The 72,089-nt window shown below is 35.3% G+C and overlaps 1 protein-coding gene across 3 annotated transcripts; it reads right to left on the bottom strand.

The window, feature by feature from the left end:
- Nucleotides 1-11,592: 11,592 nt before the first annotated feature.
- SMC2 (structural maintenance of chromosomes 2) lies at nucleotides 11,593-69,559 on the bottom strand. Of its 3 annotated transcripts, XM_074330779.1 has the most exons (26): nucleotides 69,379-69,559; nucleotides 68,275-68,507; nucleotides 67,537-67,686; nucleotides 65,429-65,551; nucleotides 64,275-64,313; nucleotides 61,435-61,545; nucleotides 61,203-61,247; nucleotides 59,601-59,834; nucleotides 58,636-58,785; nucleotides 52,316-52,549; nucleotides 50,741-50,900; nucleotides 50,130-50,247; nucleotides 49,374-49,512; nucleotides 48,878-48,997; nucleotides 46,185-46,389; nucleotides 44,049-44,184; nucleotides 41,217-41,341; nucleotides 36,352-36,545; nucleotides 35,176-35,319; nucleotides 31,048-31,242; nucleotides 29,019-29,219; nucleotides 26,797-26,913; nucleotides 23,476-23,636; nucleotides 19,558-19,705; nucleotides 13,441-13,504; nucleotides 11,593-12,217 (listed from the first exon to the last, which is right to left on the bottom strand). In XM_074330779.1, the coding sequence occupies exons 2-26, from the start codon at nucleotides 68,440-68,442 to the stop codon at nucleotides 12,201-12,203; spliced, it is 3,498 nt and encodes a 1,165-aa protein (XP_074186880.1). In that variant the 5' UTR covers nucleotides 68,443-68,507; nucleotides 69,379-69,559; the 3' UTR covers nucleotides 11,593-12,200. The 3 variants fall into 3 exon arrangements, with proteins under 3 accessions (XP_074186880.1, XP_019584819.2, XP_074186881.1); XM_019729260.2 differs by lacking the exons at nucleotides 11,593-12,217; nucleotides 13,441-13,504 and adding an exon at nucleotides 15,664-18,542; XM_074330780.1 differs by lacking the exons at nucleotides 11,593-12,217; nucleotides 13,441-13,504; nucleotides 65,429-65,551; nucleotides 67,537-67,686; nucleotides 68,275-68,507 and adding an exon at nucleotides 15,664-18,542 and having other exon boundaries at nucleotides 69,388-69,558.
- Between the last annotated feature and the right edge of the window lie 2,530 nt (nucleotides 69,560-72,089).

Below are 72,089 nucleotides of genomic sequence, written 5' to 3'. Positions count from 1 at the left end.
GTTCTACCTAGTCATATGTTCCCAGTGGCAAAGCTGCTTCCACCACAGCCTGGCCTTGTTACAGAGCTTTTCCTGTTTAGGGCCCCTCTCAAAGTTTCCATGTCACTTGGCATATGGGTGGGTACAGTATTCCCAGTTGTTCTGCCTTCAGAATCTGAAGAGACCTACTAGTCAGTGTGCTTCTTTGTATTGGAGGATATAAGAGGCAGACATTTATTTTGTACTTTGTATGGGGCGTCCGGGGATGCCCACAACCACTAGAACATTAAAGTTTCACTTATGGGGTAGGGTATATCTGTGAGTTGTCATAGGGTTTATCTCCAGGCCTCTGGAGCACGGGTATCTTCACAAGGTCTCTAACGTGATAGAGACCTCGCTCATCCAGCCCGATTAGCATGATATCATCAATACAGTGGATCAACAGGATATTTGGTGGGATGTTTAGATTGTCAAGGCCTCCTCATATTATATTATGATAACAGAAGGAAAAATTATCATAATCCTGGAGCTACCTTCTAAATACATACTGTTGACTATTATCTGAATTCAAACTATTTGTGATATGCTGTCCTGATAGTGATGGAAAAGAATACCTTTGAAATATCAGGAAAATAATACATTTGATAGATCACTGGCTATGTTCCATGCCCCCAAGGCTGTTTTAATCTGCTCAAGCAAAAATATCCCACCTGGCATGATGGCTGTAATTAGGACCTCTCCTTGGTTGAGTTTGCCGTAGTCTAATGCCATTTTGTAGGATCCATATGGTTTTTGCAGGAGCCAGACTGGTGAAATGAATGGCAAAATGGCTGGGGCCACCAATCATGCATTCTGTAGATTGTTAAGAGTGGGATCTAGGAGATGGTATTATTTTTGATTTGCTCTTTTGGAAGGGAGTTTTACAGTATCAAATGCTTCTACTTAGAATTTCACACTAGAACAGTTTTTACCAGCAGTGCAGGGACACAAAGGAGGTATTGTGCTATTATCAAGGATGTCGACTCTATTTGGGACCAGAAAATGACCAGTAGGTGGGTTCAGACATGCAGTGTACCCCTGTGAACCAATTTTCATTTGTTACCTAGCCTCCATATGCCTGCACCTCCCCCCACCGCCACATTTAACAGATCGTGATACTTTAGGCATCCAGGTATTAATTTAACGAAGATTCTTTACCCATCAATCCATAAAATGTTTGCTATTTACATTTTTTTTATTGGGGTGACAATTGTTAGTAAAATTACATAGATTTCAGGTGTACAATTCTGTAATACATCATCTATAAATCCCATTGTGTGTTCACCACCCAGAGTGAGTTCTCCTTCCATCACCATATATTTGATCCCCCTTACCCTCATCTCCCACTCCCCACTCCCCTTACCCTCTGGTAACCACTAAACTATTGTCTGTGTCTATGAGTTTTTGTTTCTCATTTGTTTGTCTTGTTCTTTTGTTGTTTTTGATTTATATACCACATATCAGTGAAATCATAGGGTTCTCTGCTTTTTCTGTCTTACTTATTTTGCTCAGCATTATACTCTCAAGATCCATCCATGTTGTCACAAACATTCCTATATCATCTTTTCTTACCACCAAATAGTATTCCATTGTGTATATATACCACAGCTTCTTTATCCATTCATCTATTGAATGACATTTTGGTTGTTTCTATGTCTTGGCCACCATAAACAAAGCTGCAATGAACATTGGAGCACACATGTCTTTATGCGTAAATGTTTTCAGATTTTTTGGGTAGATACCCAGGAGAGGGATTGCTGGGTCATATGGTAATTCTATTCGTAATGTTTTGAGGAACCTCCACACTGCCTTCCATAGCGGCTGCAACAGTCTGCATTCCCACCAACAGTGTATGAGGTTCCTTTTTCTCCACAGCCTCTCCATCACTTGTTACTATTTGTCTTGTTGATGATAGCCATTCTGACTGGGGTGAGGTGATATCTCATTGTGGTTTTTATTTGCATTTCTCTGATGATTAGTGATGTTGAGCATTTTTTCATATGTCTATTTGCCATTTGTATGTCCTCTTTGGAGAAATGTCTCTTCAGGTCCTCTGCCCATTTTTCAATTGGGTTGTTTGTTTTTTTGTTGTTGAGTTGCATGAGTTCCTTGTATATTTTGGATATTAGCCCCTTATTGGAGGCACTGTTTGCAAAAATCTTCTCCCATTCAGTTGGTGGCCTCTTTATTTTGTCGATGGTTTCTTTTGCTGTGCAGAAGCTTTTAAGTTTCATATAGTCCCATTCGTTTATTTTAGCTTTTACTTCCATTGCCTTTGGAGTCAAATTCATAAAATGCTCTTTGAACCCAAGGTCCATAAGTTTAGTACCTATGTTTTCTTCTATGCAGTTTATTGTGTCAGGTCTTATGCTTAAGTCTTTGATCCATTTTGAATTAATTTTGGTACATGGTGACAGATAGCAGTCCAGTTTCATTCTTTTGCAAGTGGCTATCCAATTCTCCCAGCACCATTTATTGAAGAGGCTGTCTTTCCTCCATCGTATGTTTTTAGCTTCTTTGTCAAAAATTATCTGTCCATATTTATGTGGTTATATTTCTGGGTTCTCAATTCTATTCCATTGGTCTATGTGTCTGTTTTTCTGCCAATACCATGCTGGTTTGATTATTGTAGCCCTGTAGTACAAGCTAAAGTCAGGAAGTGTGATACCTCCAGCATTGTTCTTTTTTCTTAAGATTGCTTTGGCTATTCGGGGTCTTTTGTGGTTCCAAACAAATCTGATGATTTTTTGTTCTATTTCTTTAAAAAACGCCATAGGGATTTTGATGGGGATTGCATTAAATCTGTATATTGCTTTGGGTAATATGGCCATTTTAACTATGTTGATTCTTCCAATCCATGAGCACGGAATGTCTTTCCATTTCTTTGTGTCTTCTTCAATTTCTTTCAAAAATGTCTTATAGTTTTCAGCATATAGGTCCTTCACATCCTTGGTTAAGTTTATTCCTAGGTATTTTATTCTTTTTGCTGCAATTGCAAAAGGAATTGTTTTTTGTATTTCTTTTTCTGAGATTTCATTGTTAGTATATAGGAATGCAATGGACTTTTATACGTTGATTTTGTAGCCAGCAACTTTACTGTATATGTTGATTGTTTCTAATAGCTTTTTGGTGGAGTCTTTAGGGTTTTCTATATATAGCATCATGCCATCTGCAAAGAGTGATAATTTAACTCCTTCATTCCCAATTTGGATGCCTTTTATTTCTTTCTCTTGCCTGATAGCTCTGGCAAGGACTTCCAACACTATGTTGAAAAGCAGAGGTGATAGGGGACATCCCTGTCGTGTTCCTGAATGTAGAGCAAAGGGCTTCAGTTTCTCACCATTAATTATGAGATTAGCTGAGGGCTTGTCATATATGGCCTTTATTATGTTAAGGTATTTTCCTTCTATAACTATTTTATTAAGTGTTTCAATCATAAATGGATGTTGTATCAAATGCTTTTTCTGCATCAATTGATATAATCATATGATTTTTGTCCTTTATTTTGTTTATGTGATGTATCACATTGATGGATTTGTGGATGTTGAACCATCCTTGTGTCCCTGGGAGGAACCCCACTTGGTCGTGATGAATAATCTTTTTAATGCATTGTTGTATTCGATTTGCTAGAATTTTGTTTAGGATTTTTGCATCTGTATTCATCAGAGATATTGGTCTGTAGTTTTCTTTTTTTGTGTTGTCCTTACCATGTTTTGGTATCAGGGTAATGTTGGCCTCATAAAATGAATTAGGGAGTACTATCTCTTCTTCAATTTTTTGGAAGAGTTTGAGCAGGATTGGTATTAGATCCTCTTTGAAGGTTTGGTAGAATTCACTAGTGAAGCCATCTGGTCCCGGACTTTTGCTTTTGGGAAGGTTTTGGATGACTGATTCAATTTTGTTACTGGTGATCAGTCTGTTTAGATTTTCCAGTTCTTCATGGTTCAGCCTTGGAAGGCTATATGTTTCTAAGAACTTGTCCATTTCTTCTAGGTTATTGAATTTGGTGGCATATAGTCCTTCATAGTATTCTTGGATGATCCTTTGTATTTCTGTGGTGTCCGTGATAACTTCCCCTTTTTCATTTCTGATTTTGTTAATTAGTGTCTTCTCTCTTTTTATCTTAGTGAGTCTAGCCAAGGGTTTGTCAATTTTGTTAATCTTTTCAAAGAACCAGCTCTTTGTCACATTAATTTTTCTATTGTCTTTTTGTTCTCTATTTCATTTAGTTCTGCTCTGATTTTTGTTATTTCCTTTCTTCTGCTGACCTTGGGTTTCATTTTTTCTTCTTTTACTAGTTCTTTAAGGTGTAACATGAGGTTATTTATTTGGGATTTTGCTTGTTTCTTGAGATAGGACTGTAATGATATAAATTTCCCTCTTAAAACTGCTTTCGCTGCATCCCAAAATTTTTGGTAGGATGTATTTTCATTGTCATTTGCTTCTATGTATCTTTTGATCTCTCCTCTAATTTCTTCTTTGACCCAGTCGTTCTTTAAAAGTATGTTGTTTAATCTCCATGTATTTGTGTTTTTCCTGCTTTCTTTTGCAGTTGATATCCAATTTCAAAGCCTTGTGATCAGAGAATATGCTTGGTATGATTTCAATCTTCTTAAATTTGCTGAGGCTGATTTTATGTCCCAATATATGGTCTATCCTTGAGAATGTTCCATGTACACTAGAAAAGAATGTATAGTCTGATGTTTTAGGATGAAGTGCTCTATATATGTCAATTATGTCCATTTCATCTAATGTGTCATTTAGGGCTGCTATTTCGTTATTTATTTTCTGTTTGGATGATCTATCCATAGCTGTCAATGATGTATTTAAGTCCCCTAGTATAATTGTGTTTTGGTCAATTTCTCCCTTTAGTTCTGTTAGTAGTTGCTTGGTATATTTTGGTGCTCCCTGATTGGGGGCATAGATATTGATGACTGTTATGTCTTCTTGTTGTATAGTCCCCTTTACCATTATGAAATGTCCATCTTTGTCTCTTGTTATCTTTTTCACCCTAAGTCTGTTTCATCTGATATCATTATGGCTACTCCTGATTTTCTCTAGGTACCATTTGCTGGGAGTGTCGATTTCCACCCTTTCATTTTGAGTCTATGCTTGTCCTTGTAGCTGAGATGTATCTCTTGGAGACAGCATACGGTTGGGTTTAGGTTTTTGATCCAATCTGCTACTCTGTGCCTTTTTATTGGTGAGTTCAGTCCATTTACATTTAGGGTGATTATTCATATGTGAGGGTTTGCTATTTACATTTTTCTAGGGCACAATTATCCTAGCACATTCTTGGGTTTTCTTTGTTAATCCAATCTGAAAATTTCTTTTAATTGGTTGTTTATACCATTTTCATTTAATGTAATTATTGGTATATTTGGATTTAGGCCTAATATTTTCGTTTGTTTTCTCTTCATCCTTCTGTTTTCATTTTTCTGTTCTTGCTTGGTTTGTTGTGGATTATTTGAATATGTTCTAAATTCCATTTTAATTTATCTGTGTGGTTTTTGGATTTTATGTCTTTGTGATTGCTGTAGAGATTATAATATATATATATACCTAATTTTTAAATCTGCTTAAACTTAATATTTTACCCCTTCAACCTAAATGTAAAATTGTTATGGCTACATAGGTCTCTTTATCCTACCTCCTTTATTTTGTAGTTGTCATACGCATTACACATGACAGGAAGAGGGAAGAGGTGAGGGGCAGAAAGCATAGGACATGAACAAGAAAGTAAGGAACTCAAGAAGAAAGACTAGGCAAAAAGGAGCAGTGAAAAAGTATCTAGCCTCTTAATGTTTATAAGTTCTATTCAATAGTAGACAAATTCAATTCTTAGGTTTTTAAAAAATGTACTGAGGTTTTAAATGAAATTGAAAGCTCTTATTTTCATTCTTCTTATCCAATGTAGCAGTATCCTGATTAAACATGCTCCTTATTTTATTTATCAACATGTCTCTTTTGTAATTTTGGTCATGGCTAAGAAAGGCTTAGAGGCTGACAAGGTGGGCTGGGTGGTACTTTGGAGAATATTTAAGATCAGAAAGATTCATAATTTTTGTTTTCCATAGTCATATATATTTTAAAGAAAAAAAGATGAAAAATTTTATTTTATGAAACTATCTATTTACTGTTTCTATGTTTCTTCCTTCATTCTGAAGTTCCAAGTTTCCCTCTGATATTATCCTTTTAACTACACAACTTTCTTATTTAATGAAGGTCTCCTGGAGACAAATTCTCTTTATTTCATCTTAGAATGTCCTTCATTTCTGAAGACTATTTTCTCTGGATAGAAAATTCTGGGTAGACGATTATTCTCCCTTAGCACATCAAACATATTTTTCCACTGTTTTCTGCCCCTTGTGGTTTCTGATGAAAAATCTGAGGTCATTCAAATTGGCGTTCTCTGTATGTAATGTGTTGCTTTCCTCTGGCTGATTTCAGGGTTTTTTTCTTCATTTTTAGTTTTCAGTAGTTTGATTACGATGTATTGGAATATAGTTTTCTGGTTAAATATATTATGGTTAAATCTCACCAAAGTTTTGTATGTTCGATTTTCTTGCACCAAATTTTGAAAATTTTTTTATCCACTGTTTCTTAAATTTTCTGCATCGATTTTTCTCTTTTTTATGGACTTCACTGACATAAATATTAATTTTTAAATATTGTCCCATAAGGTCACTGAGGCTTTGTTCATTTTTTCCAACTCCCCTCCCCCCCCTTTTTTTTAGATTGGAAACTTTTAATTGGTCTATCTTCATGTTAATTGATTCTTTCCTGTCATATTCATTTTGCAAGTGTGTTATATAAGTGATTAAAAAAAATCCATTATATTTTTCAGTTCTAAAATTTCTTTTTCTTTTTTATGCTATTACTTCTTTGCTGAGAACTTCTATCTTCCCATTAATTTCAAGAATATTTGTCCTTACTTCACGGAGTGTGGTTATAATTTCTGCTTTAACTTTGATAGTTCCAGCATCTGGGTCATCTCAGGGTTAGCATCTGTGAGTTTTCTAGCATCTGTGAGCTTGAGATTTTACTGGTACTTTATGTAGCAACTACTTTTCAGTTGTATACAGAACTTTTTGAATATTATGTCACGAGAATGTGACATTCCTCAGAGAAATGTTGACATTTTGTTTCCGCAGCAACCCACCTCATATAGATTCAGACGAAAGTTTTAACATTTTGTGCGCTGTAGCTTAGATGTCAATTTAGTTTTCAAAGTTTATGTAGTGTTATTTGTGCTAGTTTGGGAACTCATCAGTAATTTAAACTATAATGAGACAGCACACCTCAGGGGTTCCATGTTTGTGCAATTCAGAGGGTGAGCCTGGGACTTTATACAGATTTAGGGATCTCTTACCACAGATTCCCTCCTCTCTCAGAGTGTGATTTCCCCCACACTCTGTGTTTAGGATCCTTTTTGCTGGTCCTCTGGAGGTTAAGCTGAAGTTTTAGTGTCCTGTGCCGTCACACACTCCCTATAATCAGGTCTACCTAAGCGGCAAAGTGATGAGAGAAAAAAAGAGAAAACTAATCTGAATTGTCCCCACAGTCTTTGGACCACAGGGACTTCTTTTCTTAGTCCTTTATGTTAGTTTTTTATTTATTTATTTGTTTGTTTATCTCAGTTTTAGGTTCCTGAGTGGCCACTACTGCTTCCTTGCTATGCCAAGTGAAGCTTCCTGACTGAGGCTTGCATGGGTCTGGGCTAGGCGACTTCTATTAAAACTAGAATTTCCTCTACCACTATTCTGCATGGTCCCCTTTCCTCATTTTCTGGCCAGAAAAGGAGAGAGCATGTCTTGATGAATTTTCTTTCTATACCCGGAGATCTGGGATGCCCTAAAACCTAAGGATTAACATATGTAAAATAGTAAGTTAAATTTTTGAGCTGACTTTCATGGCTAATTTTTGTTTCTAGGTAACAGCACCTTTAGGAAAACCTGAAGCACTTCTGGTCTAAATTGAGAGACGGAAGTCCCCATATTTTCCCATCACAACTTCCTGATAGGGAAGGAATAGCAATAGAAATCTTTCCTTTCCCATTTCTAGTTCCTTCTTTGCGTTGAGGAGACAAATAAAAACACAGTAATGTTAGATGTTATACAAACCTATTCTGAAGTAGTGTTTTACTTTTTAAAATGTATTAATATATTTTTAGGGTCACACCCGTTCTACAAAATTAAATCCAATAGTAAAAAGTTAAACTGCTTTGAATCAGGACAGGAACTCAAAGCCACTTGTCTCCTCTGAACTCTATGGCAGTGTCTAGGGAACCCTGTGTAATGCAATTTGAAAACTATCCTTCTAAAGAAATACCACTGCTTGTCATCAGATGTGAAGAATGACTTATTGAATGGTATCTGCCTGGTGTACCTTTTCTTTGGTGTCTCCCATTTCCTCTTAGGTAACAATCTTGTCACAACAATACACTCTCATTACATTGAGCAAAAGTCACAAATTCTATTCTTTGTTACATTTTTATTAAAACAGTGAGAGTCAGAGGCCTGCCATGTAAGAAAGGAATGAATGATTCTGTCTGCCTTGAAAGCAGATGTAGTTCTGATGTAGGAATATTTTTCCTGAGTTCCCAAATGATGTAGATGATGTTGGATCTGCTGGCCGTTTCTGGGTGTGGGCCGGGATCCTGTCTCGTGAAGCCTAAGAATGGAAACACGGACCCAGGAGAGGCAAAGAGTTTTAAAAAGAGGATAGTTTATTGAAAGCAAAGAGTCAGAGCTTCCGAGCAGGAGGGGGTCCGGAATGGGGGTGGGCCCGTGACTGAGGCAAAAGCTCTTACTTTTATATCTTCCCTGCCTGTTTGGGGAAGGGGAGCTGTTTGAAGAAGGGAACTGGCACCTTCTGATGAAATTCGTCTACCACGTTTGTTCTGCTTGCCCATCAAGAAGGAATTAGCAAAATAACCCACTCTTATCTATCAGATCTGCTCTGTTTGTCAGGCCAAAAGGAATTTTAGGATTAACCTCAAGGCCTTGTTACATTTGGAGCGAAGGAGTGATTTCAAAACCTGGAGTTTTAGGATATGGCTGTCTTTGTTTATTCCACCAGGGACCTCCCTGTCTACCTAGGGACATGTTAGCTAACCTGTCTCAGTTCTAGCAGTTCTGCCATCTGGTGGAGTGCAGGGAGGGCCAAAACTCTGTGGGAGTTTTGCTTAAGCCTCTCTGCTTGATTATGGTTTCCATAGGTATGTTTCAGTGAGATACTGTAAATCCTATTCTATTCTCTCTCCAGTTCCTCATTTTAATCCACACAGCTCAGAGTTCTCATTTCTACGTGCTCTGTAGGAGCAAATACAGAGTGGGAGAGAGCTGAGCCTACTGTCTAAAAGGATAGTGGGAAATAATTGAGTTTGAAATAAGAATGTGAATTACAACATATAACATATTTAAAAATGTGTTAAAATGCTGATCGTAGCCTCCACCCTGGCTGACCACTCTGACCAGGAGGCCTGTTCAGAGACCCCAGGCAGACATGGCATCCATCCTATAGCCCTGCCAGCAGGAAGCCAAACCAGAAGCCCCGCCTACTTGGGGAGCACAAACTCCAGCTTCACCTGACCAGGGTATCTGCCCGTGACTCCAGGCAGACTTGGAGCCCAGCCTATGGTACCACTTCAATGCTTATTTTTTCCACCACCACCAAGCAATTAACTTAATTCTCTGTGGGCACTGACCCCGATATTCCACTAATTTAACCCAATTCTGACATTATCTCCAAATAGATAGTGTCAGATTCCACAGGTTAAGGACTCATCCCACAAAACTAACCCTACTTCAAATGCCAATTTCAAGTCCAGATTGTTACCTGTGCTTCCTACCAACTTGCTATAAATCAGAGGTTCCTATGACCCTCTCCTTGGGTTCCACTAATTTGCTAGAGGAGCTCACAGCAAACCAGTGTACTTCCTAAATTACTGTTTATTATAAAGAATATTAAAGGATACAGGCATATGAAGGCATACACAGGGCGAGGTATGGAGAAAAGGACACGGAGTTTACGTGCCCATTCTGAGTATGCCCATCTCCCGGCACCTCCACACGTTCACCAACCTGGAAGCTCCTCTAAGCCCATCCTTTTGGTTTTTATGGAGGCTCATTAGGTAGGCATAACTGATTAAATCATGGCCATTGGTGATTGAACTCAATCTCCAGTTCTTCTCCCCTCCCTAGAGGTCAGGGGTGGGACTTCAAGTTCCAAGTCTAATCTCAAGGTTGTTTCCTTAGGTTACCTAGGGGCATTCCGTAAGTCACTTCATTAACATACCAAGACACTATCATTATAATTACTTAGCAAATTCCAAGGATTTTAGGGGCTTTGTGCCAGGAATGAAAAGAGCAAATGTATCTTTTCAAATTAGTGTTTTGGATTTCTCAGGATAAATACCTAGAAGTGGATTTGTTGGATCATATGGAGTTCTAGTTTTATTTTAGGACCCTCCATAGTGTTTTCCATAGTGGCTGCACCAATTTGTAATCCCACCAGCAGTGCACAAGGGTTCCCTTTTCTCCACATGCTCACCTACACTTGTTTGGCTTCTTTATTCATTTATTGATAATGGCCATTCTGACAGGTGTGAAATGGTATCTCATTGTATTTTAATTTGCATTTTTCTAATTAGTGACACTGAGCATCTTTTCACATCTACTGGTTCTGTGTGCCCTCTCTGGACAAATGTCTATTCAGGTCCTCTGCCCATTTTTTAATTGGACTGTTTTTTTGTTAAGTTGTATGATTTCGTTATATATTTTGGATATTAATTGGTATCTTCTCCCATTCAGTAGGTTGTCTTTTTGTTTTGCTGATCGTTTCCTTTGCTGTGCACAAACTCTTTAGTTTGATGTAGTTAGTGCAGTCTTTTTCAAACTGCAGTTTGAGGATCTCTGGGGAGGAAATCTTAGGACACATTCTCAGGCGTCTGTAATCTCTCCTCAATAAACTTTGTGCTTTTATTTTGATAAGTTTAAAAATGAATATCTACATATTTGGGGCTCAACAACATGCATCTTATTAAGCCCTGTGCGGTGACGTCACTGCTAGCATTTATACCTGTATTAACAATCTTTTAAACATGAAGTAGAGGTATTAATGCAATGGGCCATGAAATAAAAGGTGTTCTTAATATGTACATGGTGTGTTCCTAGTAGAGTGAAGACCAAATGATGTTATACCACGTTGTACAAGGTTTTAGAGTGGTGTGTAGAGGACTGTGGGGGAAATGCATCATTACACGCCACATGGTCACATGCTAAAATGAAAAGATCCTGTCTGTGGCAGATAGTCTCACTCCAGCAACAACTTTATTACACCCTTTGTCAGTGAAGACAAATATTAAGCTAAACTTTGTTTTGTGGTTGTTTGTACTTTGTGTTTTTTATTTTATAGTTTTATGAAAATGGAAGGCAAAAGGAATTCATTTCAAAGTTTATTCTCATACATATTAGAGTAAATCTTCTGTAGGAAACATTTTTCATTTAGTTTTTATATAAAGTTTTAGAAACTGTGTAGTTGAAAGATCATGAACCTTGGAATTAGAAGTATTCAAATTGATTCGTTGCACTTTAACTGAGGAATTAACTTCTCTGAGCCTATGTTGTCTCCTCTATGAGAATGATAAACAGAAGCTTTGTTGTTAAAATCAGGGAATAGGTGAAACTATGTGCAATCCATGTATGCCTGCTTTCTTCCTTTTTTCAAAACTTGAATCTGCATTTTGCCATCTAAATTTCTCAGCCGCAACCGACCAGGGAATAGCATGGGCCTTGGATTAGCAGCACAATGCACTTTTCACCCATTTTAGCCCTGATGGAAATTATGTGAGGGAATGAAGATGTGGCTTAAAGTATTGGAATTATTTATAAAAGTAAATCACTCATGCTCTTTCTGGTCCCCCAAAGCAGAGGTAATCAGGATGTGTTAAACACCTGCTTCCTTATGCTGTGCTGGAAGCAATCTCAGGATAAAAATCTGTTTCAGATTTTTTTTCCCTTGAAATTAACATCTGCCTTGAATTTTTAATCCTAAGTAATTAGCAATAAAGCAAACTTCTATACCTAAATTACTAAGGGATTTAAAAAATTTTGTCTGATTAAAGTCCATAGATGTGAAATAAAAATCTTTCAACTTTGGAACACAAAAGTTCAGATGACTTATGTAATTTTGACACCTATAAAAAAAAGAATAAGTAGTATTAGATACAACATATAAAAGGGCTGACACCAATTCTTTTCTTAGGAGGAAGTCTCCAGCATGAGCTGTTTGCTTTTAAAATTTTACTAAGAGACTTCAGTACACGCGTGGTTATATGACAAAATTCTAGTAGTAACTTATCAGAGTGAATATGGGTCAACCTAATGCTAGTCAGTTTGCTAACCTACTGTGGTTCAGGAGCTACATACATACTATGGTCTAGTCCATCTTTAACTTTTACGATTCTACTCATTCATTAAGCAAATGATCTTTGAGATCAAGGCATTGATAGACTACAGGCTCTAGAGTTGCACGCTGCAGGTTATAGTTTACTAGAACTAAGACATATGTTCAGTTGCTACTATTATGGAATATTTGATGCCTTATAAAAGGGGGATGGGAACAGAAAAGGACCCATAAAGGTGGTGATGACTTTTGAGAACACTGAAGGACAGGCATATTGTTGATAGGCATGGTATAGTGACTGTCACACATTGAGGAGCATGAGCAAAAGGGTAGGGATAAAGAAAGCTGTTGAGTGGCTCCTGTTGCAGACTGGGTAGAATGTAGGGTTCATAGGGACAGTGTTAAGATAGGCGGGAACTCCACAAAGTGGGCAGTTAGAGGGCTTAGAATGTCATACTGTTCAAACAGGCAGTGATGTGCACTAGGATCAATATACAGAATGGAGAAAGAATGAGCTTGAAGAAAACTTTAGGAGATGCTTAATGACCATCAAGTAACAAAGCTCATCTTACAAAGCACATAAAAAGTTGTCTTGTATAGGATAATATGTAAAGCCTCAATCTATTGAAGAAAACTCGTCCTTAACAGGAAGCAAGAAAAGACCTTACGCCTACCATTCTGTCAGATTTAGGGAGTAGTAGCTCTACTATCTCACTAGATTGGTATAAAATGATCCACTAGCATGAGCCTTAGAGCTAAACCGCAACCTTTTTCTCTACAATAGATTTCAATGGTCTCTCTCCTTGCTCCCACCCATGCATGACTAGGGTCTATACTAGGCAGAATGGGAATGTTATCTCAGCAACAGGCACAAATCCAGGAGTATACCTAACTCATAGTTTGTTATAATGGCTAAGAGTATGGGCTCGTCAGCCAGAAAGTCTTGAGAGTTTAAATCCTTCCCCCACCACTTCTTAGCTGTACAGCTTTGGATAAATTATTCTAGTTTCTCACCTAGAGTTAAGAAGAAATGTGTAGTTGAAAAGAGGAATATTACATAATGTATTCTTCCTTGATACTAAAAAAGAGACAAGTGATAGTTTAAGTTAGTTGCAATGTGGCATCTGAAACCATATAAAGTTCTCATACTCTGGAACATTTAAACCCATGGGCCTTTCCTGTACTTAGAATGGCTATTTTACCCAAGCAGGATTTTTTAACATTAAACATTGGTCACTGGAAAATACCATTCACTGAGTTACGCAGATCTTAACACATTTCATAACACAATATCAAAAAAAAATCCCATTTGTTAATATTACATCCAGTGTTATCAGAAGTCTTTTAAGTATCAAGACATCAAGCTCACAATGATGAACACAAGTTTGCCAAAATTCTACTTTTCATTTGAAAGCTACAATTTTGTTATTTGCAACAAATATGTCAAGTTCATATGACAAGTTCACTTTGTTCATTTTTGAGAAATGTCTACCAAATACCATAGACTTAATAACTGTATTTGTCTTAAGTGTTATGTTCAAATAAAAATGGTTTCCCATGAAAAAAGCAGTTACTTCTGACGCCACCTGAAATAACTGCATTTCTGCAAAATACCCATGTTTTGGTATGTAGCAGAGTGCTTTATACATAATTCCCATTTTATCACTCTATTAAAGACATGTATTCAGCAGGTTGACATAAAAATTAATTTTTACAGCTTCATCAGACACTCTTAAGTGAAACTACCATTAAAAAATTCAAATTCAGTGAAAAATACCATCAGTAGTACTACTTGCAGTGTTGTACTGCCTTAATTTATGCTACGATGTTTTACCCACCACTTTTGCACCTCTCATGAAAATGTCAATATGTATGTTCCAAGTTCTTTATACATTTTTCATGCAATTCTGTCAGCACTGTACATTTTAAATTTCTAGTATGTCTTTTTCATTTTCTTAGCAGTGTCTTTTGAAGATTTTTAAAATTTAATTTTAATGTTCCATTTATCCATTTTTTTAATAGTTTGTGTTGTGTCCTAGGAAATCTTTGCCTAATCAAAGGTCACATTTTCTCTTTTCTCTAGACATGTTGTAACTTACTTTTAGGTCTATGACTCATTTTTAGGTGTTTTTTGTGCATTGCATAGGGTCATTATTTTTTTTTCTAACTATTTACTTGTCGGTACCATCTGTTGAAAAAACAACTTGAAAATAGCGTGTCTTTTATAGATGTTGTTAGATTGAATTTGCTAATATTTTCAGGACTTTTGTTCCTATGTTTATGAGGACTACTGTCCTGTAATTTTCTTGTTTTGTAATGTTTTGTCAAGTTTTAGTATTAGAACACTGGCCTCATAAAACAAGAATTGTTCCGTCCCCCTCCATTTTCTGAGACTTTGTGAAAGACTGGTGTCACTGAATAGCAAAATTTACAAGTAAAAGCATATGGAACTGGAGTTTTCTTTGTAGGGGAGATATTTAATACCTGCAACTGCCTTAATAGATGTGAGGCTATTCAAATTTAGTTACCAGTTTTGGTGAGTTTTAGTTTTCTAGTAATTTTTCCATTTTGAGTTAAGTTGAATTTATTAGCATAAAAAACGGTCACAATTTTGTATCCTTTTAATTTACGTAAGATCCATAGTAGCAGTTCTTTTTTCATTCCTGATATGAGTGATTTATAAATTCTCTGGTTCACTTGATTGGACTAATTAGAGATACTCCAATGTTATTGCTCTTTTGAGAACTAGATGTTGGTTTAATTGATATTTTCCATTGTTTTTCTGTCTTACATATTGTTGATTTCTATCTTTATTATTTCCATCTATTTAATTTGGGTTTACTTTGATCTTATTATCTAAAATATAGATTAACGTAAAACCTTAGGCAATTAAATTTGTACCTCTTTTCTAATAGAAGCATTTAAATCTATCGTTTTCTACAGTTTTTTTGAAAAATTGAAATGATACAGAGTATAATCCCTGACCATAACAAAATTAAACTAGAAATCAGTAAGAGAAAGCTACCTGGAAAATCCCCATGTCTTTGGAAATTTAGAAATACATTCCAAAAAAATTGAAAACATTTCCCAATTCATTTTATAAAGCTAGTACTACCTAAAACCAAATATAGACAGAGGGGGGAAAAAAAAGACTTAACAGGCCAATGACCCTCATGAACATATACAAAAATCATGACCAAACTATTAGCAAAGAGAATCCAACAAAACATTAAAAGATTTATACATCATGCCAAGTGGAGTTTATTCCAGGGATACAAAACTGGCTTAACATTGAAAAATTAAGCAATGTAATTTTTAATACTAACAGGCTAAAGAAGTTACATGATCATAGCAATCAATCAATGCAAAAAAGCATCTGACAAAATTCAACACCCACCCATGACAAAAGCATGATCAAACTAGGAGAAGGAAACTTCTATAACTTGATAAAGAACATCTATCAAAAGCCTACGGCTAACATTGTACTCAATGGTGAAAGACTGAATGCTTTCCTCTTCATTTTGGGAAAAAGGCAGACATACCAGTTCTCATCACTCTTATACAACATAGTGCTAGAATTCAAGGCAGTGAAATAAGGTAAGGAAAGAAATAAAAGGCATACAGATAAAAAAGAAACCGAACTGCCCCTACTGAAGACGACGTGACTGTGGGAATACGGGTCTGTTAGATTACTGCACCACATTTAGAAGAGGATTCCCATATCTGTGCTTTTGCATTTGCTGTTAGGGCACCTGAAATGCCCAAACAAAACAAAACCACAAGAAATTCTCTTCAAATGTTTGAGGTTCTTCCTAAAGGTATTTTCACATGTTGTGCATACTGCTCAGGCAGGTCTCTCTTAAATGTATTATGTACAATAAATACAAATGTTCAAGCTGTCAAAGAGATAGTATATCATAGGTTCTGGAGACCAACTGCCAAAATTTGTATCTTGCCTCTGCCACTCACTAACTGTATTCACTGTGCGCAAGTTTCTGAACTTCTCTGCTTAATTCAATTTCCTCAACTATATAATGCTGATAACGGTACTTACCTCACTGGGTTACTACTATTGGATTAACTGTGAAAATAAGTGCAACTGAGACTAGTGTCTGAAATATAGAAAGAGTTCAATACATGTTAGTTACTCATATTACTGCGGATGTGTGAAATACATGTCCCCATTCCTCTTAATGTCTTCCCTCTAATCAAAGAATGACAACGTTATTCACAAAAATTTAATGTTTGAAGTTTTTCAAAGAGCAAAATTATATACGAGTATAGGACAAAACTTTGGAAAGCAAACAAGCAGAACATTTGTAGCAGAGGAAATAAGTTTAGTACATAATGGCAAATATTCAACCCCACAAGTTATTTATAAAATGCTAAGAAGTACCATTTTATAACTAGTAAATCACAAGTATTAAAATTAACAGGCAATGCTGACTAGGTTGTGGTCAACAGTATACGCATATTGGTGACACTGTAAATTGATATAACTGTTTTGGTCAACAGTTTGCAATACATTTGAAAGAAAAAAAAACAACAACTTATGTCTGTTATATGTGATATGAAGCTTTCTGTAACTCAGCATTTACAGCTTTGTCTCCCTCACCTCCCACAATAGACAGAACTAACTCCAGATTCAATCCTTTCCCATGTATCCCATAATATCAGTTATCTGGATATTATCTGACACCCTCACATGTGTATGAGAATGAGGAATGAGAAATGTTAAACCCAGGGTCAATAAGTATGAGGGGAAATATATCAGGGAATATATCAGGGAAAAGATAACACAAAGGAACTAAAACTGAAGTATGAAAGAAGGGATATGAGGTCAAAATAACACACCCATGATCAGATTAGATCATGTTAGAGCTCTCAAGATTCAGAGTTTGGAGACTATTCTGGTGATATGCTTAGAAAAACTAAGAACTATTCTTCTGGTGTTTGTTAGCATAATCTCTTGAGTTTTTAAAAGAACTTCATGCTTTTGAATGAAAAAGCAGAAGACACTAAAAAACATAATAATCATCAAATTCTGAGTCCTTTTGGCAGAACAGATGGATCTAATTTACTTACACATATATCAGACTGAAGGAAAAAGATAAATTTGGTTTGGTATGCTGGCACCTACATTTTCATTCACCAATAGACTGTTACAGATTGGACTGTGAAAAGGCTGACTAAAATCTTTGAAAATATTAGGAGACTTCAGATAAACTTGCAGTAGGGAGCAACAGCATGCAACACACCTTTTCCCAAGGTTCTACTGAAACATTCATAAAGTTTTAGAAAAACAAGACTGCACAGACCAATTACTAAGCATATATAAACATGATATTCAAACATCATAAAATAGGAAACAGATCTTGAAAGTTTTCTGTCATCTGAGTCTAAATCAGGAATCTAGCATTATGTCCTCAAGGAACTAACCACAAATAACTCAGTACCTAATAGCTTTCTTTGTGTTCCCTTTGTTGGTCCAGCTACTTGCTTTATAATTCTTTCTTATTTGAATGACTTTATTAGCAATAGAAAAACATATTAATATTACCTTAGGAATTAAACTAAAAGCTGATTATCAGCTATATTTATCCTGTAATTTAATTTCATCTATTTCTTTGTATTTTTGCTTTTATAAACAGAATGTACCACCAACCAGGTATCTTGGGTTCCCTAATGTATAGAAGACTTGTATAAGAAAAATAACTGATGACATACATAAAATCACAATCACAGTAATTGGGCCATAGTTACACTAATTAAGGAAAGAGGACTCTATGCTCTTTTATAAATGATTACATAAAGGAAGAGAAAATATGGATTAATTAACAAAATAACATTAAATTTTTATATAAACAAATTAGATAAATCCCAAGTTCTTAAAAAGTTTGTTTAAAAAACAGGTCAAGCTGAAGGAGTAAATTTGTACTTTTAACTTCCACATGTGATCATTTGGGTCCTTTGGCCTTGGATTTGGTTTCCTTTGGAAGCTTTCCATTTTGACATTGAGTAAACCTGGCTACTGTAGAAACACCATCCACAAACTTGGTTTTGAAAAGGACATTTGCATTGTTGAACATACCTTCCTTTAGGGACACCACAATGAACTTAAGGGAAAAAGAAAAAAGCATAAAAAAACTTTTTGTAATATCCTTGAAATTCAGTCCTTTTTTTATACTGGGCTTAAAGAACTGTTTGGTGATATTTTGATTTTGTTAATTTATTTAAATGCTCGACTCCAAGCAAATACACATCCTCAAATGCAGATAAACAGTTATAATATTAGACACCTAAGTGAATTCTAGCGTTCCATATTCGGTTTCAGAAGTCTCTTAATTTTACCTTGAGTGATTCAGTACCCAAGTTTACTACTTCCTGCTGGCTGAGTGCTTGCTGCATTCTTCTGCAGCTGGCGTCACTGCTTTGTTGCTAGCTCTAAATGCCCTGGTGAGGTCTTTTTCTGATATTTTAATAATATCAAAAAGGCTTCTAGTTCCTACAGCACCACCACTAACTGAAATGGAACATTTGTATTTGTATAAAGAACAGGTACCCCTTAACTGCTGTCAGCTAGAACAACTACCATAATAAACACACAGTCTATGAAAACTGTGATAAGTGAAGCAAGCCCCTCAGAGTTGTATAATGCATTATCTATACAACTGTTTTTGGCAGGCCAGTTCAATGAAAACAAATGTTTCTTTGCTTTCTCTACGTGCTAGCCAGGAAAATGAGGAATACCGTGTCAGGTGTCACATGATGTTCTGACACAGAGGCCTATCCCTGAAACATTCCTGTTTAGCCTGTGCATCTTTCGGCGGCTAGGTAGAAAAATAATTACATTTAACCCTAAGTAAAATCCAAATTATGCAAAAATTAGATTCTCCCTCATGCTACAATCAACAATTGTGATGTCTGGTCTTTTCTTTAATAGGAGACTAAACATTCTTTCCATTCTAAATCCATTTGAACATAAGTATATATGTAAAGAAATAAATACACAATGCTTTAGTATTCCTCAATCTTAAATATCTTATTAATAATTACTACCCAAAAAATTTTAGAAAAACAAACACTATTACTGAGACATTTTAAAACTTTTATAAAGACATTGGTTCTTACCTGAGAATGTGTGAAATGAGTACGCAGCATCTGTCCAATATTTTGGGTATGAGAAAGATCCAAGGCGGCATCAACCTCATCCAGGATATAAATTGGAGCAGGTTTGAAAAGGAGCATGGACAATATTAATGACAAAGCCACTAAAGACCTAAGTAAAGAAGGGAAGAAAGCCATCAAAACTTGATTTTACCAAACACTGAAGTAAGTCTGCTATCCTGTTATATATTATAAATAGTACAAATTTAGCTAACAGATAGTCATAGGAAAAAGAATCTTAAGTTTCAAACTTCAGCACCTGTATTAGAATGTTTCTTCTATTTTAACTTTCCATTTTTCCTCTTTTCAACGAGTCTTATTTTGAATAGAATATATTTATGTTCTTATTTCCAGTCAAATAATCAGGGTATTATATTTGGCACCTATCTTTAAGAAAAGATCACACTTGTGTTAACAGTTTTCTTTCCTTCCCCATTTGCTTATTAGATGCCTACGTAGGTAGTAGGTGAGGGAGGGCTGTATACTTGATATAACAGCTGTTGTCTTGGTAACAGTGTAACTGGTTTAGGTGCCCTTTCAAACTTTGACTATGTATGCATCCACATATGCGCACACACTCTATTTTTTTATTGGCACCATTTGAATAAGTTCTATAGATTATAGCCCATTACTCTAAATACTTCAGTGTCAAAAGTTTAAGCAATCCTTAGGTAACGGTTAACGTGTCAACTTGACTGAATCATGGGGTACCCAGATATTTGGTGGCTGAATTCTATTTCTGGGTGTGTCTGTGAGAGTGTTTCTGGGTGAAATTAGCATCTGAATTGGAGGAGTCAGTAATGTAATTTGCCCTCCCCACTGTGGGCAGATAGCATTCAGTGCGCTGAGGGCCTGAAAAGTAGAAAGGGCAGAGGAAAGAATTTGTCCCTTCTTGTGTTATTACTTGAGTTAGGACATGGATATTCTGCCCTCGGTGCTCCTGGTTCTCAGGTCTTCATATTTAGACTGAATTACACCATTGGCTTTCCTGGTTTCTACTTTGCAGACAGCAAATGGTGGTACTTCTCAGCCTCCAGAAATAAATGAGTCAGTTCCTTGTAATACATCTCTTCATACATATCCCATCTTATGTATGTATATCCTGTTGGTTCTTTTTCTCTGGAGAATCATGACTGATACACCTTGTTTAAAAGTTGTTGTTACGCTTACTCTTAGGTTCTGTAGTTCTTTTTCAGCTTTCTAGCTAACCATCCCCTTTAGCTGTTTTCATTCTCATCTGGTATGAAGAATAATAATTATTTTAACAGTTTTTTCTTAAACGTAGTTTATAAAAAAGCCTTACTTATTTCAATACAAAATATTTATAATTATTCAACATTAGAATAAAAAAAAATCACTGTAACTTATTCTGTAGCTTCAAATATTTCCTGGTATGCAGCATTAACTGTCAACCTAATGCTTACTGCATTCCAATAGGGTATTTATTAAGAAACATGTAAGTGGAAAAAAAAATGTGTATACAAATGGAAGGGGGCTAGGAAGGTGGAACCAAAATTTCTAGCAAAGGAAATGAATGAAACAGTACAATAAAAAACAAATAGTGAGATTTGCCTCTATAGAGGGTAGCTGAGGTCATTCAAGCAACCTAAAATTATTTTTCATTTGCTTTCTGTGCCAAATGGTTATGGGATTGAGCTTTAAACTCCCTCACTCAGAAAAAAATCTCACCAAGAGTTAAACCACTTTGCTGGAATAGTGGTATATCTACAAATAATTTTATGTCATCTTAATTATGGAAAAAACTTTTAGGTCCCAATAAGAAAATAAGCATATATTTTCTATTTTCCACAAAATTTTTCCTAGGACTTTGGCAAAAATAGTTAAAGACACTGCAATCTAAATTGTGGAATCCAATTTTGGTTAAAAGGCAGCAGAAACTGTCATTTAGACTCAAAATATTTAAGAATTTTACCAATAAAGAAAAACATAGAACGGCCTGCTATTTTACTCATAAAAATGACAAAGGATTTCATAAGGGAAATTGACAGGTCTTAGTATTTTCCACGTACATAAGAGAAGAATTACATGACGGCATTACAGGGCATATGAGAACAATTCAAGGACTATGGATTGTACATCCTGCAGGGGGGAAAATTAATAACCGTCTTCAATTATGTAAATATTCACAATTTTCTCTTAGGGGGTTTTAATTATTTGGGTCTCTGCAGGTAAGCAGTTATGCCACATGACCTTCTAAGTTTCTCTCAGTGTGCTGACGGAGTCACGGTGAAGGCTGGGGACACTTCCCTGAAGCCCAGAGCAGGCTATTTCCAACACTCTTCATTTATTCCTTTATGTGGGTCTAACCCTCTATCTGGTACCACTTTCTTTTCACCTGACAGCTTCCTGAGCCTGTACTGTCCTGTTGTGATCAAATTCTTCTACCTTTTGTTTTTCTGAAAAAGTATCTATGTTTTCTTCAATCTGAAGACTATTTCTATTAGACAGAGAATTCTGAGTTGACACATTTTTCTTTTAGAAAACAATGTTCCAGACTTCTGGCTTGCATAGTTTTTGGAGAACTCTAAAGTCATTTTTACCTTTGTTCCTTGGCACCATAATATGCTTGCTTACCTCTGGCTGCTTTTAAGAGTTTTCTTCTAATCAGGGGCATATAAAATCACAGCAATTTTATATAACATGTCTTTCTGATTATTACGTGTGTGTGGTGTATGGTTTATCCTACCTGGGGTTCATGGAAATGAAGTTGTAGGTTTATAGAACTCATCAAGTCTAGAAAATCTGGGGTCATATTTCGTCAAGTATTTTTCTGTTTTGCCTGTTTTTCAAGTATTTTTCTGTTTTGCCTTTTTCTCTCCTTTTGGAATTCCAATTACATGCATGTTAGACTAAGTGATAGTGTTCCACAGGTCACTGAAGCTCTGTTTGTTTTTTACACTTTTCTGTTTCTCAGTTCAGCTTGAATAGGTTCTATTGCTATGCCTTTAAATTCACTCATGTTTCTTTCACATTGTCTAATCTGCTGTTAATCTCATGCAGTGACTCTCCTTTCAGGTATATTTTTTATCTCTAGAAGTTCCACTTGATACCTTTTTTCAAATAGTTTCCATTTCTCTCATCAAATTCTTTATTTCTTGTAATTCTTGAAAATAGTTAATGTGACTCATTACCATCCTTATCTGCTAATTTTATCACCTGTCATTTCTAGCTCTGTTTCCATTGATTGCTTTTTCTCTAAGTTATGGGTGACATCTTGATTTCTATCTAGCAGTTTTTATTAGATACTGGACACTTATTATGTTGTTTAGAGTCTCAATTTTGTCTTTCTTTAAAGAGTATTGGGCTTTGTTCTCAAAGAATTAAGTTACATGTAGATCAGCTAGATCTCATCAAGGCCTTCATTTAACATTGCTAACGTGTGTCTAGAGCAGCTTCACTTCAGTGATAGTAAAAATCTAATACTAAGGTGTAGCTCACTGGGGTATCCCAAAATTCTAATCTGTTTCCTTAATTTAGTGGACTACTGGGCTTTGTGTGTATTTCCCATCCCTGCATCTACAGGCCAGAAATTGCTCCTACAGAGAAATCTGGGGTAAACAATGGACTCACAGCACTTTTGTTTCCTTTCTCTCAGGTACATAATCCTGGGCTACTCATTTTCCAGTGTCTGAAAACAATGGTTTTTCATGTATTTTATCTAGTTTTCTAGTCACTTATCCTTATATCTCCTTTGCTGCCTACTATTTTCACTAAATTGTGTAGTGTTACATATAAGGCTCCTTAAATTCTACATGCAGAGAACTAAACAAAGCAAAATTTGAAGCAAAATTGGGAAGCAATGAGATCATGGATTATAATAAAAGGAATGAGGAATTATAATATAGCTAAGGGATTACTCACCTCTGACCACCACTAAGTTCAGTTAGGTTTTCTTTCCAAGTGTTTCCTAAGGCAACCTTGAACTCCAGACCATCCAATACAGTATGCCCCTCTGGAGGTGCAAGCATAGCATTAGCACCAGGCAAAAGAGTAGAAAAAATAGACCCAAAGTCCTTGTTCACCTAGGCAAAAAAATGATATTAAAAAATCACAGGTTTTCCAAAAAGAATCAAATGTTGTTATGTGTACGTATATGCAAGCCAGCAGTGCATTTTGTTGTTTGTTACTTTAACTCAGGGGTTGGTAAATTATGGCCCATGTGACAAATTGGCCCTACCATTCATTTACGCATTGTTTATGACTGCTAGCACTGCAACAATAGTCTAGTAGTTGCAACAGAGACCATATGGCTCACAAACCAAAAAAAGTTTATTATTTGTTCCTTTACAGAAATAGTTTACTGAGCCCTACTTAACCTCTAGAGGGAACTAGAGGCTACACCTCTGACTTATCCTGAAGTTCTGATAGTTTTTTAGGTTGTTGTTATAATTGCAGGAATCCTTAGAGACTCACAATTGTACTATATAGAAGACTGAACTTTCACTTGAAAAAGCGAAAAACAAAAAAAACCAAAAAAAAACCCCAAAAACTGTTTGCTATGAAATGTTCTCTTATAAAACTTGTTTTCTATTGATTGATATTGATAAGCCTGTGGTTTATGGCTAACCTTAAACAAACCTAAGATGATCAGGGTGACTCTAGGAGAAAACGAGGCACGGAATAAAACAACCAGATCTGTTCAAAGTGTTGAATGGTTCTTTTTATGTGCTTCTTCAAATAGCCAAAGAAGTAAAGATGTCAAGGGACAGGAGTAGGATTGGACCCCAAGACAAAAAAGTTAAACAAGCTATTTCGCCTATCCCTATCAAGCCACAGTAGGAGATTACAGAGATTTAGGGCCAATATTCTAGCTTGTAATTGGGTAATTTTTGTTCACACACATTTAATCAGTGCTTTGAGAAGTCAGCCATCTGTTCTCAAAGACATGACTAATAATCTTAGAGAGTGCAGCAGACAAATTTGAGTGTTTACACACACACAACACACAGTCATGGTCTCTAGGGAAATCTCCAAATTCAAGTACAAAATTCAAGTGCAAGTATACTTTCTATGAGTATCTGTAGTAATAAGGAAATCTAGATATAAGCAATGCTCCTGAATATAGACTTACTGAAGAACACACATTTTAAGACCAACTGCACATGTGCTAAGTAATATCCTACCAACACAGAGGATTCAGGTTCTAATTTTATACGAGACAGATTTCTGGAGCTAGGCAAGGCTCATCTCAATACTAAGAGGACCACGGTCTCATTTGGGAAAGATGGAAGATAGCACCCTAGGTTCATTTTTTCTTTAAATTTTTTGGCCAGGTAAGAGAGAGGCACCTCAGAACTAAAATAGTGGAATGCTGCTAAACCATGAACATGACCATGGACCCCATGTAGAAATTCCTCCAAAGGGAAAAAGTGAAAGTAACTTATGAATTAATGGGTAGAGAAGAATATAGGCATGTCCTAGATAGAAAATAAATTATACTCATGGACAGATATAAAAATGAAATGCAATCAAATTAATCAAATTTTGAAAATCCAATGAGGCTAAGATGGAAACAAAACCGCAACCAGTGCCTAAAATACTCTAGCTTTGAGAATCAAGTATGCTTGAAAGCAGAAGAAAGTATATATGAGTAATGCTGAGAATAATAACACCTACACCTCATTAGGTTACTGTGAGGAATAAATGAGAAAATTAATATGAGATATAAGCACTCAATAAATTTACTTGCTTTGGGAAAACCTTGGCTATTGCAGAAAAAACAGTTTAAAGGATAAATTTGTACTAGCACTAAATCCAAGAATCATGGGGAAAACAAGAAAAAAACTTCTCAGATCCAGTGTTAAATCCACATGTAACAGAATAATGGGGTCAACTTTTTGCATGCATTTTAAAAAGATGGACAAATACTACAAGGAGATGGAACACTGAAAGTAAGCTGCAGAGCAGGAAAAACAAGGTGACTGAAAGGCATTAATTATTACCATTACGGAAAATAAAGTTCCTAGAGAATTATAAAGAGAAAAAGAGGCAAGCTGTCCTGAGGCATAGGACCGTTAAAGTACCAAAAAGCACGCTAAATATGTTCAAAAGTTTTAGGAAGTGCCTTTTGTTATGGGAAATATAGGAAAACTTCCACGTAAGAGGCTAAGGAATTAATCTCAAGGAGACAAATATATACAGCCAGGGAAGTAGAAATTATTGTAAAGAACCTTGAAATCTGCCAAAGTTGTCATAAAACAAAACAAAAATGGTAACTGGGATTTTTTAAAAATAAGACTCCAGTAAAAAGGAATACTAAACTTCCTTGTTTTATTGCCCAATTCTTAAAGAACAACAAGGGTGGCAGCAGTTAGCAACAAAAGGCAATTTTAACTTCGGTTCTAATTTAGGAAAAGAGAATCCCAGTGTTCCACCTTTTGGCTACATTATCTTAGGCCATTTCATCTTTCTAACCTCTGGGTTTTTTCATCTATAAAATAGGGATAATAATTATCAAAGTTATGGAATTGTTTTAAGATAATTTATGTAAATTGATTAACAGTGTCACTGCTTAATGTGTTCACTAATATTATTAATCTGATGTGTATAAAATGCTTTGTTAAAAATCTACAGAATGCATAATATTTATAATTCTGAAATACAATTAATAATTTGTAAGTGGTAAGCAATACACATTTTTAGAACTAATATTTGACGTCATGAGTTTGGGCAAGAGAAATATAGAGGAGGTTACAACTGAAGGTGTCCTTGAGAGAGTTTTTCCAAGCATCAGAGTTTCCTCAATGTGAAATTGATACTGTTTCCAGTTTCAAGCAGATATTGGACAGTCTCTAAGGTTTCTTCCAAACGTAAGAGCCTCTGACCTCACGGGACAGAAAGAGGACAAATAGAGTGGCCTTTAAAGGTAACACAGATCTAGCAAACAAGGCAAGAATAAAAAAGAGAAATCTAAAAAGTTAGGAATTTCATATAACTTAGAAACCAAAGAAGACTATGAAAGTATGATGGAATGACACAAACTTCACCTTTGCAAATTGGTAGTAAAGTCCAAAAGGACTAATCATTTAAAAGTCTATGAGGTTTTAATTAAAATGTCAGCATGTGCCTCCTTCAAACACAAATTAGCCATTTCGAATTCATCATAGGGAGTATAAAACTATTGACAATATTTTTCATCTTTTCCTCATACAGAATAAATGATAATATTTTTGGTACAAATACCTTTTGCCAAGCAATATTTAGGGCTTGATTTTTCTTCTGGTCAAGGTCTTCTATAGTTGCAAGTATTTTGGATTTGTCATTTTCCACAATTCTTTTCTTCTTCATCAAGTCATTATACTAGTAATATAAAAAGCATACTTAATTGGGAAAATGTAAGACTTCATATTCTAGAATTCAGTCAGGCATAAAATGCTCTCATTATTTTTATATATAATATGTACACTCATATTTACCAAAACGATACACTGTATTAACAGCTATAATGTAAACCAATTATAAGGAAAGTAAATATATCATGTATGTCTAAAATTCAATTACTATAATCGAGAATTTATAGAACTCCTAAAATATTCCGACTCCTCTAATATTCCCTTATGTTCTTACTAGCCAAGGCACAAAGGAAAATGTGTCCTATGTAAACTCAAATGTAGCCCTGCATGCTTTCTTAAGGTCAATCTGAGCAGTAACACAAAATTTCAATTTTTCACCATGAGATACAAATCCTTCGTAATCTGGCCCTTATTTATCTCTGACTTTTTGGCACAACACTCCGCCCCAGGCTCCAACCATATGGTCTTTTTTCCAGTTCCTTAAACATAATAAGCTCACTGTAGCCTTATGGATCCTGCATTGCTCCCTCTTCCCAAAAGTTCTTTCTATATTTCTGACATAACCGGTATCTCAAGTTTCAGTGCAAATATCTAATTTGCAGGGTGAGCATCCCTGGTTAATGTAGAAATTCACTAAAAAAAAAAAGAAAAAAAAAGGAGGAAGGCTGCAAAGGGATCATTATACCACGAGTAAGTAGAAGTTCCTAAAAATCCTAACTCATTTTTCCTCAAAGCCTCACATTTCAAGGAGGCCTCAAACTCTCCCTTAAACACTCCGGCCAATCTTGCTAGCTTCACTGCTGTCCCTATCCTTTATGGCCAAGCTCCAAAAACCTACTCTCCACATTTTTATCTTATTCCTTGCATAATTCCATGTAGTAGTTCCTTATCTGGACAGACATGAAATACAACAAAACACAAAACAAAAGCCAATCTGTTTATCACTAATAGAGTTTTCCTCTCTGATACGGAGATCGGAGTTGGTGAATTCTTTTTTAAAACATTAATATTAGACTCAGTTATCATTATCTAATAAAAGCAAACAAGTAAAAGTGAACAAGTTTCATGATGTTAATGCAGCTAAAATTCAGACCAGCGATTTCCTTCCACAAACATGCTATACATTGCCGAGCTTTAATGGAGAAATGAAAACCAGCAGGAACATTTTACAGAGAGATCACAACAAGTACATTAGTAGCCTGTTTGGTGTCCAACATAATATAGATTCTTTGTAGATACTAATGTCAGTAACGTTTAAAGAAAACCCATTACAATAAAATTTCTTAAAAGTAATTCAACTTATCCTAAGTATTATCACTTTTAAAATCTCTCACTAACTCTATTATGCAAATTCAAACAGAATTTTGCACAATTAAAGAAGGTATAGGGCATATTACTCTGACTGCTAATTCTTATGGGGCTGTCAAGAATAGGGATTGCTTTGCCCTCTGGATTTTTCTAGTGACATGGCAGACTATAAAAGTTTTGTCAGGGTAGGGGAGATGGATAACATTATACAGTAACTGAGAGAGCACTAAAACAGACAGCACGCTACGCTGCTGGTTTCAAAGACTAGGTAAGACAGTCTTTAATTGGAACCATTAGATAAAATATAATAATTTTATCTAATGGTTCCAATATAAACTTGTGTTAAAAGGAATATGGTCTTACTTAACCTAACCACTGTCACTCCAATAAATTTTAATTAAAAAAAAAAAGACAATAGTTATGGGTAGATTGGTAAGGAGGCAGTATACCTTACTTTTCATAGCCTTTCAAGGTAAGTGAAAGAAATGATAGCAATGTGAGGAGTTAACATGATCAAGTGCTGTTTTTATTTATACCAAGAACAAGGTATGAGTAGAACATGTTTATGACAAAGGGCAAAACAAGCAGAAAAGTCATTCAAGGTATAACAGAACATATAAACAACTGATGATGCAAAAAGAATGAAATAAAACAAAGAACCGAAAAGGGAGAAAAGGAAAACAGAAAGAAAGCAAGTATCAAGGACATCAAGCAAAAGGTTGACCCTAATAATTGCCTCAGGGTCAAACAGAGCCATCAATGTATGTTGTAACACAGTCAGATACTCATAGGAAAATGACTTACCCGCTCTTCAGCTTCTGTCAGTACATTCATGGCTCTCATGTTGACATTCCTTCCTAGTTTCTCCTTCATTTCTTGCAACTTCTGAAGTCTCTGACCAGCTTCTTTTGGGTCATTATTTTTGAAATCATAGGCGCTATTGGGTAGCCCAAAGAGGTGTTTCTCTGCATTAATCCAGTCATAATCTTTCAACATTTTGGATACCTAGCCACATACGATAATGGAAGGATCTATCATTGCTTATAGTTCTACATTTAAAAACAAGTTTCTTAAATATTTACTAATTTTAAAGCAAACACTTTGGAGAAAAACCCCACAATGATTCATTTGAAAAAATGAGGTTCACTGTTGAGTAAAGCTATAGTTAGTATAATATTTTTACCTGGAGGATAGGCTCAAGGATTATATAGAAAGAGATACTCCTACTACTTAAGCGTTAGAAGAAAGGCAATTCAGACAAATTTTTACAACGTATATGTAAAACATCTCCATTAGAAATGTAAGTCAGATGAGCGCCTCCTCCAGATTTTACCAAATTCAATCTATTGCTTCAAAAAACAACTTATGAAAATTAAAATTCTTATAGGAATACTTAACTCATAGATGTGGTAGAATTGTGGAAACCTACTCCTGATTGATACCTAATAATTCTTCTCAGAATTATAATGTAAGTAAAAAGCTCTCCTAAATGTTGATTCCATGCCCCATCAACCTCTTTTGACAATGCACAGTAAAATACTTGTTGATTTAAAACATTAAATTATAAATTAAAAACATTAAATTGCAGCACTTAAGGAAGAATTTCTTCTGAGAATTGTTTATGGTAGTTCTGACGGGTAGAACCTGATCCTTGTCAGTTTATTCTTATTAATTCCCTGCGTATGGTCCACTTCTAGGCTCCAAAGTAACACGTCACTTCTGATCTATCCTGCCTGCTGATCTGTAAGCTCTCTGAAGGTATTCTGTGTACATGTTCCTCATCTTTATATCTTTAGCGTCTGCTATAGTATCTGATACTAGTTGGTATGCAACAGTATTTAATAAACCATGTATTCCAATCCCTGACTTCTTAGTAGTTTCACTTCCACCTGCAAATCCCTTTCTTTACAGCCTTAACTGTAAATAAAGTCCCCTAGCAAGCACCAATACTAGCAATGTTAGCCTTGGTCATATTTCAGTGAATCCACTAATACTAGACGAATAGGCTAATGAGAAATCAATCAGTACTAATAAAATATTAGGATATTATGTGGCCATAAAATAATGTTCTTTAAAACAAGTAATGAACCTGAACATGGCTCTTTCAGAGGGTAGAGAGACTGTTCTGTATGCTCTGATCTTGTTGAAGTTAAATCTCTTGTACTTTTATGACGCTAAAAAAGATTTAAAAGACACCAAATTGTTACACACCCATTAGAAAACATAATGGGTAAATTATTAAGACCATATGGATGCAGCCTCTTAACCAAGCAATGAATTTATGCAAAAGAATGTATTTTCTTTAAAGTACTTAAGGAACCGTGATAGAAAAAAGAAACTTTAAGAGTGATCAAAAACCTGTGATAACCTCAAAAAGGTAACTTCTTGGTAAAATCAGATTTCAGATGAGGCTGCAAAAATTGGCTCTGGATGTTCTTATAAGAATTGGTATAATCAATTAAGTTTAGAAGAGGCCTGTGTATATTTGTGAGTCTTTAAATTCAATTTGAAACAAGATAAAGAAAATATTACTATTGTCACAATAATATTAATAGTTCTATGAACAATGGGGAGAAAACAGTCACTTCAGGGGAGACTACTAAATATTTGGTAAAAATATCTAGTAGATGGGAATGAATACCTGAAATTAAATTTAAAGACAAAACATTAGTGCCATTTGGTGAAAATTAGCATTGTGAAAAAGCAGTTAACATAGCTGTAAAGCCTCTAAATTATATTACAGTAGTGCTGCCACTTATACTGAGTTCTTTACCGAAATATTTCAACCCCCAAGCAAAAATTTGATTCAGGGTGAAAATGAACACAAACATGCCTTTGCAGCAGCATCTTCAGTTTCCCGTTTATGTTTGCTGATTTTGTGGTCCAGTTCCTTGATTTTAAGCTGAGAGTCATTGTTTTGTTCCTTATGCTTCGCCACTTCTGCATATTTAGCTTTAATTACATTGTCTTGGGCTGTTATCACTTCTTTTTGCTTGGTCATCTCTTCTAGAGCTTTATTTAATGATTCCTGAAACAAATACGCATAATTAGAAGGCAACATATAGCAAGGTAATAATGAGGTATTTTTAGTTTACTAAAAGATCATCCAACAGACTTCTGGGCAAGATGGCAATGTGATTACGGGCAGATGGTCACCTAACCCTCTACATTTTATGTCCCCTTTAAAATGACTAATGGATTTATACATGAGAAAACCTGCATTACCACTAGAATAAAAGGATGGGATACAACGTTCATGCTGGAAGCAGCAAAGTTTTTGCTGAATACAAAGTAGCTGGGATTAAGTGGAGGGAGAAGAGACTACTGGAATCTGACCTATGAGGTCTCTCAGGAAATGGCATTTCTGGGTAGTTAAAAAGAAGATAATCTGACAGACCTCCAAATGACATCAAGAGGGGCAAAGAACAGAGGTAGAAGTCAGGTAGGCAGGGATTTCTTCCTTTTCCCTTATGTAGATATAAACCATATAGACTTTACCAGTAGCAGTGGAAGGTCATAGTGTTTGGTTCTAGCACAAGGTTCAAACCAGAAATGGAAAAGGAGAAAAACTTTTCTGAGGAAATAGATCTGTGGCACAGAGAAAAACTTCTTGCTCTGACATTTACTCAACCTCCAAAGTAGTCATTACAATTGGAATTTAGTCTATCACCAGTCCCTGCCCCAACCTGGCAAAACAAAACAAAACAAAACCAAAACCTTCTGCTTCATCCCAGATATTAAAGAACTCACACAAGTGTCTAAAAACAAACGGAAAACTAGCTCAACTTGCATTTAGCTGGCAGAAAACAAAGAATTAGGCCAACATGCTTGCTAAAAGACTGAGGAAGAATAGTTCTCTATAAGTGATTAAAAACACCTATAAAAATTAAAAAAATTTTTTTAGGCACGCTCATTAAAAAACAAGATACTTTTGAGCAATAAATACCTGACATTATGGTTAGGCTACTAAATATATGCAAAGTGCTTTAATCTCCTTCTAATGTTTCATTTGTGTCATTAAAGAGCTTTTGCAGAAGCAAGATGAATCAGGGCATTCATCTCAAAGACCCAAAGATATTTCAGCTTTTTAAAATGTTTGTAAACGAGAAAAGAAAGTGAAAAATACTCTGGTGATGTTAACCAAAGAAAAACAGATAAAGGTTTATTAACTAACATCGTATCTGACAAAAACAAGTTTATGAAGATTCTTTCATGCTTAGATGTTAAAGACTGCATTGCAGGTGTGACTGTTTCAATCTTTTTTTTTAAAAAAAATCTTTTTTAGAATGAGAGGAGAAAAAAAGACATAGGAAATCTGTCACTTATGATTGAGCAGAAACAATATTTTAGTTTTATTTGATTGAAGCTAATTAGTTAGTAGGCAGTTTCTTTTCTTAGCTCCCTAGGAGTGTCCTTAGCAACTCCTATCAATAAAGAGAAATAATTTAGAATGTAAAACCTGGAAGAATAACCTTTAAAAGCTAAGTGATCCATTTCATAGTTTTCAATAAAGAGAAATGGATACCTTTTTATAGAAATAGGTACATGTTTTGATTTTATCTTTTTGATCAAGGAAAGATCGGCTTATTTTCACACTTCTCTTTAGAAACACAGTATCTAATTTTTTAAAATGCTACACCATGATGCTCATGAAAGACAGTAGGAAATATGGAGAGAAGAGATGAAAAATAACTGAGATTAAAAGATAACACATCTGTTTGTCTTGTTCCTTTGTTGCTTTCAGTTTTATATCCCACACATGAATGAAGTCCTACGGTTCTTGACTTTTTCTGACTTATTTAACTTAGCATGATAATCTCAAGATCCATCCATGTTGTCACAAATAGCAGTATTTCATCTTTTCTTATGGCTGAACTCATAGACACAGACGACAGTTTAGTGATTACCAGAGGGTAAGGTGGGGGGAGGTGGTAGAGAGAAATGGGGGTCAAATATACGGGGATAAAAGGAGAATGGACTCTGGGTGGTGAACACACAATGCCATATATAGATGATGTATTATAGAACTGTACACTTGAAACCTATACAATTTTACTAACCAATGTCACCCCAATAAATTTAATGAAAACTTTAAAAAGACAATAAATAACAAAATACTTTTAAAAACTAAAATTTACTTTGGAGGCAAAATAGAAACTGATTATAAACTGTAGAAAACTTAATCAACAACATAAAGCTTTAAAGCCTTTCTATCCCTTATCTTAAAAAAAGTTAAAAAATCATTTTGCTTTTGATTTAATAAATGTGTTAAGAACAGAAAATTTGAATTTAACCACGAATAGAATCAAGAGGAAAGACCTACTTTCCAAAACACTGGATGCTACAATGATTAAAACAATCGTTATCAAGGGGAAAACAAGATAAAATGTAGAAGTAGATGACAAAAGCAAGGCAAAAGCACTTTACTATAATGTAGGTAAATGAATGCATGCCCATTAAAGCCGTACACATTTTGTTAACATGAAAATCAATGATATATACTACTTACAAAAACAGTGTTGATAGCAACATGATAGAGAACTTACAAACTGAAGTTACATCACAAAAGTACGTACACTATATAGCATGGTTATTATAGTTAATACTGTATTGCACATTTAAAAGCTGCTAAGAGTAATCTTAACACTTTGTAAGCGGGCATTTTCCCACCAAATCGTGTCATAACGCGGGGCTTGTTTGACATTTTCTCGCCAAAATTAGACTTTCCGTAAAATATTCGTATCTTTTGATCTATTTGATATTTTCCTATGAAACTTTCAGTGTTTTAGTTTAAAAAGAGGTCTCTATTTATTTACTTTGCAAAATTTTTGCCGGTTCCAACTAGAGGCGATATGACGAGTTTACTCATTTCCCGCAAAAAATGTGTTAAAAGTTCTCATCACAAGAAAAACATTTTTAAACTATGTATGGTGACAGATGTTAACTAGACTGATTGTGATCATTTCACAATATATACAAATATCAAATCATTATGTTTGTATGCCTGAAACTAAGATGTCGACTATACCTTAATTTTTAAAAAGAGTAGAAATAACATGAGACAAAATAGAATTCAAAGTCAAAATCACAAAAAGGGATAAGAGGGTATCAAATACTAATGAGGGACAACCTAACAGCATATCTGCATAACATGTGAAACCCCCTTGGCCCCCAATCCACCCATCACTGCCCTGCTTCTGATACTGTAACATTTCTTTCTCTCCAGCTACAATGATATTAAGCCCCAGTAAAAGATGCTGTAGGGACACTGTAGGAGGAAGGGACTTTAATTCCTGGTTCTGGTGTGCTTTTCTCAAGGGCAAGCTTGTCACATGCAAGGACTAGCAGCTTGCATGGTTTCCCCTGACATCCCAGCGGGGGCTTCTCAGCATGTCCACAGGCTAGGTACCTCCCCATGGCCAGTTACACTGGCATCCAAGAAAGCTTTTCCCAGCAAATGCCACCTTGTGGCACTTCCTTAGATGGCTTCCTCTGGCACTACAAACATCATTGGTGGGCCACAGTTATGTTTTCTCCAACTAAATCTGGTTCTTAGCCCTGAAGGTGGAATAGGGCTCCATTCCAGATTTGTACATTCCATGGGTGCACTGTCTCAGCCCCATGGGTAATGGTTGTTCCCTGTACCTGCTGGTCCTGTAATTTTAGAGTTCTCTTTACCCATTAGTGATCACTCCCACATCACTGCAAACTCTATTATAATTAAGAATTTCTTTATTTGAAATTTATCTGTTCAAATTACTGTGTAGTTTTGTCATCTGAATAGACTCAGACTAAAATAATTAGTAGTATTATTTCAGGACTCCTGGCTCAGTACCCATCATTTTTGCCTCTCACGACGAAAAGAATGAGAATCAGGCCTCTAAAGTCAAACATGTTCAAGCCAACGTTTCATAAGTAGATTAACATTTGCAATTTCTCCAATATGGTAAGTAAATCTTACCTTACTTTGAGCCACCTCAGTTGCCATCACTTCAATCTGACCTTCATAGGATTTGATAGCTTCATTCACAGCTTCGAGCTGTTGCTCGCAGGATGCATGCTCTCTCTTGAGCTCTTCCAGCTCCAGAGTGATAGCTTCAACTTCCTATAAGAAACACAGTATCTGGGCAGTCAACAGGTTATTAACTACTGAAAAATAGACACTCACATGTCAACAAAATAAGTAAAATCTCATGCATGTAAGAGCCCCAGATTAGTTATTCAACTACCAAAACAAAACAAAACAAAACACATGTAAGCTACTTCTCCAGAAGATAGGAGGGAAAGGAAATTATTTTCCTGTAGTTAAGAAAATGATGACAAATATATGTACAACATATATGGGTTCAAAGAACTTTGCATAAACTATTTCTTTTATTATTGTATTGCTATAGAGAAAACCAGTATAGAATTCTACATAACAGATAAACTAAGCAGAGGTAAAGTCTTTTCTAAATATATGTACCTATTCAATGTCAAAAAATTAGTTTCTCCATTTTTTCTCTCCTATTATATAGGCTTTAGTTCATTAGAAAACATTTTGTGCAGCTATAGTGACAGGATCACAAGATGGGTTAAAAAAACAACTACGAAGAAAAGTAGATTTACGTGAAATTGTATGGAACAGTGATTCAGAGCATAGCTAGGTTCAGAAAAACCTAGGTTCAATTTCCAGCTTTGGTACTATGCAAAGCTATAATCAGATTATCACTAGTCTACATTTGAATGGCACTTCGTAAATATAACAGGCTTTGTCCTACATCATTCTTTCACAATATACCTTCACATAAATGATCACTAAATAGAAATATCAACACTGAATCTCTGATATGACGTAGCTCCACAACTATGTAAGTTCTGGTCCATTCTAGAATGAAGCATTTACCAAAAGGCAACTGTGCTCTTTCTCTAAAATTAGCAAGCCAATGTTTACTAACACAATTACATGACACTAAATACAGAGTTTTCAGAGAAGACTATATCTTATTTTGACTTATGTGTAATTTATTTCCTGAAAAAGCACACCTCATTTTTAGATTTTGTGATCAATACTGATGAGTAAGGCCAACCAATGATGTTCTACCACCTCAGCTCTATGTTGTTAAAAGATTGGCTTCATTTCAAGAAAGGTGATTACCTGTTGTTTTTCTTTCATTTTCTTGCTGGAAGCATCTGCTTTGGTTTTGGCACAATCAAGTTTCTTCTGAGCATCCTTCAGTTCTTTTTCTCTTTCAGCTTCTGCGTTTTTCATTTTATTCTCCAATACTTCATATTTTTCTTCTGCTTTTTTTTGAATTTCTTTGGTATTTTTTAAGGTATCCTCACTTTCCTCTGCATCATAAAAGTAGGCAAATGTAGCTAAATGAAGTCTTCCAACTACTAACAGTTATGGATAATGGCTTACAAATTCAATTTTAATAGAAAATATGGTCTGGAAAGTTAGAGGCTAGAGTTTTAAAAAAAGAAACTGTTTTAATCTTATTCTAGAAATGGTATGTTGAAATACAGATACTGTGTAAGAGCCATACTTGAATTATCTGAAGATCTGTGACGAAATTACTTCCAATCATGAAAGTGAATAATATAAACTTTACCTACTTTAAACATGGTTTTGAAACAACTTATTAAAACGATTAAGGACCATCTTTTTAATATGCCTGTATGCTTCCTAAAAGCAGAAGTGAGAGAATAACTATAGTATTTTTTCCTTTATTTCAGTTGCCATAAAACTTATAATTAATTTCATAAACAAGCTTTCGTTGTGTTCCTTGCTCATTTATTTTTATTCAAGGAAACTCTTATTATAAAGAAATGTTGTGAGAACATGGCTAGGATGAAGCATAGTAAAAATATTATCTCTAAATATACAAAGAAATAAATAAAAAGGTAAGACAGAATGAGCATGTTACTGTCACTGACATATACATACATTATGTTAGATCGTAGGTAACATATAACCGTGGATGCCATGTCTGCACGATTTCCTACTCTATTCTTCAGTGCAGAGTATCATTGCAAGAAATCAAAAGAAAAATTAAAACAAAAACCTTGAAGCAAATGGAAATACAACATACCAAAATGTATGGGATGTGCAAAAGAAATTCACAGTGATAATGCCTACATCAAGAAACAGTTCAAATAAATGACCTAACTTTACACCTCAAAGAACTAGAAAAAGAAGCACAAACAAAGCCTAAAGTTCATAGAATGAAGGAAATAACAAAGATCAGAGTGGAAATAAAATAGAGACTAAAAAGACAATAGAAAATATCAATGAAACTAAGACCTGGTTCTTTGAAAAGAAACAAAACTGACAAATCTGTAGCTAGACTCACCAAAACAAACAAACAAAAAACTGCGTCTCAAATTAATCAGAAAGGAAAGAGAAGTTACAAAGGATAGCAAAGAAATATGAAAGATCATAGGGACTACTATAAGCAATAATACACCAACAAATTGGACAATCCATAAAACATAGACAAATTCCTAAAAACATACCACCTATCAAGACTGAATCATGAAGAAATAGAACACCTGGACAGACCAATTACTAGTAAGGAGATTGAATTGGTAATCAAAAACCTCTCAAAAAAACAAAAGCCCAGGACCAGAGGATTTCATTGGTGAATTCTACTAAACATTCAAAGGAGGATTAATACCAATCCTTCTCAAACTCTTCCAAACTACTTTTATGAGGCCAGCATTACCCTGATACGAAAACCAGACAAGGATGCCACAAAGAAGGAAAATTATTTGCCAATATCCCTGATGAATACAGATGCAAAAATCCTCAATCAATTATTAACAAACTGAATCCAACAATACATTGATCAAGTGGCATTTATTCTATTAGGTTGATGTAAAAGTTAATTGCGGTTTAAAACATTAAAAATAATTGCAAAAACTGCAAGTACTTTTGCACCAACCTAATACATATGTAAGGATGGTTCAAAATCTGCAAATCAATGTGATATACCACATTAGCAAAATGAAGGATAAAAATCAGGATTTCAATAGGTGTAGAAAAAGCATCAGACAAAATTCAACATTCATTTATTATAAAACTCAATAAAGTGGGTACACAGGGAACATACCACAACATAATAAAGACCATATATGACAAGCTCATGGCTAACATGATATTCAACATCGAAAAGCTGAAAGCTTTTCCTCTAAGATCAGGAACAAGACAAGGGTGCCCACTCTAGCCACTTTTATTCAACACAGTATTGGAATTCTAGCCAGAGCAATTAGGCAAGAAAAAGAAATAACACACATCCAAACTGGAAAAGAAGTAAAACTGTCACTCTTTGTAGGTGACAAGATATTATATACAAAAAACCCTAAAGTCTCCAGCAAAAAAAAACACACAAAAAAAACAAACAAACAAAAAAACCTGTTAGAACTAATAAATGAATTCAGTAAAGTTGCAAGATACAAAATCAATATACTAAAATCTGTTATGTTTGTATACACTAATAAACTAACAGTAAGAGAAATTGAGAAAATAATCTGGTTTATATTTGCATAAAAAAGAATAAAATACAGAGGGTTGCTAGAGGGGCGGAGGGGTGGGGATAAGGGGAAGGTGAGAGGTTTTGAAAAATAGTTGGTAACCACAAGATGGTCATGGGGGTTTGAAAATTAATTTGGGGAACGTACAGAGGGATAGTGGATGGGGGGAGGGGGGTTCACACAGTGTGAGGGATATAAATGATAAACGTCTAAGTTTTGCTTTGTCTTGTGCACCTGAAACTAATTAAAAAACAAATAAATAAATTTGAAAAAAAAAAAAAAAAAAAAAAGAATAAAATACCCAGGAATAAATTTAACCAGGGAGAAGAAATACTTGTACACTGAAAACCATGGTATTTATAAAAGAAACTGAAGAGGACAAAAATAAATGGAAAGATATTCCATGCTCAGGGAATGAAGAATTAATAGTTGAAATGTCCATGCTTTCCAAAGCAACATAGAGTCAATGCAATCCCTATCAAAATTCCAATGACATTTTTCACAAAACTAGAATAAATAATCTAAAATTAACATAAACCACAAAAGACCCAGAATGGCCAAAACAATCTTGATGAAGAACAAAGAAGTATCACACTCCCTGACTTCAAACAATACTACAAAGATATAATGATCAAAACACTATGGTATTGGCATAAAAACAAACACATAGATCAATGGAACAGGATAGAGAACCCAGAAATTAACCCACACAAAAATGTCAGATACTTTATGTGAAAGGTGCCAAGACTACACTATGGAGAAAAGACTGTCTCTTCAAAAACATGGTGCTGGGAAAATGACACAAGCAAAATAATGAAACTGGACCACTATCTTATATTATACACAAAAATTAACTCAAAATGGATTAAAGACTTAACTGTAAGACCTGAAATCATAAAACTCCCAGAAGAAAACATAGGCAAAAAGCTACCTAACATCTGTTTCCGTGATGATTTTTTGGATTTGATACCAAAAGCAAATGCAACAAAAGCAAAAATCAACAAGTGGAACTACAAACTAAAAATTTCTGCACAGCACAGGAAGCCACACCATTAACAAAAAGAAAAAACCTACTGAGTAGGAGAAAATATTTGTAAACATTTATGTGATAAAGGGTTAATACCTAAAATATATAAAAAACTCATACATGTATCTGATAAGGGGTTAATATCTACAACATATAAAGAACACATAGAATTCAAAAGAAAAAAAATTCAATTAAAAAAATGGACAGAGGATCTGAATAGACATTTTTCCACAGAAGGCATAGACGGCTAACAGTTACATGAAAAGATCGTCAACATTACCAATCATCAGGGAAATCCATATTAAAAGCACAATGAGAAATAATCTCACACCTGTTAGAGTGGCTATCATGAAAAAGCCAAGAAATAAGTGTTGACAAGGACGTGGAGAAAGGAAAAAATTAAAAATTGCACTACCATGTGATCCAGTAATTCCATTTCTGGGTAATTATCTGGAGAAAACAAAACACTAACTCAAAAAGATATATGCAACTCCCCAACATGTTCACTGCTGCATTATTTAGAATAGCCAAGATACAAAAACAATGGATGCGATCACCCATGAATGAATGGATGAAGAAAATGTGATGCATACACATAGGAATATTATTCAGCCATAAAAAAGTCTTGATATTTGTGACAACATAGATGGAACTTGAGGGCATCATGCAAGTGAAATATCTCATAAAGACAAATACCATGTGATCTCACTTATAGGTGGGATCTTTAACAACAGCAATGAAATCTGAGCACACAGACACAGAGAACAGATTGGTAATTGCAAGATGCAGCGGATGGGGTGGTGAACAAAATGGGTGAATTTTTAATTGTATAAAAGAAAATAAACATTAGTGGGGAAACAGATCTGTGGATACTGTCCCAAAGAACGAGAAAAATTAAAACTGCATATACAATAAAATTCTGATTAAAAGTATAAAATAGGTTCTTAAAATTAGAGAGATACCTATAAATTGAATTACATTAAACATAAAAAAAACTTCAGTGTAACAGAAATACTAAAAATATAAATAAGGTTAAAAAACAAGCACATAAGCCAAGATTATTAATAATGCAGATAATCTCCAAGAAATCATACATAAGAACAATAGAAATAGACTATGAGCAACCCAACAGAAAATTGAGCAAAAACAAAAAAATATGGTACAAAAGTAGAAACTTTGCATTTCTATGCAAAATAGGTCTCAAACTTCACCAACAATCCAGGAAATGCAAATTAAAATATTAATGAACTACCTATTCACAACAATCACATTGGAGAATTTTAAGTCTGGAAAGGAATGGATTTGGAGAACTGAGTACTTTCATATGCCACTAGTGGAAATGTATACTGCTATAAACGGGCAGAACTTTGGCAATGTGTAATAAATACACAAAGATAAGATCTAAATACTTAATGTAAGGTTATCAAAAACAGATTAAGCACAGAATGTTTTTATCTTACCAATGGTTTTTTTAAGAGCATCTAACTCTTCTTGTTGCTTGTGATATGAGCTTTGCTGGAGCTTGGTTTGTAATAAATCTGCTTCCTCAGTTTTCATCTCCCACTGCTGTTTCAGTTGGCGATACCTTAAAGTTTGTAACAAATGCACACAAATTTTCTGATGTTTGAGACATGCATTCAAACTAGTCTTTTAACTTAATAAAGCAAAACAAAACAAAACTCACATAGACTATAAGATGCCACTAGTTACAAGAATAATTTGATGAACTCTCACATTGCTGAGGCATCAATTTAACTCAAGTCTGATTTGGTCACTGAAGGTAAATAACTCTAAATGTCCAAGACCGACAACAACTATTTATAGAAATACCCTTAATTTTAGAACACTAAAATTCATCTTTGAATAGGTTTCCTTAAAAATAATCCTCCATACTGATTCTTACCAAAAGGAAAAACCTCACAAAAGCTCCCACCACAAAAATAGATTAATACCGTGTTTCCCAGAAAATAAGACCTAGTCGAACAATCAGCTCTAATGTGTCTTTTGGAGCAAAAATTAATATAAGACTTGGTATTATATTATTATATTATACAGGGTCTTATATTAATTTTTGCTCCAAAAGATGCATTAGAGCTGATTATCCCGCTAGGTCTTATTTTCGGGGCAACACATGATAACAATTACGTAATATTTCAAAAATTTTGGTCATCACACAGTGTAATACATAGATGATGTATTACAGAACTGTACACCTGAAATCTTTGTAACTTTACTAACAATTGTCACCCCAATAAACTTTAAGAAAAAAATTTTTTTTGGTTATCTATAATCTCCATTTTCAAATGTTAAAATCACGTTCCCTACATTTCCTAATGAGACCGATTAGTTTAAAAAGGCATGGTACTGAACATAAATTTGCAATATACTTTTCTTGCAAACCCTATAATTCTACTCCAGTTCTAGCTGCTTAAAGTTATTTCTTTGGAAGGTATTTAGCTAATTCAGCTCCTGTGAAATTTCAAGTTATTAATAAATTCAAAGGTAGCTTGTCACCAGAAATTCATGGTTTGAGAAAAAAGTATAAAACATAAAAAACATAAATATTCCCTTGAGTATCTTGCCTGAGACTGCTTGACAGCAATTAAAACCATAATTTTAACTTAGAGTCATTTTTCAATTCATTAAAAAAATGTAGAGTGTAGAAATTAAAAAAAAAAGCTATGTTCTTAAAATGGTCTATAAAAGAATGGCTTAGGTGATACTTCCACTGTCACATTTTTCAAAATCCATTTCCTTTCCTTGACCTCAGTGCCATAATTAGTCCACAAGACAATTCTGCAAAATAAATGACTGACTACTGCTGAACAAAGTTAACAGTTCTAAAGTTAACAGTTCTAAGCCAAATGTGACCACAAATCTGCACCTATCTCAGAGAAATTTTGTTGCATTTTTCTCACAGAAAGTTCATTCACTTTATGGTTTTTATGCTACTGGAGGTAAAATGCAGGCTTTACATGTATATGATGTTTGAAAGTGGGCATTTTGATACAAATTTATATGTTGGAATGACTACATTGATGGATTATGACAATTTCTTCCATATACAGTGTCCCCAAAAAGTCTTGGTATCATTCTGAAGTTTATTTAGGTTTTTTTGGTTTTTTTTAACCTTTTTTCATTATTGTGAATTCTGAGTAAAATCTTTGATTTTAATTTTACTTCGGTTGCCATTTGCCAGCTTCAGAGAGACGTGAAAAAATTACAATTAAACTTTCAAATAATGTACTTTGCAAGTTTGTATTTAAACTCCTGAAACTTTTAAAGGAATAAGGACTCTTCTCCAGGGTAATCACATGTGGAGATCACTCACATCAGTGAGGTGTTTATTCAAGTCATTGTCTCGGGAAGACTTTCCCTAGCCACCCAATCTGAAACCTCAACGTCTCTTTGCCCTGGATAGTTCACATCTATACTGTTTTACTTTTATCTTCTTTAAACTTAGCATTATCTAACATGTTTTACCAATTTAACTTTGTCTGTTTCCCCAACTATATGTATGAAAACAAGATGAAGGAAGAGATTTATCTGTTTAATACATTACTGTATTCCCAGCTCCTGTAAAAGAATTTGGTGCATAAAAGGAGTCACTCAATAGTAAATAATGTTAAGTAATGGTTAAGCAACATGATCCCAATTTTGAAAATATAAAAACATGCATATACCTGTATCATACACAAACAGAAGTAATGGTGAAATGTACACATATATACCCCTATCTACCCCTACACAGAAGAAACTGTAAGGAAATACTTTTAATTTTAGCAGGTACTTTCTGACATGAACTTGTTTACCGTCTCCATAGGCAACCCAGTGATCTTCAGTATCTATAGGAGTAGAGCAGCCATATGCTGCTAACATTAATGCAGACTACTGATGAATGCAATATTGTATCATTTCATTTCAAATTAAGGATTCAAGTATCCTCTGTTATCAACCTCGAGAGCATCCATGGGTTTCCCCACCAATCCCAGCAGAGTCTATCTCAACAGGGAAAGGGGACTATTTGGCTGATTTGTTTTCCTTACTTTTGTTTAATTAGCTTTCCCTAATTTCTTATATATAACAAAGACACTATTTGTATGAATAAAATGAATAAATAAATGAATAAATAATTGAAACAAATTATCAATTCACAATTTATTCAACTAAAACTAAGGATATTATGAAAAAAATCAGAAGCTGTATTTTTTTAAATAGAAATAAATTTTCTTTCATGCAAATCTTTGACCAAAAGGAAAAAAAAATACATCTTAATCCAACGTAAGTCTTACTTTTCAGCAGTGTTTTTAAGACCTGCTAGTTCTTCTTCTAGAGCCCGTAGCTCATTCTCCTTGATTCTCAGCTCATCTTGAACATCTTTGAGTTCTCGAAACTTGGTTAAAATAGAAGCTGCCTGGGATCGAGCACCTGATAGAAGCAAATTGAAACAGGCCTTGAACAGTAAGTTGCCACATATTTAGTAAACAATAAAGTTTTCTAAGAGAATCATACTTGAAATGATTCAATAGCATATGTTTATAGTATACATATGAAGCTATAGAATTCATTTTGTAATTTGGATCTTAGGATGTACATACTTCATAAGAAATATTTCTAACTAGATGTGGTGGATTATTTAATCACGGCCTCTGAGTACTGGGCCCATCTCCCCCAGGCCCATTTTCCTCCCCACTAACATTGGGCTTAGCCATGTAACTTGTTTTGACCAACGAAATGGGAAACATGCCTCTTCTGAAAATAAGCTTTAAGAGGCTGCACATAACTCACCATTTCCTCCCTTGCCCATTTTTCCTTCAGCCTAGCTGCCAGAATGAGAAGAGCACGGAATAGAGACAACAGACCTATAGTTAATATAGCATAATTATGGAATAAACTTGCTGTAAGCCACTAAGATTTGGGGGCTGTCTGTTACCACATCATAACCTTATCTGAGATCTGATATAGCAGAGTAGATTGGTTTCACTTTACAAGAAACTATAATTATCTGGCAGTAGGTGTTGTATTTCTCGATCCCAGAAAACTACAGGTTTGATGGGAGAATACAAAGGTCGATTAGCAGTGCTATTATGAACCCTCTGTTAATATGATACAGGATTATTTATTTGCCAGTCCTTAAGTATGAACTTCAAGAACATGCAAATCGATGATTTCTATTGACATCTAAAGTTCCTTTTGTTTTAGCTAAGTAAAAATATTTGGTCTATCTTCCAGTTGCAGATATACTAGTCATCTTATTGTGTACTGGGGAACTTGCTACTTAATTATGGAATTTGTTTTGTTGACTATTGTCTTCTTGGCCTAGAAAGAAATTAAACCACGTGATATATTAAGAGGAGTTATACAGCCTCTTGGTTTGGTTAAAAGCACAAACTCTGAAATTAGACTACCTGAATTCAAATTCTGAGTTCTGCCACTTACCAGCAAGTTATTTAAGGACTCTGTACTTTACTGTCTACAACTGTAGTTTGGAGATGACAGTAATATGCCTACCTCATAGTTGCTGTAAGGATTAAATGAGTTAATTTTTTAAAGGCCTTAGAATAGGGCTCTTTAGAATGATAGAAATGTTCTATATCTGCATTCTATATCTGCATTGTCCAGTTATCCATTAACCACTGGGATTTCTGAGCCCTTGAAATGTGACTAGTGCAACCAAGGGAATTATTTTAAATTTTATTTAATCTTAATTATTTAAATAAAATGTAAAAAGCCACATGTCGCTAATGGCTATTGTTTTGGACAGCACAATCTTACTACAATGCCGGGTACACACAGTACGTATTACAATTGCAAAAACCGCAATTACTTTTGCACCACCCTAGTACTATTCAGTTTGTCATTACATGATCACTTGACATACATCTTCTAGAAACTCAGTGTGGTAAATATTAGAACAAGAAGAATATGATCATTATCTAAGAATTCCTTTCTTAAAGCATTAAAGCACCACTGCGGGCAGACTGAACTTTTTGTTTTACTTTTGATAGGAACAATGGCATATACACAAATTAGAAGTTAACATGTTTCCTCAAGGAAAGTGGGTAGTTAAGCTAAAAATGTACTGAATAAGAAAACCTCATTTCCCAGTGACTACAATATCCTGATAGGGCAAAAAGCAAGAGAAAATAAGCCAGCAGGAATAGACTTACTTGAGATGAATTAAAAAAAGGCTATAGGACTGATTCCTAGACTAAGAGTTACTTGAGGACTATGACATTGTACTCTCTCAATGTTACTAAGTACCTGTCACATAAAAGGTATTCAAAAGAAAACCCAATCCCTAGATTAGAAGCAAAGCTCTTCATTAAGTCATTCCAACCCCACTATTTCCTGTTAAAGAAAAAAAAAGCCCCACCCTATTTACCACATAACAGAGAAATGTGAGGACAAAATGATAGAAAACCTACCTCCACTCAATGTCCCGTGAGGATCAAATACCTCACCTCCTAGAGTCACAGTTCTAGTCATTATCCTTTTATCAAAGGCCACTTTTTTGGCATTATCCATATTGTTACAAATAAACGTTGTTCCAAAGACAAATTCCATTGCTTTCTGAAGTTCTGGTTTGTATTCAACCAGGGAAAGAGCCACATGAACATTGTTAGGGCCAACCTGTGGGAAAACAACAGATGTATCATAATATACACTACTTTCCTTTCAAAAATTATTTTACAAAATATTGAGAATTGCTATAATAGAAATTTAGGTAATATTTACCTAGCACTATAATTCCTTTTGAACTTTCTAAAATGCTATGGACAACTCCACAGAGTTTTAGAAAAAAAACAATTTCAAGTTTAAATACTGAAAGATTTCTTACTAAGTAAAATAGTTAGCTAAAGTACCAGGCATCATGAGTTTCTATCAAGCAGGAGTGACTACCAACTTTCTCCAAACTGGACTATTTGGACATACTTTGTTAATTACAGTACAGCAATTGCTGGATCAATACTATCATATAAAATGTTTGTTTCAATTATTAGGAAGTTGGTTGTTCCATAGTGAATACTCTTTCATTCAAATTAAACATGACAGGACAGCCACCTGCCAGTTACAGAAATAAAACACAACTAATAATAGAGTAAAAAAGTAATTTAAAAAAATCCCTTAGTCCTTTCTTTTAATCTGTCTTTTCTCAATCTCTGTTGATAGTCTATCTCTGCCCATCTTTTTAGAGCAACTAAGCATCCTTTACGAAGCTTAGAATTAAAGTCAAAATGAAGGCAGCTCTATTTCACATGTTCAGCATTGTCTCCTGACACAGCAGCTATCATTAAATGGGTCTGACTAAGGGATCTGGGTGAAGTATTTTTACTGATACTTGAAATCCCAATTTACTTCTAACACTAGGACTGAAATAACTTCTAAAGCCTTCAAAGTAAGTACTAACCAAAACTACCACCTTTCAGTTACCGTTTGCTCATCTTCCATCTCCTGATAGTATACAGATCAATACAACTATATTCTGAAATAATTTTCATTGAAGCCTTCTCATTTCAACAAGTATACCGAATATCCATTTATTATCTTAATTACAAATGCATTGCTAGGTTTCATGGAACTGTCTTTTCAATTCATGCACTTGAAATGCCCGCTCAATAACAAACTAATATTGCTGCTGGAATGTTATGTTTAACTTCAGGTTTTAATTCAATATTATACAACCATAATAGCCTTTTGAATGAATTTCCTTGTACTCATCTGTTCTTTCCATAGCAGCCATACCACTTTAGATCCGCCTGAGCAGCTGACTGGATATCTTAGTCACCTACTTTATATGTTCGCAGGTTGGAAGGCAATCTAGAAGAACTCTAAACAGAGAAGCATTTCTACAAGTCTGATGGATACCTTCCATTATGGTTCCTGCTGTGGGAAGTTGAAGTGTGCCTGGCATGAAAAAAACTGAAGAATTCTGGTATTTATAAACTCTATAATTCTAATTATTCAGAAATTAGAAATTTAATACAGTCAAGTGCCAACTTAATGACAGGGATATGATCTGAGAAGTGTATTGTTAGGTAATTTTTGTCAGGTGAACATCTTAGGGTGCATTTGCACAAATGTAGGTGGTACAGTCTACTACACACCTAAGCTAGATGGTACAACCTATTGATCTGTAGGGGAGGAAAAATAATTTTCCCTGTTTCCCTTCTGCGTTCTTGGCTTAGACAACCCTGGAATAAAAGATTAATAAGAGAAAAACCAAAGTTTAATAACCTGTATACATGTGAGAACTGAGTAACTCCTCAAAATGGCTGAACCCATCACCTTAAATATCATCTTCAGTGAAAGACAAAGAAGACGTTGGGGATGAGGGAAGTCAGTTATAGCAGGTTACCACAAAAAGTACAGTAAGCAATGGTAAGGTTGCTTTGCAGATTTAAGTCCTTGTCTTCTACAGATATAAGCATTTCTAAAGATAAGGTCAGCCCCCTCTTCCTGACATAGAGAGAGATTACCTTACAAAGAGATTTCCATTACAAATGTAAATGTCTTTTACAAAGGATTACTTCTAGGTTTGCAGAGCTTCTCCCAAGTCTGCAGTTTCTTAAAATTAACCAACCTAAAATAATTCTTATGCCAAATAGATATAGTATTTTAGGATGACAAGTTCTGTTTCCTTACAGCTTCTAGGCTACAAACCTGTACAGCATTTTACTGTATGGAATACTGTAGGCAACTGTAACACAATGGTATTTGTGCAATATGTCATACGATGCTGTTACTAAGGCTAGGACTTCACTCGGCTGTAAGAATTTTTTAGCTCCATTATAATCTTATAGGACCAAGGCCTTATATAGGGTCCTTTGTTAACCAAAATGTCTTTATGGGGTGAGTGATTGTATTACCATTTGTTAGTCATATGACTTGACCTAATGTTTAAAGAGATTCTAATACTAAAACGTTGACATATCACAGACAGTTTTAGCCTTCCAACATTTCTATTCTATTTCCATCCAATTTCACAAACACCAGCTCTACTTTTTTGCATCTTAAGTTTTTTAAAGCATGGTAACAATGAAATTTTACAGTTCTGCATATAATTATGTCCTCTAAAAAAAAAGTTAAGATGCAGCTAAAACATGTAAATAAGACTTACAAGATTCTGAGCAACCCTCAGAGTTTCTGGAGCAATACATGTGGCTGAAATTTTATTGAGTGGGATTATAGTATATCGCCGCTTCAGTTCCCCCTTTTCTAGTAGCTTTTTTCCAGTAACCTAAAACATTGTGCATTTGAAATAAAAAAATACATATTAGTAATGACAGACAACATTCAAATGGAAAGAGTACACATTATGATTAGGAATCCATAATCAAATAAATGTTTAGTGCCTAGTATCCTGAATAATCAAAGTCTAAGACTGATAATATGCACTCTGGATTCCTAAGTGCATATGAGACTTCCCCTGGAATACAGCTAATCAAATATAATCAATAATATAGTAAACAAATCATTAACAGAATAGTTTTATCCTGTAAAGATAAGCAAACTTATGAGAAGCTTAAAACATCAAGAAACTACCCAATTCTAGCAGCACGTAACTTTTCAGGCTGAACAGTAATCATAAATTGCCTTTATTAAAATCAACTTACCTCTGTGTCTACTACAACATTGTAGAGTCGTTCTCCAGCCACCAATTCTAAAGCTGTGGTTGCAGAAGTATCTTTCACACTAATTAAAGAAGCTACAAGTCCTTTCACACAATTTCTATTCCAGTTCTTCTCTGGATCCCTGAAATGGAAAAGTTGACAGAACTTAATCTTAGACAAGAAATACAAAAAGTTGTTTGTATGTTACTATTCAAGAGCTCTGACAACACAGTAAATTGAAAGCTGAATCGTGTAGTTTTAACAAATCAAAAATTTTAAAATGCCCAGATGACTAGCTAGCAATTGTTTGTAAATCAATCAAAAGATCTTTCAGTATATATATTATTTTCAGTGCAACAAAAATAACTTTGACTTTCTTATCTTTGTAATACATGTACTGCATAAGTATTCCATGAAAAACACCATGTAATAAAACAAATTGTAAAATGTTAACGTAGATATTTAACATTAATGATAGAATAACTTTAAAGAAACTCTGGACTGAAATTAAGAACAAAATGAGGGGAACTGAAGATTAGTGGAGTGAGCAGCCAGTAAATTTCACAAGAATTCCCCCTGCCCACATTTGAAACACTTCAATAAACATTTAAGGAAAAAAATAGTATTTAAGGTAAGGCAGTTTACAGTAATTGTCACATGAAAATCTTAATGTCCATGAAACACTCAGATTGCCTTCTAGCTTAAATTATATATATCTTGGTTACTACCATGTTAAAATTCAAGATTTAAATCTCCTACCTATAGGCAAATTGAAGGTTGGGAAACCTGGCCAAGAGAGCTTCATATGTTTCTTTCAATCTACTGATATCACGAGATAGCTGCCTTCGCCTTTCCAAAAGGCTTTCCTCCTTGTTTTCTGAGAAGTAAATCATAAGTAAATTGAACCAAGTTTTAAAAATTGAAATATTCTGTTTTAAGGAAAATATCGTAACCTCTATTTCCAAAGCATTTCTAGAATCAAAACACAAATTTCTGATAAGTATTAAATAAAAAGCATACTTAACATTCAAATCTCTACCAAGTGTCAAATAGACATTACTTCCAACAAATAATACGAATTCATTCTAAGAAACAACAGATGACTTAAATGCCTACTAACGTAGAAATATACACATAAAATCTTTCAGTTTTCATGTGGCACTTCAAAGTGACTGAAGCAGTAAATTCTCAGTAGTAAGTTTTTAAAAATTCAAAGCACTATTTTATACTTAGATATATACCAAACATTTCTTACACTAATACCCCTTAGTAGGGTAAACAATTTTTTTACTTGCTATTTCCTTTATTTAAGTTAGTTTCTATCAACAATCACTACTTCCTGATGATTTAATATGTCTTTAAAGACAGACCTTCATAATTTAGCTTTTTCATTTCGGCTTCAAGTTTTTGTTTAAGTTTCTTCACGGCCTCTAAAGATTCTTGATCCTTCCTGTAGCCACTATCCATGTTCTTAACTTCAGCTTGTTTAGTCTTTAATTCTTGTTGGGCATGTTTCAATTTCATCTGAGCCTATAATAGAAAAATGTAACAGACTATATGCAGCAGACAGTGCTAGTGATTAAATGCCAGATTCAGATCAGTTTGAGAGAAATCAGCCTTGAAAATGTAACTGTTTGGTCACTTGGGTTAATATCTCAACAGATCAATCATTTCCCAATATTTTCTCCTCAAAAGCTACTCAAGAGTATAAACTAATATATGCTTAACATAGATCATTAAATAATTTGTAATTTAAGTCCATTTATAAAATTTAACATTAGTGAGTTCAAAAATTATATCAAAGAATAGTCATTAGCTGGTGAAATTAAAAACGATAGAAAACTACAAAACCCAACTCCAGTTCTCTTCCTTTCCACTTAGGTTGTATTTGTGTATATTTGGGCGTGTTGTCTAACAGTAGAGAAGCTGTATTAAGCAATGAAAAACAACATATCTGAAAGGGAAGCTAAATTGACAGAAATGTAAATGATAGGAGTCTGATATTTAAATGCTAGCTTATATAATTGAGCATTATTCCTTAAAACTATGAACTAGTATTCTAAGATCTACTCGTATGTGGGTGTATCCTCCCTCTAAAACATAATAATGGTGGACTTTCCACAATACAACATAAGGGTTACAGAAAACCTGAGAGGACTTCAAAGTTTTTTTGCTATTCGTTTCTTATAACCCTTTTTCTGACCATCATCTTTGAATGAAAAAGCTGCAAAGATGTATTAATAATAGAAAAACTTGAACGGGATTAATACACAAACACACACTTTTTAAAGATGACTCTTCCATTTAGAAAAGACTAAAAGAATGTGTGTGTATATACATTTTTTCTTTCTGACACCAAAACTCTAGCATTCACAGAACTTTAAGTTGCACAACTATCTAAACAAATTTGAAAACCATGACAGTAAATTAACAAACCTTTGAAGATAATGAAAATCTGAGTAAGGAAACCAAAGACTGGAATGGGGGTAAATGGGAGGTAGAGATACTTCCAAAAAGTATGTTGTAAAAGATTCAGGAACAAAGTTTTAAGAACTAGGTGTGGTAAGCATGGAAATGAAGAGGACGTTTTTGTCTTCCTGTTAAAGCTTAGGACTTCAACTGTATGCCAAAAAATCAGCAAAAGAATAAAAAAATTGACTAATGTCAAAATATCCCATACATTGCTATAAACAGAATAAAGCATTTATTGCACTTACAAGTTCAATTAACCTATAAAGATAATTTGTTTTCAAGCATCGTAAACTATTATCATCAATATTTATCAATCAATGTATTTGAATTTCATTGTACAGAGTGGCAGAATACAATGAACAAGATCCTTGTTGATTTATTTTAAAAATTTTAAAGCAATTGCCAAAGCATAAACATCAAGCAGCTTCTCAAAAAAAGAAAGCAATCACATACTGCTTAATGTCTACATTTACCTGTTTGGCTTCTGTCTGAGCTTTACTTATGTCATTTTTACAGGCCATCATTTGACCAGCAAGAGTTGCTTCTGCTCCATCTTCATTACTGGACAGGCCGGCAGAAACGGCATTGAAATGCTGCTGTGCAGCTGCCAAAGCTTCGGCATCTTTATGACTTGCTTCCTGAAGGGTGTTCAGCCCATCTGCTATCTTTTTAACCTCTTTTTCCTTTGCTGCTATAGTTTTAGAATCCTTTAGGAAGTAAGAGTTTCAGATTGGAGATTAAATTGTATGAAAACATCCATTTTCTTATATACACATAGACTCATGTCATCAAATTTTATAGCAATTTGAAGTGGGTATGGTAATAAGGAAAATAATTTAATCACGATAATTTTATTCCCATTTTGAAATTTGCTGTCTCAGTTTTTAAGACAAACGTGGCTCTTAACCTACTACAAATACTTTCATATGTAATAGTCGAACCTGTGAGATATAAACATCTTTGCAAATTTAAACAAACCACTTGAAGAAACTAAGAGTCTATTTTTAAATCTAAAAAATTGAAATAGCCATCCTATACCATGCTTAAAAGTAGAGATTTTAGAATTAAGAGCATGTATATGGAAATATTTTTATAAACTGTTAAGGGCCATAAAATTTAAGTAATTAAATAATTGTGGGGATAGCATGACTTAACATCTTTGAAGTTACATTAATCAGCTATCTAGCACTGTGTAAGCTACCAGCACAACAAACAAACAACCTAGCTATATTGTTTACATAAACATGTCTTAAAAGGGTATGCACACACTCGCTCACAACCTCACTCACCTTGAGCTTCGGCGCAGAGGCAGCAGCTCGAAACGCACCAGGGACTTACAGGGAGAAACTAAACTAAACTAGCTTCAGGGCGAGGGCTGGAAGGACAGGGGTCCTGACAGCTCTCTCTGAAATGCACGTGCTGGCAGTTGCCACTGTTCCTTTGTTGAGGACTCTCCCCATCAAGTTGTCCCAATGCAGGTGGGTGCCAATTCTGAGCTCTTCATTTTCCCTTCCCTTCCCAGGGAATTCCCTGGTGATTCCCTGAGAACCCACCCCACCCAACTCGCCTGCCTAGCAGACCCTATTCCAGTGTCTCCTCAATATAAGCAACCCACCTAGACTTGTGCTGTGGACTTTCCTAAAATCTCTCAAAGGTCCACAAACCTCAAAGAAGCCTCACTGTGCCCTGTACATCTTGTTTAGTTACCCCAACCCTTGCAGAATCAGTGACAGGTTTCAACTTGCATTGTAACTCCCATCAGGTAGCCCCAAGCCTGGTATAAGCAGCAGCTAGTCTTGGCTGGGAACACAGCTTCAACTAAACCACAAACCTGGCACCAATGGCAGTTGGCCTCAGCTCACATCGTGGTGCCCACCAAAGGTTCCTAAACCAGATACTAGTGGAAGCCAGCCGAAGTTCACAGAATAGCCTCTCTTAAGTGCCCACAAACTCAGCATAAATAGCAACCAACCGCAGATCACTCTGCAGATCCTACCAAATGGCCCCAAGACAGGCACAAGCACCGCCTGACCTTGACCAGCATGGGAGCCAGTCCTAAAAGACTCCAGAACCAGAACACCTGATGGCTGGCTTCAGACCACACCAGAGCACCACCCAACCAGCTCCACAAACAACACACCTGAAGGGCAGACTCAGCTGGCATTAGAGCCCTGCTAAAGTGACTTCTGCTCTGTGGCTCAGCTCCTGTACAACAGCTCGTCTGCTGTAATCATGGCCAGCCCTCACAGACTATCAGCCTGAGGGTCAATCCCACCCACTGACATGCCAATAGCAATCAAGGCTGAACTACAATAGAAAGGCACAACAACCACACAAAGGATACCCCTGCAGTACCCAGCTCAGGTGACCAGCCACTGTATCCCATAGGACACCCAATACATAGGGCCACTCTGCCAAGATTGGGAGACATAGCAGATTTACCTACACTAATATGCAAAAACACAGGGAGGCAGCCAAAAGAAGGAGACAAAGAAACATGTCCCAACTGACACCACAAAAATACAAAGGATTATAAGAAAATACTACAAACAATTACATGTCAGCAAATCAGACACCCTGTAAGTAATGGATAAATTCCTAGAATCATAATCTTTCAGGTTTAAATCTGGAAGAAACAGAAGTTCTGAACAGACTGATAACTACTAACAGAATAGAATCAGTAATTAAAAACTTGCAAAAGTCCTGGACCAGATGGTTTCACAGGTAAATTTTCCCAAACATTCAAAGAATACTACCTATCCTTCACAAACTATTTCAAAAAACTGAGGAGGGAAGGCTTCCAAACTCATTTTATGAGACCAGTATTACTGATAACCAAAACCAGACAAAGATACTACCAAAGAAAAAAAGAAAATCATAGGCCAATATCCTGGATGAATACAGATGCAAAAATCCACAACAAAATATCAGTAAACTCAAGTCAGCAATACATTAAAAAGATTATATACCACGATTAAGTGGGATTTATTCCTGGATGCTGGATGCAGGATGTTTCAATGTCCACACATCAATTAACAAGATACACCACACAAACAAAATGAAGGATAAAAATCATGCAATCATATCAATAGATGCAGCAAAAGCATGTCACATAATCCAATATCCATTTATGATAAAAACTCACAGAAAAGTGGGGATACAGAGAATATACCTCAACATAATTAAGGCCACATATATGACAAACCCACAGCTAACATGGTGAAAAGCTGAAAGCTTTTCTTCTAAGATCAGGAACCAGACAAGAGTGCTTCGTCTCACCACTTTGTTGAATAAAAGTATTGGAAGTCCTAGCCAGAGCATTCAGTCAAGAAAAAGAAATAAAACACATCAAAACTGGAAAGAAATAAAACTGTTATTATTTGCAGATGACATACTATAGAAAACTCTAAAGATTCCACCAAAAAACAATTAGAACAGATAATGAATTCAGTAAAATAGCAGGATACAAAATTAGTCTTCAGAATATTGGTTGCATTTTATACACCAATAACGAACTATCAGAAAGAGAAATTAAGAACACAATCCCATTTACAACTGCATCAAAAACAAAACAAAACAAAAAGCTAGGAATTAATTTAACCAAGGAGATAAAAGAGCGGTACTTAGAAAACTATGACACACTGAAGAAAGAAACAGAAGATACAAATAAATGGAAAGATATACTGTGCTCATGGATAGAAAGAATTAACATTGTTAAAAATGTCCGTACTACCCAAAGCAATCTACAGATTCAATGCAATTGCTATAAAAATACTGATAGCATTTTTCACAGAACTAGAACAAATAATCTTAAAATTTATGTGGAACCACAAAAGACAACGAATAGCCAAAGCAATCTTGAGAAAGAATAACAAAGGTGGAGGTATCTACACTCCAGAGGGTGCCAAAAAAATGTATGCACATTTTAAGAAAGAAAAACTATTAAAATTGTAATACTCAATATATACCAGTAACAAAAGATGAATAAAACTCACGTTTGACTTCTGCAATTACAAGAAGTGCTCAAAGTAGTGACCATCATCATCCAGACATTTTTATTACGGCAAACTACCACTTGAGCAACAATGACCCAAGTGTCCACTTTTATACATTCTTTTGGAGCAAAAATTAATGTAAGACCCGGTCTTATTTTACTATAAGACATTTTACTATAAGACTTATTTTACTATAAGACCGGGTCTTACATTAATTTTTGCTCCAAAAGACACATTAGAACTGATTGTCTGGCTAGGTCTTATTTTTGGGGAAACAGGGTACTACAAGGATAGTAATCAAAACATCATGGTACTGGTATACAAAGAGATGCATAGAGCAATGAAACAGAACTGAGAGCCCAGAAAGAAATCCATTCGTATACGGTCAACTCATTTATGACAGATGAGGCAAGAATTTGCAATAGGGTAAAGACAGTCTCTTCTATAAATGGTGTTGGGAAAATTGAACAGATAAATGCGAAAACAAAGAAATTAGATTACTTTCTTACACCATATACATGAATAAACTCAAAATGGATTAAAGACAAATGTAAGACCCAAAACTATAAAACTCCTAGAAGAAAACATCAGCAACAAACTCTGATATTGCTCTTAGTAGTATTTTTTTTGGATGTCTCCTTGGGCATGGGAAATAAAAAAATAAATAAACAAATGGAACTATATCAAACAAAAGGTTTTGCACAGTGAAGGAAAACAACAGAACAAAAGGACAACTTACTGAATGGGAGAAGATGTTCGCCAATGATACATCCAAAAAGGATCAACATCCAAAAAACATAAAGAACTCACACAACTTAACAGAAGAAAAAACAAACAATCCAATTAAAACATGGGCAGAGGACCTGAATAGACATTTCTCCAAAGAGAACATACAGATGTCTACTATATATGAAAAGATGCTCAACATCGCTAATCATCAGGGAAATGCAAATTAAAACCACAATGAGTTATCACCTCATATCTGTCAGAATGACTATCATCAATAAATCAAAAACAAGTGTTGGCGAGGACGTGGAGAAAAGGGAACCCTTATGCAGTTTTGGCAGGACTGTAAACTGGTGCATCACTATAGAAAAAACAGTATGGAGGTTTCAAAATGTTAAAAATACAACTACCATATGACCCAGCAATTTGACTTCTGGGTATTTATAAAAAAAAAAAAACCCAAAACACTAATTTGAAAAGATACTCACTCCTATGTTCACTGCAGCATTATTTACGATAGCCAAGATATGGAAGCAACCTAAATGTCCATTGATAGATGAACAAATAAGAGGTGGTACATACATATAATGGAGTACTATTCAGGTATAAAAAAGAACAAAATTTTGCCATGTGCGACAATATGGATGGACCTAGAAGATATTATGCTAAGTGAAATAAGTCAGAGAAGACAAATACCATATGATTTCACTTACATATAGAATCTGAAAAACAACACAAATGAAACAAAACAAACTTATACAGAGAACAAATTCATGGTTGTCAGAGGGGTTTGGGATTGGTGAAAAAGGTGAAGGGATTAAGTAGCACAAACTGGCAGTCATAAAAAAATAGTGACAGTGATGTAAACTACAGCAAAGGGAATAATCTATAATATTTTAGTAACTACCTATGGTGTCAGATGGGTTCTAGACTTATCGGGGTGAACACTTTGTAAGTTATATAAATGTATAATGACTATGCTATACACCTGAAACTAATACACCGTTTCCCTGAAAATAAGACCTAGATGGACAATCGGCTCTAATGCGTCTTTTGGAGCAAAAATTAATTTTACTATAACATAAGACCCAGTCTTATTTTACTGTAATATAAGACCAGGTCTTCGGATATAATGGAATATAATACTGCATATCATATCATACAATACCGGAAATAGTATAATATAATACCGGATACAATGTAATGTAATATAATATAATATAATATAATATAATATAATATAATATACCGGGTCATAATATAATATAATACTGGGTCTTTTATAAGATCTTATATTATATAAGACCGGGTCTTATATTAATTTTTGCTTCAAAATACGCATTAGAACTGATTATCCAGCTAGGTCTTATTTTTGGGGAAACCCGGTAACATTGTATGTCAACTGTAATTAAAAATTAAACAAACAAACAAACAAGATTAGTCCTATTAAAGCAAAAAAAGTTAAACTTCTGCTCAATCAACTCCAGTGGCTTCCCATGTCACTTGGAATAAAGGTCAACATCCTTCACTGTCTTATAAAAGCACATGTGACCCTAGATTCCATTACTTTTCTGCTTTCCTACTACTTAGTTTACTGCTAACCAATCACACTGATGTCTTTGCTTTTCCAAAACTCTTGGCACTGAGGCAATTCCTGTTCTCTTGCCTGGACCATCTTCCCTCACAGCCTCCCAATTTATCTACATGGTTCTTTGACCTTCTTTAGATCTTTAATGAAATATCACCCTCTCAATGAAAGCTTCAATGGCTACCTGATTTAAAGGACCAAAACGCTCCCCTCTCTCCTATACTCACCTTCTCCCCTGCTTTATTTTTTTCTCCACGTCAGTTACCATCGTATAACCTGCTATACATTTCATTTATTTTTTTTCCTTTATCATTTCCCTCATTGGACTGAAGACCCACAAGGCATTTTGTCCATTTGTCATTTTGTCCTTCACTATATACACAGCTCAAACAACTATACTTGGTCCATAGCAGACACTCAATAAATATGAATAGAAAAGGATAAATGTATTACTAGTGAAATGAAATTAGGTTTATTTGCTTACCTCAATCATATTTTTTTCCAGTTCTTTGCGTTTGTTCTCTTCACTTGTCAGATTTTTCTTCTTGAGATCAAAGGCACTTTGAGATTTAGTATTAACTCGCTGAGCTTCTGTAAGAGCATCTTCTAAAGATCGGAGTATCCCTCCAGTTTCCTATAATCAAATGTACTCAATTCAATCAACACACTTAAATTTGTTCATTGTCATTTTCTTGTATAATTTCTATATGAATTATTTTATTTTTGTAAGATACTTTGTCATACTTTAAGATTAACAAATCAAGGGCCGGCCCGGTGGCTCAGGCAGTTAGAGCTCCGTGCTCCTAACTCCGAAGGCTGCCGGTTCGATTCCCACATGGGCCAGTGGGCTCTCAACCACATTGCCAGTATTGAACACGGCACCTTGAGCTGAGCTGTCTCCTGGATGGCTCAGTTGTTGGTTGGAGCGTGGGCTCTCAACCACACAGTTGCCAGTTCAATTCCTCGAGTCCCGCAAGGGATGGTGCGCAGCGCCCCCTGCAACTAAAATTGAACATGGCACCTTGAGCTGAGCTGCCGCTGAGCTCCCGGATGGCTCAGTTGGTTGCAGCGTGTCCTCTCAACCACAAGGTTGCCGGTTCGACTCCTGCAAGGGATGGTGGGCTATGCTCCCTGCAACTAGCAACGGCAACTGGACCTGGAGCTGAGCTGCGCCCTCCACAACTAAGACTAAAAGAACAACAACTTGAAGCTGAACAGAACCCTCCACAACTGAGATTGAAAGGACAACAACTTGACTTGGAAAAAAGTCCTGGAAGTACACCCTGTTCCCCAATAAAGTCCTGTTCCCCTTCCCCAATAAAATCTTTAAAAAAAAAAAAAAAAAGTAAATCAATATGTAAAACAATGCACACTGACCCCTTGTTATTGTATACAATGTAATATTTTTCTTCACAGAGGATATTATCTATTCTAATACATATGTCTGACCTTATCTTTTCTTTTTTCCAACTCTTCTATTTCATGGGTAAGTACTTTTATTTTTTTATCATTCTCAGACAACTCCTCTTGAAGCTTCACAATTTTATCCTGCATTTCTTTGAATTCCTCAGCTGAGCGTTCTTTTGTATCTTCAGCAAGCAAAAACTGATAAGCAATATATAAACGACTCAAGTGTTCTATTTCCCTCATAACTTTTTGGTATTCCAAGTAGGAAGATCTTTCCTGAAAGAGAAATCACCAACAAAGCATATCTCAAAATTCATATTTTTAAACAAGTTTGGAAAGAATCAAATGACAGCAACATGCATAAAATTTCCCATTACATATAGATTTTGTCTTGGACTAAGTGATCATGGATTATAAATTTTAGACAACTTCAAATAACATCAGAACTCTGGCTTTTTAGATAGCATTATACTATCTCTACTGAATCATATGTGGCTGTTCCTTCTAATATATATTATAATCAGGCAGTTGGGATTAACACAGAAATGTGGATATAAGTTCTTAGACTGGGGGTAGTAAGAAGTCTATAAATGCAACCTATGCAAACACCCATGATACACTACTAAATGTATTTTGTAACAGTCATCCCTCTGTATCCGTGGGGTATTGGTTCCAGAGCTGCCTGTGGATACCAAAGTCTGCAGATGCTCAAGCGCCTTATATAAAAAGGCATAGTACAAAGTATATATTACAAACTGCCTACCCAACAACCACTCATGTATCTATTTATGAGCATTTACTCACACATTACTAAACCTGATTCCTATAAAGACTCGCTGGGCTAGACACAGTAACAATGAGAATTCCCAATTAGCAGATAAAGAAACAAATTCAGAGTAGTTTAATGACCTGTTCATGTTGTCAGACTTAGAATTTGGCAAATTAATGTATGAAACCTAGATTTAAACTCATGATCTACTATTTACTAAATCATGCATACAAAGGGGGCACCTTCAAGATGACATTTTTTCAGGTTTCCCAACACTTCTGCTATTGTATGGATTCAGAAGATGGCTTTGACAAGTATCAAATTTTAATAAGAACTTAATAAATTCCTAAATGTATAACTTTAAAAACAATGTGCTATTAATGCATTCTTTCACTGAAATATTATAACAGAAGCTGCAAAGATTATCACGAAAACCTAATTATCTGTTTTAATACCTTTCACTTACCAATTGCTTTAACAGCAGTAATTGTAGTGATAGCTCCTAGTATCGTAGAAGTAGTCACTCTACCAGCAAGGGTTACTAAGAGTGCTGCATCTTTAAGAAATGTTCTGTTTAATTCTAATCATCCAAAAAAATCTAGACTTACTTCTCTTCCATAAAGTATTAAAATCTGGCATATTATTATCTGAGATTATTAAGAGGAATTTCCAAAATCATTATGACTTAATAGATATGAAATACATGTCCTTTACGAGCAGAAGCCTGAGTATGGGGTACCGACTAACTCTTTATCTCATCCCAGATAATAATTCCTAGGAAGTGGTACACATTTCATCCCTATATGTATGATCATGGATACATCACCAATTGTGAGAGGCATCCTAGCAGCTGTCCTCACATATACAGTATATACCTCTTTTAATTTTTGAATGGTTGGAGTAATCTCTTCTTCAAGTATCTGGAAAACAAAGGAAAATCAAATTTTTCAGTATGTAAACTACTACTGAAAAATTTAAAAAGTAGCATGGAAGACTATGGAAAACTGAACTGTGGGGTGGGGATTTCCCTCTTTATAGCAGAGAAACTTTAAATGCAAAATTACTCTCCTCTAAAAATGTCTTATATAAATTTGGTAATTTAATTACCGTCTTAATTTCTTTCAGCTTAGCCTCCTTTTTTTCTATAGTTTTCTGGGCAGCTATTTTTTTGTATTCATACATCCTGGTTCCAGCTGCTTCTTCTATCATGGATAAAATCTAGAAAGACAATTGCATTAATGTTTTAAGAATCCAAGACAATGAGTCTCATTGGAATTTACATTAAGTATATCATTTAAAGCCTTGATCTCACTAAGCAACTGACCCAAATAATGGCCCAAATGGAACATAAAAGTACACAAAAATACATGTATTAGCCATAACCATAACATTCAAGAAACATTTCTGCCCTCACTCCAATTCTAACATGAAACTTTGTTATACTAAGGTTCCAGAACACATTTCTTTTAAAATTGAAGCCAGCAATTCCTTATTCCTCTTCTCCTTCAAACATTAAGTCTAAAAGAAGTAAAGGCTAACACCATTCACTTTCATTTTAGAAGTTTCTACTTAAAATTGTCCCAAGTAAGATGTTAGTCATTCTGTGCCTACAAGGATGAAGCATGGCATAATATCTGCAACTCAACTACAGCACATGCTTCAATAACTTGAGCAAAAACTTAATTTTCTCTGTGCCTCAGTTTCTTCATTGACAGAGCACTGATAATATCTCACAGTATTGTTGAGAATTAAAATAATTCATGTCAAAGGCACTTTAAAAAAGGCAAATATTAATCAATTTTAATTTTATAAGAAGGGCAATTTTGCCAGCAACTCCTTTTCAGAAGCCTCTATTCATCATCAATCCCTATCTCAAGAGGATTATTTCTCTGAAAACCACTTTGATTTCTATTTATTTGACAGGTTTAAATAAGTATGCCCAACATTCTAACTAGACCGATATTATCAATTATCCATCTTATTAGCTCTTCTCAATGGAAAGGAATAACTAAAAAGCCTAAGTTCTCTGCAAAAGATTCATTCTTTCATATCAACTCTTCTCGAGGGGGCTCCAAGAGAAAATTAAGACTCAATGCCCTAAGAAATCCATTGTATGTAATGAATTAATTTCATTCAAATCTTTTTCTATAAGGGTTTAACTAACAAGAAACACTGGTTGAGAAAGGCTGCTTTATACAATCATAATTTCCTTTAATATGGGGCACATAAAACTTCTAATGGAAAACACAGGCAATAAGCTCCTTGACATCCATCATGATGTTTTTTTGATTTGACACTAAAAGCAAACACAACAAAAGCAAAAAATCAACAAGTGGAACTACATCAAATTAAAAAATCTTCTGCAGAGCAAAGGAAACCATCAAAACAATGAAAAGACAATCCTACAGAATGGGAGAAAATATCTGTAAACCATAAAGAACTCAATAGAAAAAAACAAAGAATCCAATTAAAAAAATGTGCAAAGAATGGGAGCAGACATTTTCCTACAGAAGACATACAGATGGCCAACAGGTACTTTTCATGTGAAAAGGTGCTCAACATCACTAGTCATCAGGAAAATGCAAACCATAACCACAAGCAGATATCTCACACCTGCTAGACTGGCTATTATCAAAAAGACAATAAATAGCAAGTACTGGCCCAGATGTGGAGAAAAGGAAACCCTCGTGCACTGTTGGTTGGGAATGTAAATTGGTGCAGCCCCTAGTTTGGAGGTTCCTCAAAATAATAAAAACAGAACTACCATATAATCCAGCAATTCCATTTCTGGATATTTATCCAAAGGAAACAGACACAAACTTGAAAAAATATCCGCAGCCCCATGTTCACTGCATTATTTACAATAGCCAAGATATGTGAACAACCTAAGTGTCCACTGATGGATAAATACATAATGAAAATGTGGTATACATGCAAATCTCATTTCACTGCGCGTTGCTGTATTGCACTTCACAGATGTTGTGTGTTTTATAAAATGAAGGCAAGACCTTCCACAGGCAAAAAAATTATGATTCAGTTTATTGTGGTGGTCTGGAACCAAACCCGCAATATCTCTGAGGTATGTCTATGTATATATACAAAAGAATATAATTCAGCCATAAAAAAAGAAGGAAGTCCTGCCATTTGCGACAACATGGATGGACCTTGAGGGCATTATACTAAACAAAATAAGTCAGACAGTGAAAGACAAATATCGTGTAATCTCACTTACATTTTTTCTCAAAAAGAAAACAAAACCAGACTCATAAAGAGAACAGACTAGTGGTTGCCAGAAGAGGGGGTTTGGAGGTAGGTGAAATCTGTAGTCAAAAGGTATAAACTTCCAGTTATAAAATGAAATAAATAAGTCATGCGAATGTAATGTATAGTATAGCGACTATAGTTAATACTGTATTTTACATTTGAAAATTGTTGAGAGTAAATATTAAAAGTTCTTAATCACGAGAAAAAAAATTTTTGAACTGTGTGGTGATGTTAACTAGATTTATTGTGATTATTTTACAATATTCGTATATACATATACTGAATTATTTTGTACACCTGAAACTATGTCAATTATATTTAAATTAAAAAAAATAATTAAAAAAATCTGCTTAACAATGTCCTATGCTTTTTCTTATATATTCTCATTTAATCCTCAGAACAGACCTGAAGCTAGCATTACTGACTCCAATTTATGGATGATAAAATTAACGCGCAGAAGGGTTATGTTACAAAACTAAAAATAAAAAATATTGGGTACAATGTCAAATATTAAAAAAAAAAACAAAACAAACAAAACCCCTCTTTCTTTACTAATCATTCTTAGATAAATGTTTCCAAGAATTTCAATAAGGAAGCAATTATGTTAAAAAAAATTGGTTACTTAGAAGATTGAAACAGTATCTATTATTACTATTTCTACTGAAGCTAAGTAGTACGCTTACCTCTGGAGGTTTCATATTCAATACTTTTGTGATTCGGCCCTGAAAATAAATGACAAACTTACTATAATGATAACAAATTACAGGAAGGGTAACCAAAAGACATACATGTTTATCTACACTGAAGCTATTGTATCCTAATATACCAATCTTTTGGTAGTTGTTTCTTCTATCTACATGAAAAGATGTTTCTTTTATTTGAGACTGAAAGCATCTCATAATTCTAGAATTTTGCTCTTCGCTTTCTTACTTATCAGTGATACAAATAACAAGTTACTAAATACTACAACGCTAACTCAGACCATATTTCTCTACTAGTTAATACTAATGATGTAGAAGCATCCAATTCTAAAACAGATAGGTGTTATCAGTACATTTTAGCATAATTATTAAACATTTCTTGACCTTTTTTTTTTATATTCCTCCAAGATCATTTCTAGAAATAAACTGCATACTTCCCGGCCTCAAACAGAATAGTAAAATGTCTTCTTTCAAGGCAAGAAAATCATCAAATTCATTACCAAAAAAGGCAAATAAATCCCCTCAAAAAACTGCTACTCAACTCGCAGAAAATCATATTACTGAACATTTAGTTTCATTTGAAGCATAAATTTCCAGCTTTGAGGCTGTGATGGAGGGAAAATTATTTTATTTTGGTCCCATCAGGATCCTGCCAATGTCCTTGCTGTGACTTTCTCAAAGTACAGCTGGATGGGTCAAGTGAGATAATGTAAGGGAAAGATAACATTAGCCATTGTTATTTTTCATTTGAATAAGTTTTTAAAGAAGAAAATTATTTAAAATTTGTTTGAAATAATGCAATACTTCAATCGAATACTTTAAAAGAATATACTACGAAAATACTTAAAAAAAATTTTTTTACACTGAGTACATATTGTTTTTCTAGTAACAAAGTAAAAGTCAAGGAAAATTACTTCTCGATGTTCTTCAAAATGCAAATGTATACAACATGTTAGAATACATCAGTACAAATAACTTAACCCACATTTAACAGGTGCCCAAACACCAACATAATAGCATACAAAAACATGGAAAATCCAAAAAGAAGCCCTTCACCTACTATAACTTAAAAAATAAATGATGTCAAAAAGATGTCACCATTACCAAACAGATACAAGAATCACAAACAAAATTACCTGCATGATGAGAAAGTGAGGGTTGTTAACATTAAGGCCAACAGAACAAAACAGGTCCTGTACTCTGGTATTGTTTGCATTTACTCCATTAATTAAATATTTATTTCTGCCACCAATAACCACCTAAAAAAGGAAGTATTTTAAAAGATATAAATAAATACACATATCTTGAGCTAAGGTAATAAATTCCCAAATACATTATCTTAACGTTTGTTCTGTTCAACTAACAGTAAACCCAATCCTGAGTAAACAAACAGTGGAGGAAGTGTGACATGGTCAAAAAGGATACAAGATTCAGTCAGGACAATTGGCTTCCAATTTAAAAACTTTTACTAACTAGTTATGTAACTTTGCACAGTCTCTTAAGGTCCCTGCATTGGGACTGAGTCTCTAAGGTCACGTCTAGCTTTGTTTCCAAGTATGTGCAAAACTATTTTCTATCCCTGATCACCTTCTTTCTGCAATTTTCCCACTCAGGTTAACCCCTTTTTCTCCACCTTTCCATTCCCAAAAAACAGAAATCAGATACTAAAAACTAAAGACCAGCAGTTCGATATCAGTCCTTGACAAGATTCTAAAAGGGATTAAGACACGAGTTGTGAATACTTGAACAAGTAATCACAGAGCTTCATTAAGGGCAACTTATATCAGACACCAGCTTGCTTACACGCTACTATATAGCACTTGCATTGTCACTTACTGAGTATGACTCTTACTCATATTTTGAGGTCATTAAAACCAAGATCTGTTTCTCATCCTTCTTTCTGTCTGTATTTTCCAGTGCATTCAAGAATGCCCAGTATACATCAAGCACTTAATATTGAATAAATGTTAATTCATTTCTTTTCCAGACATGATTATCAGACTAATAAATCATATATTAATATATTTGAACAGACTTAATATACCCATAAGTAATTTGACAAAGTCTTTGTAACAAAATTTTGGTGGATACAGGCATATGGACCACATGAGGACAGAGATTTTTAGGTAGATTAGTAGCAGACTTATGGAAAATTCCTAAAGGGTGATTATTTGAAGGATGCTCAATGACACAGAACCTAGTCAATGTTTGCTTGCTTTGTTTTTTACCAGAGGCTTTTATTAAAATAGAGAGGGAAATCTGTAAGTTACATATGCTAAGATGGGGAGTAAATGGGAGTTAGAATTTTTAAAAATAAAACTTAGACAAACTGAAAACATTGTCTGACTATAAGAAAAAAGATTTTAAGGGACAAATGCATTAGTTTCAAAAAACCTGCTTATGTACAGAAATGGCAGTAACTTGGCTAATAGCACACATGAAAAGAATTAGTGAGATTTTAAGTAAGTCAGATACAAATTCATAAGGTATTGTGAACTCTCCAGTATCATATTGAGAAAACAGAAGTAGAGTACCTAAAGTGAAAGAAATGACAATTTTGCTTAATCCTTACTTAACTAGACCAATTCTGGTATGGAATTTGAAGTGCCATACATTAAAAAATAATAATAGTAATGAAAAAATAAACAAACAAAGAACTGGAGTAAATCATATTCAATGTGATCAGACAAGGGAAGGAACTAGAAACAATTAAACATCAATTGAAAGACCTAGACAGATGTGGCCTAGAATATTTAGTCTTACAGAATGCTTACATATTGAAATACGGAATAAATCAGATTTGCTTTTGGTGCTCTCAAGAGAACAAGGATTAATGTGTAAAACTTGATGACAGCACTTTGGCTCAGTTTATAGGAAAAATTTTCTAATTAGACATGTCCAAAAGCAGAAGGAGTTACCTAAGAAGATAGCAAGAACCCAAGTACCGTTAAGTGTTCCAGCGTACAAGATTCACATATAGTTCAAGATTTAAGCATAGTTGAGTTCTTATGCTAACAGATGATTTTTTAGGTCCCTTTCAATCCTCTTAGTAAAGGGTAAAATTTGCATGATCAAAATTTTAACATAAGAAAGATATTCTTAAGGAATCTAGTCAGTATTTAATGCATCAATTTTGCTCATAAACTTTCTCCAGCAAAGTAATAGCACAAAAAAAAAAAAAAAAAAAAATCATCCATGCAAGTTCTTAGGTATCCAAATATTCAAATATTTAGTAGCCACTCACCTGCCTTGTTACTGTAATTTCATCATGGGCCTCAAATCCTAAAGGACTTTGTTTTTTGTCAGAATTGTCAAAGGTGATTGAGACTGAGGCTTTGGTAATACCGGCCTGCCCATTTTTGTAAACTAAATCTTGTAAATTAGAAGCCCGAACCTAAAAGAAAAGTTTATCAGTTACAAAACCCTATATTGCACAAAATGGCACTAGGAAGGTTTCCTGCTGTTGGAAAGCCACCCATGTAGTATCATCCATCAAGTCCCCAAGGAGAGGCAGTTGCATTCACAGGCAAGGAAAATGGGCAACCTGAAATGAATGCCTTTTTCCAGAGGACTTTCTCAACCATGAATTGAATTGTTTTCTATTCGTTTCTTAATAAAAGTTCATTTAAAAGATTTAAGGGTAGACAGTATCTAAGAATTTCATTATTCATCCATTCCCATTAGTAGATCCTGAAAAGGCATTATAATGGGGGGAGGGTACAGACTCTGGAATGAGACTGCCTTAAAGTAAGAATGCCTGAGTTTGAGTGTTGCTCCAAATGTGATAAGAAGATGAACCTTAGGCAACCCATTTAAGTTTCTATTTTCTCACCTTAATAATACCTATATTTAAAAGACTGCAGTGAGGTATAATTTACATAAAGTAAAAAATGTAAATATTGGCAAGTTTCCGACTTCACTAAGAATTCCCTTTAGGTTCCCCAAACTTAAATTCCCGTCCATCAGGAAGTTTACACCTTACCTGAGACAGGTTGGAGATGCCCAGCAAAAAGCAGATGGAGTCCAATATGTTGGATTTCCCACTGCCATTTAAACCAGTGATAGCATTGAAGAGGGGGTCAAAACCATTGACTTCAGTCCTTTGAGCATAGGACTTGAATCCTTCAAGAATAATTGACTTAATATGCATTTTCACTATTGACTTGGACAGGTAAACCTTTGTTTGTTAGGAATCAAACAGGCCACAAAACAGTTCTGTACAAAACAGAAATAATAAAACATAAGTGTAATGTAAACCTGGAATCATAGAGAATTTAAGAGACTAAAACATAAGAACGACAGCTCAACAAAAATAAAACAGCTACTTGCCATGCCAAGCTACTTTCTCTGATGTAAAGATTATCTTTCTCCAACTTAAAAACATACAAGAGTGAGTGATATCTGGGAGTTAATTAACCCATTAATTCAACTACTTTACCAGCTTAACTTCCGCCGTTATAATACTCCAGCTAACGGTCTACTTTTTATTTCACATGCTAGTCCCTTTGCCCATAATGTCCTTCTCCCGGATACCGGCATGGCTCACTCTCCTTTACTACACTCATGTCGTTGCCCAAACGTCACGTTAACTGCAATCCTTCCTGACTTCCCTATATAAAGAGCACCTCTACCCACTCCCTTACTCTGCTTTCTATTTTCCTTCGTTGAACTTAAAGCTGACACTAAACAGTCTTTATCGTCTATGCAACCTATCGTAAATTAAGTTCCTTAAAGATCTTCGCCTACGTCCACCGCTGTATGCTCAACTAGTGCCTGAGTTGAGGGCGTGCGGGGGTTTGGGGGAGATTAGGGTGGTGTCAGTAACTATTTAATAAACACACGAATACCATTCTCCAGCCTCTTGCTTTCACTCAGGCTGTTCCTTCGCCTCACCAGGCCTTACTGTCAACATTTCCTCGCCCTCCGAGGCTGCATAGGAACTAGCCATTCTGCCAGGAACCCTTTAGGACTAATTTTAGTATGAATTCCTTCCCTTCTTGCTACTATCCCCTCCCCGACCCCGTCTCCCTGCCCCCATCTCCCGCCAGGAATGCCAGGCTAGGCCCAACCAGCCGCGCGCACGCACCCGCCTCACCGCTGTGTCCGGCCACCTAGGCTTGAGGTCCCCCAAAAGCTCTTCTTAGTTACAAGGGCGGAGAACGGGCCACCTTGCCCGGCGTCGGGCACTATGGAGCAAACCCCACCATTGCAGCTACAACATTCGCTCTCCGCTCTGCATAAGGCCGGAAATATTTATACCTTTGAATTTCGGCGCGAGCGAAGGACCCCACCTCCACTGCCTAGTTCATTGGCTGCTGCCTAGGAGATGCCTGACTTACAGGGTTCCATTTTTCCCTCCCATCGAACAATGAAAGTGGCAGGGAGATAGGACAAAGGGTCACGACAATGGCAGCTTCGGGGATGCGAGGGCTCGGTCCTGAGGACTAAAGGGGCCGGCGGCATATTTTGAGATCCGCATCCGGCACACGTCGGACAGCCCGGCACCTCAGCCTCGGGTCCTCGCGCTTCGCCGGCCTCCCTCCGCCTCAGGTCTCATCACGCTGCGGGCCGCGTCCTGGAGTCCCCGCCTTCTCGCGGGCCTGGCGGGCCTCCGTGGTGTGTTTTGCTGTCGTCTCCGAGTGACGGCGGCAGGGAGGCCGGAAGCTTCAGCATCTCCCTGGGTTGGCTTAGATTCCTCAGAAATGGAATCTGAACCTTTGTGGGGTTAAGGGAGCGCCGGCCTTCTGAGGACTCTGGCTCCCCTCTCGCCGGCTTCGACTCCTGGCGGGCCGTGTCATCTCAAGTGTCCCCGTCGGGGTCGGACGGGGACACTGGCTGCCAAGTGCTGTGCGGACCAGAGGAGAAATTGTGTGGGGCGGGTGGTAGGTGCTGGACAAATCAGGCGTTCCTCTCCTTATACCGAAAAGATGTATAATCCTCAGCAATGGCAGAACTAACATTTGAGCGAGTTTTGGAGGGAACACCTTACGACAGCTACTATTTCCTGAGTGCTGTGTGCCAGTGTGGGTTTCAAGGGCTTTTAAAAATCCTCGTAGCAACACTTTGAAATCCGCAATACTGTTCTTATTTTACACATGAGCAAACTGAGTCACAAAGGTTAGGCAACTTATTGCAAGTAGTAAGTTGAGAAGCTGGGATTTGTTCCAGAGTGCGTACTCTTAAATATTTTATAGTCCTCTTCAAGTACGGAATCCAGTGCTAATAACAGATCCCGTGTATTAGTGTGCGTTGCTCTTTCCACGTTCATATTATTGAGTTAAGAGCTTAGCCTCAAAGGGCACTGTGGTGCTAACCTAGGTTAGGTATAGAAGGATGGTGCTGGCAGTATGTATGATATTTTAGGCCGCGTTCAAGGTTCCGTTCTTGGCCCCGGAATAGGTTTGCGGTATTGGACACCAGTCCTACACTACCGAGAACGGGCCAATGTTCTGACATTCTTTCTCTACCTGAGAGACTAAATTATGTGGGGGTTTTTGTTTGTGTAAGAATCCGTTTATTTACTCTCATACCTCATCCCTATCCCCTCCCGTAATGTCAGTCATCACAGGCCTAACATCCATTCAGTTAAGCAGTTATTTTTGTCTGCCTTGATTCCTGCATCCCCTACACGCCACAGCTGTTCACTCGTATTGATTCTGTTTAATTTTAATATAATACATTTATTTTTAGCCATGTCCCCTTCATCACTGGATAAAGAATTTTAATTTGCCAACAAACTCTAATGTGGATTTTATTAAGTTGTGAAACAAACCTTTTTTGGGGTGAAAATACATGTTAAAACATATTTTGCACTTATTTAATAGATTAATAGCTAAGTGATATATTTAAGATAAATGGATGAAAACATGCAAATTCACTTTTTGCTGGATAAAGACTTCTGGGTAGTTATAAAAATATATACATCTAACTACTCCCACTAAAAGTATTTAAGATGAAAATTGCCTATAAAGGGAGAGAGCTATATCAGTTTCAGTGCATGCCGGAAACACTAAGGAACTGTTAGTACAGATGGACTTGGAGAAATCACAAGTGGCTGACTTACAACTCTGCCTCCTGAGATCACAGGGAAGTGGAGAAGACCAAGGCACAAAGCCACTGATACCCCTCCCCTTACTTTGGAGAGGTAAGGACTGGAAGTAAAGATAGACTGTAGGGAAGATGTAGTATAAATAGAACATTGTTCTTGTTTTATCACCATGGATCAAAAACTTGAAAGTTTCAACTCTGGCAGGCTAGCGGAGTCTCAGTCCTTACGTGCATTGCAGCAACACCCGCAAGGATATCATTAAAGTCATAAAGCGGGAAACGGTAAAAAAAATTGGTTTTCTCCTCTTTGAGGGCATTGGGAAGGACCCTCTATCCATGGATCACTTTTCTAATTTTGGAGTCCTAAAGTAGCTCTTCCAGGAACCCGGGTTAATCTTCTCTCCCTAGGACTTACGACAGAAGAAAACAAAATAATAATAGGATTCCACTGGAGAAATAAGAAAAGGTTGATTCATTTTTGATAGATAAATTTTGGGTTCAATGGGATGAATTCATAATTACAGGAAGTTCATATTGTAAAATTGTATTGAGTAGCAGCACATTCTGAATACACCGAGTATAACCTGACAAACTTGTAAAGAAATGAAGCTGAGCATCATTTAAAAGGAGGAATAGAAAAAGAGGTGATTATATTCATTCACCTATGGGATCTGGTTAGGCCCATTCATTTTCATTTCAATGATAATATGTTTTCAACATTACATGTTTTGTTTGGTTCTTTGCGAAATC

Source organism: Rhinolophus sinicus, linkage group LG04 (genome assembly GCF_036562045.2).
Source record: "Rhinolophus sinicus isolate RSC01 linkage group LG04, ASM3656204v1, whole genome shotgun sequence".
NCBI lineage: Eukaryota > Metazoa > Chordata > Mammalia > Chiroptera > Rhinolophidae > Rhinolophus > Rhinolophus sinicus.
This window is presented reverse-complemented; position numbering and strand designations above follow the sequence as displayed.

Coding starts and splice junctions, on each gene's coding strand:
- SMC2 (XM_019729260.2), bottom strand. CDS start 68,442: ATGCATATTAAGTCAATTATTCTTGAAGGATTCAAGTCCTATGCTCAA. Junction 65,552..67,536: donor AAATTACAGTAACAAGGCAG/GTGAGTGGCTAC, acceptor TTCCTTTTTTAG/GTGGTTATTGGTGGCAGAAA. Junction 64,314..65,428: donor CTCACTTTCTCATCATGCAG/GTAATTTTGTTT, acceptor ATTTATTTTCAG/GGCCGAATCACAAAAGTATT.